The sequence below is a fragment of the Diabrotica undecimpunctata genome, chromosome 3 (assembly GCF_040954645.1).
Source record: "Diabrotica undecimpunctata isolate CICGRU chromosome 3, icDiaUnde3, whole genome shotgun sequence".
In the NCBI taxonomy this organism is placed as follows: domain Eukaryota; kingdom Metazoa; phylum Arthropoda; class Insecta; order Coleoptera; family Chrysomelidae; genus Diabrotica; species Diabrotica undecimpunctata.
Window position 1 is genome coordinate 26942349 of NC_092805.1, and position 67080 is coordinate 27009428.

Sequence of the window (67080 nt, forward strand, 5' to 3'; positions counted from 1 at the left end):
ATGTTTTATATTTTGAAAACGATTTCCTAAGCGGAAATCGAAACGTCAAAAATAAACTTATTTGTGGCTTATTCCAAATAAAAATTATTTCGAAATGATGTCGTGATCCTTTATACAGGGTGAGTCATGAGGAACTTTACATACTTCTACCATATGTAGAGTCCCTCAGGGAGCATATCATGTGGCCACTAAAAAATGTCAAGTCCTCTTCTTTATTAATTAACAGGGTGATTTGTGTAATTGACCATTTATTTCATTTTACTGTAGTGTTTATACGGCTCATTTGATTTTTTAAATTTTTGCATGATACAGTACACTACTATCAAGCATTCGACTGGTATTAGCTAAACTAAAAAATTCCAGGACTGGCTTTGGAAAAATTAATTTAGGGATTCGTATTAAATATTACACCTTGTATATATATATATACATATTTTTTAAATGCAATAACTGATTTTCAAACTACATAAATAGCCAATGAAAACGACATATGCGACAATGTTGTCGCACTTTTATTAAATTTTTAGTGAACGATCAAATCTTACCAAAAATAGAACAACCATAATGAAGTATCAAATTATAAGGTATTATTTTACACAAATGTTATAAATTTCAAACATTTTAATTAAAATGGGTTCCTACAACATAATCTAATACGTAGAAAATTAACATCTTTACTGTCACTTTGTATTATCTCTATGATAGAATCAATTGTTTTTCAATTTTAAATTTTTACTCATAGATCGTATTGGGGCATTATTTTCGATAAATAATAAATTAAATTGATTAAAAAGTCAAACCTCTTGTATGTGTTAGTTTTTGTTGATTGTAAATGATTAAAATTTTATGTCAAATAATAATACATTGCATCAACTGTACTAAATAAAAATAAATCTAAAAAAGTTTAAAATGAAGGTTGGCGTTGACCGTTTGACGTTTCTTGATATTTTATACCCATTGTCATTATTGTCATTATCAATTGTTATTTATGTATACAAGAATACATATTTCTTCTGTCATATCTACGTTAAGTACATTGTGTTAGTTTTGGTAGAGCTTTTGTTACTTTCGTTCAAAATGCCACATCAGTTTTCGACCACAGAATATGCAGACATAATATTCGTTTATGGATTATGTAATGGGAATGGTAGGGCTGCTAGTAGAGAATATCGCAGGAGATTTCCTAATCGTCGAACTCCCAGTCATCCAACATTTGGGTCAGTTTTTAATTATTTGCGAGAAAATGGCACTTTTCCTAGTGGAACAACAGAGCGACATGTAGATGAAGCGCAGGAAGATGACATTAAGGACGCCATTACTATGAACCCTACAATAAGCACTAGACAAGTAAGTCGAGAACTCAATGTTACTCAATCAAAAGTAAGTAGAGTCTTACAAAAAAATAATCTATACCCATATCACATTCAAATGGTTCAGCGACTACATGCTGAAGATGAGATCGATAGGTTGGAATTTTGTAGATGGATTAACAATAATCGACCAACGCTATACAGGACACTTTTAAATGTTTAAAATTTATAACATTTGTTTAAATTAATTACCTTATAATTTGATACTTCATTATGGTTGTTCTATTTTTGGTAAGATTTGATCGTTCACTAAAAATTTAATAAAAGTGCGACAACATTGTCGCATATGTCGTTTTCATTGGCTATTTATGTAGTTTGAAAATCACTTATTGCATTTTAAAAAAAATTTATACAGGGTGTAATATTTAATACGAATCCCTAAATTAATTTTTCCAAAGCCAGTCCTGGAATTTTTTAGTTTAGCTAATACCAGTCGAATGCTTGATAATAGTGTACTGTATCATGCAAAAATTAAAAAAATCAAATGAGCCGTATAAACACTACAGTAAAATTAAATAAATGGTCAATTACACAAATCACCCTGTTAATTAATAAAGAAGAGGACTTGACATTTTTTAGTGGCCACATGATATGCTCCCTGAGGGACTCTACATATGGTAGAAGTATGTAAAGTTCCTCATGACTCACCCTGTATTTTAAAAATGTGATAATTCTTCCTATTTTAAAAGCATAAAACGAACCTCCTTTAAGTCCGTCTTACCGTCCAGTTACCTTATTATCCTTATCCTGTGTTTTACAACTTAAGAATTATAAAATTAAGATTAGGATGGTGGTTTTCCACAAACTAATAATTGACAAATAATCAATAGAGTTTTAAAAAAATTTTCGGGACATCAGACGCATTAGTTACTGTTGAAAATAACATACAACTAAATTTTTTCAGGAATAACTATTTAGCTGCTCTTTTCGCGGAAAATAATATTGCATAGTAAGTAATAGTAGCAGATTTAACATTTGCCTTTTTCTTACCGACACAACTATTTAATTTTATACAAAAAAAAAATCTTTTTACGGCACAAAAACAAGATTATTCGCAAACAATAGTGCAATTCAGATCTTTTTCAGAGATCAGCTTTAAGCTTGATGCAGCGACGATAAATTTTGTCATTTTACGAAGAAAAACCAACTTTGAATAAGCTATTTCTCCGCTTGTATTGGGGGTATATACAACATATACCACCATTCTTTTTGTTTTTTTAAGCTATTTCTTATAAGAACGTTTTTTTTTATAAAATACGTACTTTTTGTAAATTGAAAAATGTTAACTTAAAAGAAATGTATAAAACAAAAGTTATTTAAAATGTTTCTTCTTGTGCTTCTTTTTATGTAGACAAGATTCTGTCTGATTTTTAATGTGCCTCCAGCAAGTTGTGGTTCCATCGTTTTCGTGGTCTTTCTACTGATCACCTTCTTATTGGGGAACCGTCTGTTGCCGTCTTTACTAGGTACTCTATTTGTTGTAATTCGGCTGATATGATCGTTCCATTCTACTCTTCTATTTCTTACTCAGTTTTTGATGTTCTCTACCTTGCATCTACGTCGTATGTCTGTACTTCTAGCTCTGTCCCATAGTACCAATTTTTATAAGTGTTTTTATCGCTGCTATTTCTAACATCCTTTTTATCCTCTCTCTGGCAGATCGTGTTTCTGCCGCGTATTTTATTACATTGTATTAGTCTGATGACTGTTTTGTAAATTCTGCCCTTCATTTCTTTTCCAATATTTTTATTTCTCCATATTGTTTCATTCAGGCAACCTGCAGCTCTGTTTGCTTTATTTACTTGATCTTTTATTTTAGTGTCGACCTTTTCGTAGCTAGATAATGTGATGCCTAGATATTTAAACTTCATCACTTGTTCTACTATCTTACCTTCCAGCTAGAATTTACATTTTAATAAATTTGCTGTTGTAGTCGGTTCGCTAGTCCCAGTCCGAACTGTCCAGTGAATTTAGTAATTATCTTTTTGCGAAGATAGTTACTTTTTGACAGACTACTGGCTGGAAATTACTATACAACCAAGCACACGTGCTCCTAGCCAATATTAATAGTAAACAAACGTAAATAAAATAGAACTTTATTAATTACCGACTAACTGGATAAACTTTAAATTCTGGATTAAACTTGATTAAACTTTATTCGTTTATTGAAACTATTCAACCCTTAACCACTGACATGCGGTATGCCATACCGAGCCGAAAATATATTTTGTTGTAAAACGTGTTTTATAAAAGATTCTTAGAACACCATCTGTGTGCCTTCAAGTGGGGTTTAATTGTACCTGCTCTCAACTGCTGCAGTTTTAGTACACGTTTAGTCTTTGAGCTACGTTGACATAAAGTTTTCTTGCGGTATCAAGTACCGCATGTCAGTATTAACATTTCTATAGTTAAAAGCAGTGTAGTGTATTCTTTTGCTGTTATTATGGCAGCAAGTTCATCCAGTTGTTCTAAATTTAGCCGCTAAACTGTAAAGCTTTCAGATGATGATTATGAGGCTATTTTATCTCAATGGGCTGATGAAGTACCTAGTGATTTAGAATATTTTAGTGATAGTGATGTTGACGATGCAAGCGAAAAAATATGTATTGAAAGTTTACACAGCACCGGAAGTGAGCAGTCGGAAAGTTCTGAAGACGAATATCATTTAAATGATAATGGTAAGTCATATTTTTATGGCAAAAATCATTTTAAGTGGTCTACTACAGCACCCTCGAAAAATGTAAGAACTCCATTACACAACCTTGTAACAAAAGTACCAGCTGTGCGGTCCAGAGATGTAAGAAATGAAACTTCATCATTTTTTTTTTAATTTTCTTATTTCTGAGGATATAATACAAGCAATACGTAAATGGACAAATAATAAATTACGTGCAATTCGTGAAAACTATAAAAGAATGAATAGACCAGAACTAAATGAAATTGATGAAATAGAACTAAAAGCCTTTTTGGGATTGCTTTTATACTCATCAGCTTTCAAATCCATTGACGAAGATATAAATTCTATATTTGGTACAGATGGCACTGGTAGAGATATATTTAGATGTGTTATGTCAAAAGAAAGATTTGCAATATTTCTAAAATATTTACGTTTTGATAACCCTCTGGATGGAGAAGAAAGAAAAAAGATAGATCCAACAGCAGCCATTAGTAACATATTTAATATATTCATAATAAATTGTCAAAAACTGTATTCCGTAGGCACATGTGTTTGTATTGATGAAATGTTGGTTGGCTTTAGGGGAAGGTGTAGGTTTAAAATGTATATGCCTAATAAGCCTGTGAAATATGGCATTAAAATAATGTGGCTGACTGATGCACGAACAAGTTACTTATACAATGCCTATATATATGGAGGCAAGGACACTGACGGAACTGGGTTATCTGAGGAAGAAAAGAAGATGAATAAACCAACTCAATCTGTTCTTCGGCTTGCTAAACCTATTTATGGAACTAACCGTAATATCACAGCTGATAATTGGTTTAGTTCTATAGAATTAGTTAAGCAGTTAGAAGTAAAGAAGTTAACGTATGTGGGAACCCTCAAGAAAAATAAACAGGAAATCCCTCCGGAACTCCAGCCACACCGATGTAGGCAAGTAAATTCAACTACTTACGGATTTACGAAAAGTTTATCCCTAATTTCCCATGTGCCAAAAAAATCGTGGGCTGCTTTACTTATTTCTTCGATGCACCATTCAATAGGCACGGATGAGATTACTGGAAAACCAGAAATTATAGCTCAATATAATCGTACGAAAGAAGGTGTCGATACTTTAGATGCCAAGTGTGCCAAATATTATGTAAAACGTCGTTCTCGCCGATGGCCACTTACTATTTTTTACCGCATCATTGATATAGCTGCTGTTAATTCGCATGTTGTGTACCAATCATTACAAGAAGATAATATGGAAAGGCTAAACTACACAAAGGAGTTATCAAAACAATTATTTTTACCTCATATACAAAGAAGACTCGAAAATCCCAGAATCCCGAGAGAATTATTATGTGGTATTGAACGAATACTAGGACAAAAACGCCAAAAAGAAGCAGATTTTGAAGAAAGGCTTGAGAAAAAGAAGACGTGTTACTTATACCCTTGTACATTAAAGCGAAAGACTTTTTATGTGTGCTTTTCTTGTGGAAAACCAGTGTGCTTACAGTGTACAAAGAAAAATTGCGGACCTTGCGCGCAAAATGACTACTTAGGTAGTTATTTTATTATAATTTTTGGTTATTGTCAGAATTTTGTATTTTAGTTTCTCATTAAATTTAAATCATTAGTCTGTTTCTTTTAACATTATTTTACCATTTATTAGTCACAAGTAATCAATTTTTCTTGTAATTTAGTTTATAAACGATTTTGTAGTAACGTCCACCATTTTTTTAAATATTATGCGTGCATTCATAATATTCTTGAAAAAGTAAAGTTTATTTTACTTGTAGCAGTATATTATGCTACAGCAATGTGAAGAATCATTCCGTAGTTGATATAAAAAACAAATACAGTGATATAAGATAAATTCATATTAAAAACAAAGGAGAATAGGCAACGGTATGACATACCGCATGTCAGAGTCTACGTCCTGAAACATCCACGTCAGTAGTTAAGGGTTAAGAAACTCAAGCTAAATGTTAACAAAAACTTTAAGTTGGTTGCTTGATATTTGGCGCAACTCAACGATATAATCTATATTAGCCCAACTTTTTTATAAAATATGTTTTTTATATATAATAGAAATTTACTTTCTTCATACATGGAATAAATTTCTAAGCGAATTTGATTTTTGACGCTATCATTTGTCAGTCGTTAATTTCCTTTTGCGATTTTCCTTCTTTAATGTGAGGGTTGTATTAGACCTCTCTTTATATTTCCGCACACTTTTTCCTGAGACTTTCAGACATTTAGATGTTAACTAAAATGTTTTTGTTATTAAAAACATTTGTAACATTTACATAATTCGATAAATACATTTTAATGATCAACTTATTTCATCAGGGTTTTCATTCAGTAAATAATTTAAAAAATTATTAGACATTAGACATTTTGAATAAACCTTTGTGCAGTTTAATTACCTTGTAATTTATCAGCAATCTTACCCATCTAAAATATTAGCTTTTGAAGAACATTTTATTATATTTATTTAAGAAAAACTTACCAGCGTATTAGCCAATGGAACAAATGGAAAACTTTGACTATGCATTATGATAAAATTCAAAATAGAACTAACTAATTAACTAAATAAATCTAACAAAGAAGTAAACAAACATAATAAAACTAAAATAAATAAAATAAACAACGCGAATAATACAAATATTTACTACAATATGTTAAATTGTAATACCCCAAATATTATATTTTAAATATACAGGGAAAATTTTATGGGTTTAGTATACACTCCCACTATTTAGAATAATTCTTCTTTTTTCAAAAGAAGAAGTCTGCAATAGTAGTATATTTGAGCTATTAATACGGAGAGGTAGTAATTTTTGTGTTGTAGGTTTCCTACTATGAATCTGTCAAAATATGCCTGAGCTAAGTGAATGGACCTTATAACCGTGTACTTTGTCTTTTTTGGGGAAATTCTTCTTCCTTTGCCCTATCCGTTTCGGACGTTGGCTATTAACAAGGCTATTTTGACTTTGTTTACGGCACCTCTGAACAGTTCGGTCGATGTTAGTCCGAACCATTGTCGCAGGTTATGCATCCATGAGTGTCGTCTTCTGTCCGGTCCTCTTCTACTGTCGATTCTTCCTTGGACTATTAACTGTAGCAGCCGGTACTTAGTATGCCTCATGACATGTCCGAAGTACTCAAGCTTCCGTTTCTTTACGGTGAAGATTATTTCTTTGCTTTTGCCTATTCTCTGCATTACTTCCACGTTAGTGATGTGGTCTGTTCAGGTTATCCGAAGAATACGGCGATATATCCACAGCTCAAAGGATTCTAGTTTCTTCAGGGTGGCTTCCGTTGTGGTCCATGCCTCTGCTCCATAGAACAAGACCGGGAAGACATAACACTTGACCAGTCTTAATTTTAGTTCCATTGAGATTTTGCTTGTGAACCACTTTTTCATATTGTTGAACGCGTTTCGCGCTTTTTCAATTCGTGATCTTATTTCTGTTGACTGGTCCCATTTTGTGTTGACTGTGGTTCCAAGGTATGTGTATGTCTCCACTTGTTCTATTTTTCAGTTGTTTAATGTCAGTTGCATCGGAGGTTGTTGTGTTCTGCTGATGAGCATGCATTTAGTTTTGGTTGTATTGAGTTCTAAACCATATTCTTGACTTGCTGTGTGTATGCTTAAATTAACATGTTAAATTTTTCGGCGTTTGTATTAAATTGGTGCAGCATATACGTTGTAAATCATCTTTACTTTGAGAGAATAGTATTGCGTCGTCTGCATAGCAGATTATTGTAAGTTGTTTTTATCCCATTTGCTAACATTTTTTATTTGTTACTTTTTTTATTATCTCATCCATAATACGGGTGAACAATAGAGGACTCAGGGAATCTCCCTGTCTTATCCGATTGCCAGCTTTAATAGGGTCAGTTAGTTTGTCTTATAGATATTGAACAATAAAAAAATATATAGTAAATCATTAGCCTAACTTGGCGATTTAAAAATTATTTTAAGAAGGTTGTAATATATTACAGTTCATTCAGTATTCATTATGGAAATCTTTTGTACGTACAAGTAGTAATTATCAAGATCCATTTAAATGTAATATATAATATCAGCAAAATTATCATTTATATAATTACACGAGAATAATATTATTGTGTTGAAAAAATACATAAATTTCAAATGGCGACAGTAAACAAGACGAAAACATAAATTTTACTAGATAACAAAAGTTAACATACCAATTAAACAGTAGAAAAAATAGTATAGACTAACTTTACTCCTATGTTCGTCTTACGTTTTTATCATAAATAGTCGCTACGGCATATTTTATGCGCTGACTTAAACAATAATGTATTTATGTACTTTTAATAATGAGCATAAATCATACATTAAAAACACAGACTTTGACAGATCCCATGGAAGCATGCCTGGGATAATAGATACAGAGTATCATTGAGGTAAGGAATATAGTTGAACTTTCTACTCTACTACTTTATAATTATTGTAGTATTAGTTTATAGATTTTGATAGTTCTGTTTTAAGATATTAAACCATGCGGCAGCTGATTGTTCTGGCAATTAAACATGTAATTAAAAATATTTATTTTTTACTTAGATATGGACACATCGTAAGTGCTAAAATTCATTTTGACCATTTTTTTTATTTACATTTCACCTTGTAGGGACGCTCCCTCTTACCGCATACTTAAATTAATAACTAATTTGGAATAGCGCTTGTAGTTACTCTTGTTATTGTTAGAATTAATAATATTAAACGAAAATTGGGATAAAAATGTAAGATTTTTTCTTGTGAACGAAGCCACAACTTCGAGCATTACTATGCACCACTCTCAATATGCAAAAGCTTTACCCAAAGTTATACAATAAATAATACGACTTATCTTCGGTCACTTAATTTTTGGTCTTCCATCGAAATGCGTAGTGACGTAAATTTACGTTTGTTCAATTGTGGTGCAACTCACATTTTTGTGGTAAGATATTAAGAAATATTTTTCTTTATTGTATGTATTTTTTATCACTGACGTTCCGCCGTCAGGTTCCGCCCTTTTCTACCATCTTTTTTTTTTCGTCTTTATAGAGGGGGGGTCTGGAATCTTCAAAAGACATCTCAGTCCAGGACGCCGCCTGACTGAATTTAGTGGTACCACCGAGGTACTTTAAAATGTCCTCTCGTCGCCGAGTCTACGCCGAACGCCTACCTGCTAAACCAGACCCTCCTCTGTCATCCAGCGATCCGGAAGCGGAATGGCCACTGTAAGGCCGGCATCACTTCTGAATCACTACCTTTATTCATTCATTCTCCATTCATACACATCCACACTCTATTCATCAGCAAGGAGGCACCCTGTCTCGTTCTAGGTAGCGCGTAGAAGACACTCATCGCTCCTAGTTCGGCATCATTCCTAGATGGGTATTTCATCCTTCCCCACAGTCTGACTCACGAATTCTAACTCATACAGTGTGACTCATTTTTCTAGCTTCACCTTTCAGCATCATTCACTTTTACCTTTAGCGTTTTATCCAGCAGTCTTTCTTCCTCTTCTTTTTTCTTGATCACTGCACGGATATAGCTGTGTATGTTAGTCCAAACTAATTTATTTTCAATCATTCTCTCAATCATTTCTCTCACTGTAACAAAATTCACACCTGTCTCTCCCTCCACTCTGTTCCTTTCCACTATCCATCTGCTGCAATTTAACATCGTATGTGTCCGAGTATCCACAGTATAGGCATTCATCTGTGTCAGCCTTTCCGATCCTATAGAGGTAGGCCCTAAAACACCCATGTCCTGTGAGTACCTGCGTCAGGAAATAATCCAGTCGCCTGTGGCCACAGTCCACCCAATCTCTTATGTTCGGGATCAGCATTTTCGTCCACTGTGCCACATCTTCCGTGTTGTTGCATTCTTCTTGCCATCTTTCAACTGACTTTTCCCTTTCCTGTCTTCTTTCAGCCACAGTAAGGTTTAGACCTCTTCCCTCATAAAGCTCTTTTCTTTCCACCGCCAAAACATGCAACGGAACACATCCAGTGATGGTCCATAAGGCTGCCGCAGACAGTATTATACAAACGGTATTTAAGATCTGGCTCATCCCGGGCCACTACCAGTACAGCGAGGTCATCCGCAAATGTGAAGGGGGTTGTACCCTCTCCGTATTCACAATGCATAACCCCCCGTCATATGCCAGATTCCACCATGTGCCCTTTTTCACCATAATCCTTCTCTCGGACAGATACTCCGCCACTACATTCATCAGGTAACCAGGACATTCTCTCTCCTCCATTGCCTTCATTATCTCGTTCCACTGTAACGTATTGAATGCATTCTTGACATCAAACAACAGCAGGGCCGCCCAGCGATGTTCATCCCCTCTGTTGCGCAATGCTTCGAGTACACTCATGATTGCATCAATCGTGCTTTTCCCTTTACAAAAACCAAATTTCCTCCTTGATAAACCACCTGACCTCTCAATCATATCGTTTATGCGTACTCGCAGCATCCTTTCATACAGCTTACTGAAGCATGGAAGCAGACAGATGGGGCGATACTTTTCCCTAGCTTTGGGAAGCAGTATCAACCTCGATGTCTTCCAAGGCACAGGAAAGGTTTGTGCTTCTAGCAGTGCATTCATGTGTTCCAGAAGCCACGCAGGTTAATTTTTATACTTTTTTTACCATCTGGTTAATGCTGGGTAGACATGAAGAGATTTTGAGAGCATCAACCTTCTGGACCTTTCTTCGAATGTCATTCAAGTGTTATGTGAGTGTTTACTAGTCATTGACTATTTTTTTAACCAAATAACGCAACAGAAGAAAGTATACAAATATACAATTTATATTCTTAATAAAATTACATTTAATATCATAATTGATAGTACTAGTGTTAATCTTTTGAGTATACATATTACGTTGTATGATTTAGTCCTACTAGAATAAAGTAATTTTGTTAATTTTTGTAAGTATGTCACTAGGTTTTAACTATAATTCTATTTTTTGTAATTTCCTCTGTCCAAGTAGAATATAGTTAAGTTAACAAATTTAATTAGATAAAGTTTGATATTAAAATTAAATTGAGTTTGTATTGTCCCCTACACCAACATGTGGTAATATTTCTTTAATTTTAAGCCGTTTTAGTACGAGGAGACAAATTGCTACAGGGCGTGTACTTGCATAAAAAAAACATGAAGCGTTTAATGAGGTGTTAAACATTTATTTTAATAAATGTTGGTAATTGTATCTTTAACACAGTAATTACATAAATGAAATACAGCGTAAGTATTAAGTGATATATCGTATATTGGTAGTAAGCTTTAATCTACATATATTATTTAAGGTAAACATTATGGAAAATTTATAATTGCAAATTTATAAACCAATTACCAACTTGAACGATAAACGCCTAATTAAGACTTAATAAGAAGACTATATTTGTTTACATGTCTGTTAGTTTTTGGTCTGTATGGTATTTTTAAATCTGATTTATCATTAAACGAATTCCATATCGTCTAGACGTACCTAAAAATATGTTAACAACTATATTAAAAAATACGTGTTCAAGACGTACACAATTAGCTTGGTTCAGTTTAAAAAATGTGGATAAAAACAATATCGAAAATTCTCCGTAAGTAAAAATTATTTTAATATTATACATACACTGTGTCCGTAAAGTATGGAACAAATTCTTTTTTAGCTAAACAGCATTTTAAGAAATAATCCTGATACACGTCGATTTTTGATTTTAATTTAACGTATTTTAAAATAATATTCTAATATACAGGGTGAATTACTTTCGAGTAATGACGTCACCGTCATTTGTTTTTTAAATGGAACACCCCCATTTTGTCTCAAATTTCGGATTACTCTAGCTGAGCTGATTCCAAAAATGTATCACATGTTGATTCAAATTGGTACAGATTGGACAAAAATACAATAGTTTTGTGTGTGTTGATAAAGTAACGCGTTAGTTAAATTAACAATATTATCAAAAATTCCTATTGTCTAGCGGACAGAATATGATGAAATACATGACTTTATAAATGTTTGAACTGCAGCCCTTGCTGTATTTGACAGTAACCCAAACGTTGTACAAATTCTTGTTGAACCTTGTTTATTGTGTCTTGAGAAATATTGTTAATTGTTGTCCGAATTCTCTGTTGTATTTCTTGAATATTTGCTGGTTTCGTTTGATACACAACATTCTTCAGATGGCCCCACATAAAATAATCCAAAAGATTGAAATCTAGTGACCTCGCTGGCTATTCAATACATCCACGTTTACCAATCCACCTGTTCGGAAAAATTTCATCTAGGTACCTTCTAACATCTACAGCATAATGTGGAGGTGCATCATCCTGTTAAAACCATAAACTTTCATCAAAACCTTCAGGATTACTTCTGCTGGGAAACAAATTACGTAAAGAAGGTATGAGATACCCCCTTAAAAACTCAAGGTACGTTGCTCCGTTTAAAATACCTTCGAAAAAGTAGGGTCCGATGATTCGATTTCTTACAATTGCAGCCCATATATTTACCTCTTGCGAGTATTGTGTATGATGCTCACGTATCCAGTCGCAGTTTTCTTTTGCTTAGTATCTACAATTCCGACGGTTAACCTCGCCATTTGAACCCGTGACCACGTGAAAGTGGTCTCATCAGAAAAAATAATGTTTTGTACCAAGAGAGGGTCTCGATGGCAGTTATCCACCATTGCTTCGCAAAATGGCATTGTTCTATCGGGATCATCTTCGTTTAATTCCTGCACAAGTTTGATTTTATAAGGATGCCATTTTTCAAGCTTTATTAGTTTTTGTACTGTTGTTTTACTAACACCGATATCGCGACTAACTTTACGCACTGAAGTGTGCGCATCTTCTTCAAAACTTAGTAAAACATCTAATGCTGTATCAGAATTTGCAGAGGGACGACCTGATTTCCGTGCATTTTCAACCGTACCAGTTTCTAGAAATTTCTTTTCAATGTTACTGACTGTTGAATTTTATCTGAATTTTACAGACAGACTTTATCTGAATAAATTATATATATATATATATATATATATATATATATATATATATATATATATATATTTATAATCATCATAAGTATTTCAATTCTTTGCTTTACACTTAACAACTACAATTGTAGCCCGTTGGCGAACGGGTTACAATTTCTGTTAAAGAAGCACTAGAGATATCTGGTATGATGGGATAGAAATATTTATAATTTACTTTCGATGACATTCTCAAAAATGAAATTTCAACATCCCCATCATCACATTTACCAATGATTTTCCCAACATAGTATAAATCTTTTTGTTTTAACTGTCCCAAATTTAAATCTTCAATTTTCAATTCACTCCTGTCAAAATTTTGCTGTGGTTCTTCTAATACTTTATCATCAGAGTGTTTGCCATTTTCATCATCAGTTGTCTTCTTTTTCTTTTCTTAGATTTAGTACGTTCGGCATTAGAGTTGGTGGTTTTCTTAGTTTTTTATTGATTTGTTTTTCTGTCAAAAGAAGCTCTCCTGGGGTGTCAGTTATTATTCTGCTTTTCCCCTTTTCCCTTGGTTTCTTGGAGCTAGTGTTGAGTTTCGACTTTGGATATCCTCGTATCTCCTCAGGACTTAAATAACAGCCAGGCTGTTGAGAGGGCATAGGCGTAGAGTTTTGGCAGCTTGATGTTGATGGAGTGTCTATTGGTTGCTGAAAGTTTTCGCTTGAAATTTGGGAAGATGAGGGTGGTTTTTCAGATTCTAAAGTTGGTAGACTTGCAGCTAGTTAGCATGTTAGAGGTTCATCAGGAAGAGTTTTGTCTGGATGATTAGGTGTCTCACTGACCAAATTGGGAGCAAACATATCGTCGGTGAAAATGTGCCTGTCAACTGAAAATATTCCTCTTTTTGTGAAAGAATTTATAATGCTCTGTGGTAACTCTGCTCTGTGGTAAATCATGTGATAGATCTCAAAACATTTTCCTGGGTTAGACTTCAACCATGAATCAATTGCATTATAATATGTTTTAAAAGGTTTTATCAATTACACATTCAGTGGTTGCATCATGTGGGTACAATGGGATAAAACTGTTAGAATGTGCACGCCATTAGCTCTTGCTAGTTCTATTGCCTCAATTGATAAGTGGTTCTCATGAATGTCGCAAATTCTTCTCTTTTCAGAGGAACATAAACATTTTATTAAGTGCTGCATCACATGAACAAAATTGAAAGTGGTCATCCAACCTGACTGATGAGCCAAACCCAAGGTCCTGTTTAGGTCTCCATTTATTATGTGGCTCTTGAAGTGCACTCTCGAAAATACTAGAGCAGGAGGTATTGTATTTCCAGCTGAATTTATAAACAAAACTGTAGTAAACAGAGTTCCTCTCTCACCACTTACAGCAGCTGCTATTTGTTTTTGGCCTTTTTGTGAAATCACACGAGAAGGTTCTTGATTAGTTTCAGTTTTTGTTTCATCCATATTCCAAATCCTGAATGAGTCACAGAGTTCTGGATACCTTTTGATTAATTTTTCATAATTATTAAAAAAAGCATTCACATTATGTTTGTTAAAAGAAATTGCACTTGCAATACTGCATCCTTCAGCAGCACGGAGAGATAATCTTGGGTGGTGTTTCATAAAACCATATAGCCAGTCCTTTCCTGATATTCTTGAAGCTTTCCAGTTTTTAGAACAGTCAATATTGTTCTTTTGGCCATCTCATGAGCTAGTTTTCGAGTTTCTAGATTGTTAAGACCATAAAACATTTTTAAACACTTAATTAAATATGCCTCAAGGTCGTCTTCCTGTTTGTCAGTAAAAGCCTTTCTAGTATCGTTTCTTAATTTCATATCATGTTCGCCATCTGGGTTATCCCTAAACCTCTTAACGTACATAACAGTTTGATATTTTAATCCAAATCTTTTAGTAGCATTTCTTATTGATTCACCATCTAGGATGGCCGCTTCACATTCTTTCATAGATTCGGCATTGAAATTTCCTTCTGTTTTTTCCTATTTCTTACCATCTTCAAACAATCTGCAACAAAGAGAAACTCCTTTTTAAATAACTAATAATAAATATATATAACTAAATAACTAAATATATATAACTTTTAAGCAAGTTATTTTAAAAAAGGTGTCTCTATTTTCCATGGCGTTTGTCTAATAGTGCCCCATACCCTTTTGTCTGAAGGTGCCCCATTTGATGTGTCCAGACTAAATGTAAAAATATAACCTAAGAGTGCCATCAGTAACAAATGTGAATAGTACAGGTTATACAACAGTAAATGGACTTGAAACTGGTAGCAATGTTAATTATCCTAAGTCTTATCTTCTAATAAAAAACTCATATTACCTTCAATCCAAAAATTTGACTTTCAACCACCAAAAACTAACTTTTCACTTTATGACATGAACCCTTTACTGCACTGTTCTACAGACTGAACTATAATAGTGTGAGTAGTAATCGAATGTTTTGATGTCAGTGTTGCCAACTCAAGTCTTTAAGTTTACCCACAATATCAATGTCTGAAGCTGCCTCCTGTCTGAAGGAGCCCTATTCTCCCCTTCTTAGAATCTATTTATACGTTTTTATTTATTAAATAAACGAATCAGTAAAAATTAAATATGCTAAATAAAGTTGCTTGACTGCTTTTATTGTAAAATAAAATAAAATACTTTAAAAATTTTGATTTTAATAATTATTACTGCAGATTAATTATATTTAAAGCTATATGGGTTGACATACAGAAAGTATCAAAAATATTTTAATTATATTGTATAGCTGTAGCTTCTAAACTTACCGTCGTTGTCTACTAAAATGGACGGATTGGAAGTTTTTGCTCAGGACAAATATTACCCCTCTCTCTATAAGCATGTACAGAACTCATAGTCAATCAGCAGCGTGCTAACCCTGTTGAAGACTCACTCTTTCTTTATGAGGGCTGAAGACCGGCAACAGTACTGTTGAGTCATGATACTATAACAAACATGTTTGTTATAGTATCATGCTGTTGAGCTACTAGCTCAATCCAATAGCATTACTCGAATCATGAATCTATAAGGCCAGTTTAAGACCAACACTAACGAAAAAATATATTGTAAACATCATTAAACGTTCTGCAAAATAATCGTCATATTTTGTAAAAATAAAAAAGTTATGTCTCAATATTTAGTATTGCGTTTTATCCATTTATGTTCCACTATTTTAACATTTAGGTATACAATCATTATTATATAAATCTAAAAAGTTAACTTACTTTCTAGATTCCAAACCGAATGTAAACCAGTTGATTTGTCCTTTGAAACGAATAAAATGTACGCCTTGTTTCCTTCTATTTGTGAAGAAATTGTTGATAAACAGCTTGTTTACCATCGAGCATATCCGGAACTCAGAGAAAGGTATTCCCGTCTGTTACAGTATACTGTCAACATAGATGAGCCAAGATATATTGGTAAGGGAATATTTTCTGTGTATGCCTACAGAATGCTGGAGAAGCCTTCAGTACTTACAGACGATAACCTCAAGAAAGCTTGCATACTTGGATGGTGCCAGAGAATGGTAAGGTATTATTTGTAATATATATTAATAATAATAGTCTTCTTCTTCTAAGCCTTCTATTGTCCATTTTTGGACATAGGAGTCTCCCAACTCCTTCTAACGATATCTATCCTAAGTAGGCTATTTTTTTTATGTCATCTACTCATCTCATAATCTGCGGTCTTCCTCTTGGTCGTCTACCTTTGTAAGGTCTTCAATGTTGTATTGTGGCATTACAATATTAGTCTTTTTGTCTAGCAGTATGACCTATGAAGCTCCATTTGAATTTGGCAATTTTTGTTGTGATATCTTCAACTTTTGTTTTTTATCTTACCCAGTCGTTGCTCCAGTTCCAGTTTTTATCTGACAGTCGTATATCTAACATTGCTCTTTCCAGTGTTCTTTCTGTTGTGGCTGGTTTATTTATATTTGACTTGGTTAAGGTCTAGGTTTGACATCCATAATGTGTGTATTAAGCTATTTTGTGATTCTTAAGTGTCCAACTTATTTTTCCAAATCTTGTCCATGCCACTCTCGCTGCTCTAGTGGAAAATTGGTCCAATAATACTAAACCCTCATATAGGCCAATAAGTCTGTTACGAATTCTGTCAAAACTACTAGAAATATATACTTACGCAACCGATGGAGTACAATAAAAAAAAAAACTTATACCTGACCATCAATTATTTATTCTCAGAAATAAATATGGCCCATAATTAGTAATGACCTAGAAGGCAAAAATTTTTTGTAGTGCAGTCGTTCTAGACTTAAGTATGGCATACGATAAAGTATATTATGAAGCCTTCCTTTATAACATAAAACAAAACGTTCCGAACCCCTTCTGAGAAATAATCAAAGCTTATTTAATTATGCAAAACTTTTAAGGTAAAATAAACGCAACGCTCTCCGAATTTATTTCTATCTCTGCAGGCGTACCCTCAGGAAGCATACTGGAACCATCCCTGTACTCGCTATTTACAGCCAATCTACCTGCAACCAAATCAACTCTTGTTGCAGCAACATCTATTGTTCTGAAGCTATTTTCTTGTGGCATTTTAAATTAATTTATATTTAAATGGGAATAAGCCACAATTAAAGGTTAAAATACGTTTATTGACGTTTCAATTTCCACTTCGGAAATTGTTCTCAAAATAGAAACATTAGTAAATTATAAATAAATAAATAAATTTACTAATGTTTCTATTTTGAGAACGATTTCCGAAGTGGAAATTGAAACGTCAATAAACGTATTTTAACCTTTAATTGTGGCTTATTCCCATTTAAATATAAATTAAATCAACTCTAGTTGCAATCTATGCTGATGACACTGCTATTTTGATTGTCAGTTTTAGGCCTGGTATGCGATGACGTGGCATACCAGGCCTAAAACTGCCTCTAGAGGTTTACAAATCGATCTCGACAATATACAAAACTGGTTACATGTATAAAGTAGTAAATGCTAGTAAATCTGTTTATGTAACGTTTACAATGAAACGAGACAACTGCCCAGTAGTCATATTTAATGGACTTCAGCTTTAACATTCTGACCAAGCTAAATACCTAGGGATGTGACTGGACCGTAAACTAATATGACAGAAGCACATCTTCGCTAAAAGAAAACAATTGAAACTGAAACAGTAATATTGGCTCATAGAAATAAAATCGCAACTCACCCTCTAAAACAAAAACCCCCTAGACAAAACTATCATAACACTGATTTGGACTTATGGTATCCAACCATGGGACACCACTAGCAACTTCAACAAAGACGTTATAGAAAAGAATAAAATGATTTATTGTCACTAAAAATTTTACAATTTTATGGACAAAGCTTACATAAGTTAAAAAAAAGTAATAATAACAATAACAATTAAAATTTACTAAAATTACATAAATCGGCAATATCATAGAATAAAACATAAAATATACAATCTATTGTAAAATTTCACTATATTGCAAATTGCATAATAAAACCTTACAAACTAGTTTACGAATAAGTTTAAGCTGCTGCATGTGATACCCAGATATAAATAAAAATACTTTGTTACTTGTACCTAAACGAACTGTATTTTCTTAATTATTCGTTGAGAAGCTCTTCCACTGAATAATAAGGTCTTTCAGATAGATAGGCTTTTGTCAATTTATGGAACTTAAGGAAAGAAGTTGTAGATTTAAGTTGCAAAGGCAGTTGGTTGTATAATTTTCTGCCAAATATAATATAGATTTCTTTACTAACTCAGCGGATGGGATCGGTAAATACACATCAAAGCTTGAATTTCTAGTGGAGTACTCATGACTAGGTCTTGCTGGAAAAACATGTAGGTGTTTACGAATTAAGCAAACAGTTTCTAGAATATATAGAGAGGGAAGAGTTAAAATCCCGTGATTTTTGAAGTAGCTTTTGTAATGTGTTATTGTACTGAGGCCAAAAAGATACCGTACTTCTTTTTTGTAATTTAAAAATAACATCAGATTGGGCAGCTGTACTAGAACCCCAAAAAGGAAGACCATATCGAAGATGAGACTCAAACAAAGAAAAGTATGTTATTTTGGAAGATGCTAAATTCATTTTCTTCGAAAGAGGTCTTACTGCATAGCAATCTGAGGCTAGTTTCTTACTTAACAAATCGATATGAAGGGACCATTTAAGGTTGCTGTCTATAAAAAGACCAAGAAATTTTACAGAAGCAATTATACTGATCTGACTGGTATTAAGAAGCAAGGGTTGAAAAGATCTTTTATAAGATAATGCTACTGTCTTATCCACGTTAAAAGGGAGTAAATTAGAGTCAGACCAGGTTTTTATTTTAAGTCGATCAGAAATTATAATTGCAAGAAGCGTTGCAATATTAGAGTTCTTCCAGGTAATACTGGTATCATCAGCAAAAAGAAAAATCGATTTTTCATCGATTTTGAAGTTAGTGATATCATTTATAAAGATAAGGAAAAGTAGAGGACCCAGTACTGAACCTTGTGGTACTCCACATACAATGCTTTTGTGACTAGAGTCAGTATCATTTGCTCGAACTAGTTGTTTCCTATTCCTCAAGTAAGATTGGAACAAATTCAAAGAAATACCTCGAATTCCGTAGAAATTTAGTTTTTTATCAAAATGTCATGATTTACACAATCAAAAGATTTGGCATAGGCACAAAAAACAGTGGCAGTATAAAGATTATTGTTTAGTGCTTGAAAGACCTCATGTATTACAGAAAACATAGCATCGCTGGTACATTTATTAGATATAAAGCCGAACTGACTTTGTGATAAAATGTTGTTTTCAACGAGAAAGGACATAAGTCGGGCTTTTATAAGTCTCTCAATAATTGTGAATAGGACAGGTAGTAAGGCAATAGGTCTATAGTTGCAGACATTAGATTAATTACCACCCTTATAAAGAGGAACAATAATGGCTGTCTTTAGGCACTCTGGAAATATACCTTTTTCAAAGGAATCGTTAATTAGTGAGACCAGGACTTCCAACACATTATTTGTGAGATTTAAGAAAATTTTTATGGATAGTCCATCAGTACTACAGGAAGATTTGCTTTTGATCAGTTCAGATTTATCAACTGGTCTTATAAAGAATGAATTTGAGACCTTTTTTGAATTGGGAACATAGAAAATAGGATCTTGTAGTGGCGAAATAGCTGATGTTATATTTTTACTCACACTAACGAAGTATTCATTTAGATTTTCAGGGTTTGGTAAAGAAAATGTTTAAGCTATGCTAGTTTTTTTTCGAAGATCGTTTATTATTGACCAAGTTTCTCTTGCAACATTTTTAGAGCTTCCCAGACGATTCTTATAGTACATTTTTTTTAGCTGTTTTGATAAGTCTTAGATAGGTTTCTCTGTACTTGGAGATATTATCCAAAGGTACTAAAACAATTTTAATGTTCCGAGTGTTAAAAAGAAGTGATCAAACAATTTTGTGTATCCTATTGGAAACGAGTGAAATCACACCCAAACAAACTATCACGGTGATCCAATAAGCTTATCAAAAAAAAGTAAGAGGTAGACTTAGAAGGTACAAACCATCTGATTTACCGGAAAGGTTTTGGTTTTAATTAGGCTGTTAAAATACTTTTTAAGTTACCTACTGGTAAATTTCTTACAAGTCATTTAAAAAAGTTTAACTAATTTATAAATTAAGTAAACTGGTAGTGAATAGAAACATGTCTTGTAAATGTAGACAGATTGTGTAAACAAATTTAAAAAAAATTGTAGCATAGCTTGGAAGATGATCTTGTAAGCCGAAAGTGCTCAGCTGAAAATTAAATATTTTGCATACTTTTACAGCACTTTTCTGTTGAATTAGTTTAATAAAAAATTATGTTCAGTTTAATAGAGTTACGAAAGGTACAGCTGTAAAAGCTAAAACTTTATTTAAAAAATATTTTAAAATACATACTGTTTTATTCCTTAAATAATATTTGATAAAATTATAGAGCATGATGTAAGAGATTTTCTTTATTTTTGTGTACCATTTTCTTTCATTGCATTTCTGTTGCTTGAACATTTCCACATCTACATATTGATATTAACAAAAACATTTATACTTTTTAGATTGACGTTAGTGTAATAATCGACGATGACATTTTTGATATCTCAGATCTGAGGTACAATAAACCAACTTGGCAATCTCTTAAAGGTGTTGGACGTGACAAAGCAACCTTAGACGCAGCATTTGTGGAATCATCAGTATGGTATCTTTTAATAAATCATTTCAAATCGCATAAGTTTTTTGGTGATATTCTGCAACAAGTTCTGATGTCGTATGCTGTTACCAATATATCTCAATGTTTGGAACTAACAAAATATAACGTTAGCGAATTGGAAAAGTATACCTATTCTATGAGAGGATATGGTTTTGCCTTACCATTGCTAAGAACAGCTTTATATTTGGCTAATATTGACGATAAGGATGCACACAACTTTTCGGAAAAACTATCTATAAAAATGTCACATTTCATTAAAGTTGAGGTAAGATTTTTTTATTGAGATAACACATAAAACATATTGTTTTATTGTCACGGTTAATATATATATATATATATATATATATATAAATATATATATATATATATATATATATATATATATATATAAATATTACCGTGAACTCTTAAATATTGGAGAAATCTGCAAGAAAGACTCTAATGTGTATCAATTGTTTCGCCGAACGTTTTCGCCAAAGAGAATTAATTTGGCTTCTTCAGGGCTGAAAGAGAATAAATTATAATTAGCTACCATATATTATCTATTAAAAATATTATTGATCTTACCGTAACTTAGAATTGTAGAATTAGAATGTTAAAAAACTTAGCTAGTAACAACATAGTGGTGTTTTTTGTTATTATGTGCAAAAAAAAGTTTTTTTTAACGTTGGAAATGGTTTACCCAAGGTTAATCGAAAAACCCAATGTAACTACATTTAAAAGGAGGTAGTTAGAAAGTTTAAATGTGAAGTTCTGTTTTACCAGAACGCATGTGGTGACAATTCAAGTAGTTCTTTTGAATCTTTATGTCGTTAAGGTTCATTGGTAAAACCGAATGAAGTTAAATTCCAGTATAGGGAAATATTATTTTAGATTTTCTTTTTTAATTATATTATACTGTTCATGTATTATTATAATAATATCTTATTGAGATATATCTAAGAAAAGCAAGGGAATGTTATCTTTTTTAGTTAATGAAAATTAATTATTAACGTAGGTTAGTTGTTAATGGATATATCAGTCAAGTTAGTTATCTGTGATGTTGTATTGTTCTTGGTTAATTTTGGCATAAAATCACTTTAACATTTACAGCCCCTTAAGCGAGGGTGGCATCATCCCTAAAATCTTAAATGAAAAGGGGGGTCAAATGATCCATTATTTGAAAGGTCTTTCATCTCCCTTTATAATGATGTAAAATATATGTATTCAATTTAGTAGATGTATGTATGTATTGATCTCCTCTTACGATGATGTATTTAAACTTTAAATCAATAAATCTCCAAAACTACTGAATTGAAGTACATGAATTTTACATCATTGTAAAGGGAGTTGAAAGACCTTTTAAATGATGGATCATTCGACCCCCCTTTCCATTTAAGATTTTAGGGATGGTGCCACCCCCGCATAGGGGGCTGCAAATGTTAATGTGATTTTATGCCAATTTTGTTTCCCCCTCGATAACAAAATCGACGGGTCCAAGCGTTTTTTTTTTTAAAGGAATCATCTGCCAGTAAATGCATCTGTTTTGTTTTCGGTGCGCCACCCTGTATAAGTGCTTATAGAAGGTTGAAAGGAGAAACTGAACAATTGCTGGGCTGAAGATAGGGTAAGCAAACAAACTGAAACGTTTGCGAGTTTGCGAACGGCTATTCGTGTTTTGGTTGGAGAGGTAGGTCGTGGATAAAGGTTTCTTTATTTGAGGGACTGGAAAAATTAACTACCAAAAAAAAAGTATGAAGCTACATTGATAAAAATCGTTGGCACGAAATACTGTTGAATTCGTATAATTGCATTTATAATAAAATGATTCCAGCATACATAATATAAGCTGGTTTGTCATTTGACAGTCGACCGTCTCTATAAAATAACATAAAAACCTGACTAACTTCAATACGTATTGTGATATAAGGTTAAATGCTCCTAAAAGTATCAGTTAATGTTTATGACATTCACCATATTGTTGGATAGCCTAATTTTGACGAAATGCCCCTGTAGATGCTCTAGAAGCGAAAGTACTTGGCCAAGATTTAATAAAAAATGTGCTCGATATATCTGCCTTCATTTGATTAAAAAATTTATTTGATTACAACTTCAATATTGCCAACTGTATAAATGCACAGTTTATTAAGTAAAGTGGCTTTGGTAGACCTAATAATTTAATAGTGCCATCTTTTAGCTAGACGTAGAATTTTTTAATATTTTTTAAAAATTTTTCACGTTGAGAACGCCTATGAATAACCGTTCTGATGAGACTTATTAAGTCGAAATACGTATCAACAGATACATAGAAGCTTTGTACGTGAAATCAAATCTTTGCTGTCTTTTTTATTTTATTCGGATCTACTCTGTATGAGTACAAGAAACAAATTCGTTGAGGATTTCTGCTTAGTTGATAGACATGTCGTGGAATGCAAATTTTAGATTCCCCATGTCTCTATTAACATCTTTATCAACGTCTGTTATACCTTGCATTTTTAGAAGGTTCAGATTAAAGCAGAAATCTGAATTTTTTCGAAACTATCTTACCGATTTTTCTATCAGATGTCGCTATTGCGTCCATAACGAAGCCATTTTATTGTTGCTTCTTAAAAGACAGAGAAGATTATTTTTCACGTTGAGAATGCCTATGAATAACTGTTCTGATGAGACTTCGAAATACGTATCGACAGATACATAGACGCTTTGTACGTGAAATCAAATCCTTGCTGTCTTTTTCATTCAATTTTTTAATAATTAACTGATTTTATTTATATTGCAGGACGATTTCAATGGAGTGTTTAACCCAATGTCAGACATACAGAAGTCATGTACTGATATCTCAGAAGGAAGACCTTCGTGGCTAGCAATTCAAGCTTATCAGAGAAGTAGCCCAGCTCAAAGGACCCTACTAGAACAACATTACGGTAGAGCTAATAAAGAATCAGTACAAAAATGTTATGAGTTATTCAAAGAACTTGAACTGGATAAGGTTTTTACAAAATATAGGGAAGATTTCTACAATCAGATTTATTTAAGTATTCATAAAGATGTGCCAAAAAATTTACCTAAGGAATTATATTTGAATTTTTTAAATTTCTGTACTACTGGTGCATTGAGAGTTTAATATAAATTTAATATAATAAAGATTTTAATATAATGTTACATTTTAAAATAAACAAACTGTGGCTCTCCCTACATGCTGCAAATTGGTACAAATTATAGGGCCATACGTGCTAGAATGTATGTTGTAGTTATTGTTCCTTCTTGTTCTTTAACCTTCCGGCTCGATTAGCGCTCGTTTTTGTGCACCGATAGTGGCGGCGGACTACGAGTCCGCATAGCGTTTTGCAAGTGAAAACCTATAGTCCAGGTGACCTTTTTTATAAACAAGTATTGTGATTTATTATTGTATTTATTTTACTAAATATATACAAAAGAAAAATGTAAATATACAAAAAGAAATTAAAATTAAATTAAATTAAATTCTTTATTTTCTTTCTGACAAACATAGTTTGTATAGAATTAGTCATGAATATACATTGCTAAAAACTAAACACTAAACTAGACTAAACAAGACATGAAATGAATTTAAAAGCTAAATGAAATACAGCTAATATCTAAGATCTAAAAAATTCTTCGACTGTATAAAACACTTTTTCACATAAAAATTGCCTAATATTTCTCTTAAATACATTTATTGAACTAGTGGACTTTACAACTGTAGGTAAATGATTAAACACCTGTAGACCGTATACCCTGGGCGATTTAAATTTAATGTTACCTTTTGAAAATGGTATATAAAGTTTATGACAATATCTAGTATTGAAATTATGCATATCACCACTCGTTTTAAACTGATGTAAGTTATTAAAAATAAAAACACATAATTCAAAAATGTATAGACACGCCAATGTTAAAATTTTATATTTTTTAAATATTCTCTATAACTAGTTAGTCGGGAGACACCAGCGACACAAGGCAATATTTTCTTTTGTATGACGAAAATACCATTTGCATAACCAGACATACCCCAAAAACATATCCCGTATCTTAGCCTGGACTCTACGAGTGCATAATAAATCATAATTAGCTGATTTTCCGTCAGAACATATTTTAAATTTCTAATTAGATAGTTAATGGAACTCAACTTCGAAACAACCGCTCCACAATGCAACTTCCAATCCAAACATTCGTCAATCGTTATTCCCAAAAACTTGCCTGACGACACCGTAGCTATTTGCATGTTGTTAAAAATAAGCTGAAGATTTTCCAAGTATTTTTGTTTATTGTGAAAATGTATAACTTGCGTTTTTTCTGCATTAAGATGCAACGAGTTATAGCAAAACCAAGAATATAAAGATGAAAGAAAATCATTACATTGATGTTGTAGGATTACGTTGGATTTGTTAGATAGAATAATTGACGTATCATCCGCATATATACTGAAATTTACCGCTCTGTCCACTTGTACGATGTCGTTAATGTAGACTACAAAGAGAATTGGTCCTATTATAGATCCTTGGGGAACACTCATGTTTGTAGTAACAAGACTAGATCTACAACTAGTCACACAATCCTCGATCCTCGTCTGCAGGCTTACATATTGTTGTCTATTGTTTAGAAATGACATAATCCACTGTAAAGAGTTTCCTGTAATACCTATCTGTTTTAGTTTTTTAAATAATATTTCATGGTTGACACAGTCAAATGCCCTACTAAGATCACAAAATATTCCAATAGGACATTCGCCTGCATCAATCAAACTGGTTAAATGAGCATAAAATGCATGGACTGCCGTATTAGTAGATTTATTTTCTTGAAATCCATGTTGATTTATGGTTATGATATTATTGTTTTTTAGATAACCATTTAATCTCTTTAAATATTAATACTCAAATACCTTTGAAAATATACTGGGAATGGTTATAGGCCTATAATTGCTGACCAGTTTTGGATCTCCTTTTTTAAAAATGGGAACTATTTTGCCTGTCTTAAAGTAATTAGGAAAATCCCCATTGCAAAAAGACAAATTGGTGAGATAAGTTTAAGGTTTGATTATAAAAGGTAAAACGTTTTTCACCAAAAATGCAGGTATCTCGTCAAAACCACTAGAGGATTTGTTTTTAAGTTTACTTTGCAAGAGTTCGATCAGTTCCTGCCCAGTAAATGGGTACAATTGAAAGAAATTTTCATGATCTATAATAATTGACTGACTGTCTTTGTCTACTGTATTACCTGGAATTTTCGACAAGATATCAATGGGTGCATTTTTAAAAAATGTGTTAAAAGTGCATGCTACCTCTTGGGGATCTGTTATTATATTATTGTCATCATACATTAAAAAAGTATTAGCATTGTTATTAGCACTTTTTGAAAAATCATTGACAATTTTCCACGTGATTTTATTGGGATTATCAGACGAAGTAATGATTTTCTGGTAATAATCTTTTTTTGTTTTAGTCAAAAGTTTTCTATGTTTTTTCCTTTGTTGTTGATAAAAATCTCTAAGAATTGGTACAGCCCTTGATAAAGCGTGTAAATTTCTTAATTCAAAACTAGACTTTCGAACTTCACTATCAATCCATCTATTTTTAGTTGTTTTGATTTTTGTCCTTGTTAATGGAAAGCTATTATTAAAATGATACAAAAAGATATTTATAAAAGCTTGAAATGCTAGATGCGTGTCTAAAATTCCATATACATTATTCCAGTTTTCGTTAATGAGGTTAACGATAAAGTGATTTATCGATTCCTCACCTAATTGTCTTTTTTGTATAAAGTATGACAATTCCGTTTCAAAGTCAAGTTCCACTAAAACCGTTCTGTGATCTGATACAGTGTTGTCAAGTACACATGACAAACCGGAGTTCGAGAAATTTACAAATACATTATCTAACGTTGTAACGCTGGTATCCGTGACCCTAGTTGGCCAATTGACAAGATTAAAATTAATATTAAAATTTAGTAAAACATTGAGTAGATTAACATGGTCGTTAGTCATATGTCTGGTATCTTCTAGAAAATTTTAGTTGTTGCTCTGGAAACCTTAAAGTCTTCTAACATTATTGTCACAAATTAATCACATTGCTCTTGTAGTGATTCTTTTCTAAGTTAACATGTTCTTTTTCTAACTTGGCTGCACCGTATTAAAGACGACCAATAGTCAGAAATACGTATATACGGCTGACAACCATGAATTTAGTTTTCTTAATATTGAGGTTCAGTCCGTATGTTACGCTCACAGTTCGCACTCGGTCTAGTAAGGCCTGCAGATCGTTTAGGCTGGTTGCTAGTAACACAGTGTCATCGGCGTAGCAAATATTATTGATGTATTCACCGTTCACTCGGATTCTCATGTCTAGGTTTGTGAGGGCTTCATTAAAAATCTCCTCAGAGTATATATTGAAAAGAGTCGGCGATAGCACACATCCTTGCCTTACTCCTCGCATGATCTTTTTTTGATCGGTCAGCTGGTCTTCAACCTTGACTTGAGCACGCTGGTTTCAGTATAAATTCATGATGATCCGAATGTCCTTCTCATCCAATCCTACTCTTTGTAGTGCGGTGACCATCTTCTGGTGCTGACAACGGTCAAATGCATTGGCGTAGTCAATAAAACAAATATAAACATCACAACTGACATCGCGGCATCTCTGAAGTAGGACTTGTAAGGTGAAAAGTGCCTCACGTGTACCCATGAAATTGCGGAATCCGAATTGCATTTCACCGACATTTTCTTCGCATTTCTTGTAAATTTTGGCATGTATGATTTTAAGAAAAATTTTAAGTGCATGACTTATAAGACTGATAGTTCGGAAAGTCTTGCACGCTTTTGCAGATCGTTTTTTGGTGGCGTTACAAATGTTGACAATAGCCATTCCTCTGGGATATTACCTGAATCGTATATGGCGTTGAACAGTTCAGTTAACTCCTTCGTGCTCACTTCACTCATCACCTTAATAAGTTCAACGGGTATTTCGTCCGGACCTGTAGCCTTACCAATCTTAGACTGTTTTAAGGCAGCCTTTACCTCGCTTTCTAGAATTGACGGCCCTGTTATGCAATTTATTTCCGGAAGGTTGCCTCGGTCATCCCAGAAAAGTTCTTCGATATATATTTTCCAGGTAACCAACTTCTCATTCACTGTCGTCGCCAGATTACCGTCTTTATTTATGAGGAGGTGTGTGTTTCTCCTCTTGTAGTGACCAGTGGCTTCACGAATCCTTCGGTGGATATTTATATGATCGCGTTTCTCTTGGAGCTCCTCGATTAGTTTACATTTTTCTTGCATCCATTTCTCCTTGGCTCTTCGTATTTCTTTTTTAATTGTCTGGTTGGTTTTTTGGTATTTCTTCGCGTCCCTGTTTTTCATTAATCTTCTTTGTTACATCATCTGCAGAATGTCATCAGTCATCCATTCTTTATTTTTTACTCTTTTTTTCTTTCCCAGATGTTCTTTTCCCGCATTCAGCATGCCGTCTTTGATATAACTCCATTTTTGTTCTACACTCTGTTCTTGTTGTTGAGCCGTTTCTAGTTTTTGTCTCATTGTATCTCTCACGTTCTGACGAACTACGGGGTCTTTTAGAGTGTCATAATCCAGGTTCTGTTTAGGTTTATTTTTGATGAGTTTCTTTAGTTTGAGTTCTATCTGGCCCACTAATGGGTTATGGTCTGATGAGACGTCTGCCTCTGGGAAGGTCTTCGCCTAAGTCAAGCTGTTCTTGAATCTTTTGTTAATGGGAATAAAGTCTATCTGGTTTCTGATGATATTGCTGGCTGTATCTGCAGCTGACTTCTACGTATAAAGTCGTCTCGGGGGAAGTTTAAACCACGTGTGAGCAATGGTAAAATCTTCTTCCCGGCAAAATTGTATGAGTCGGTCTCCTCTTTCGTTTTTCTCGCCTAAGCCGTGTTGTCCGACGATGTCTTCTACACTGCTTTTGCCAACTTTGGCATTGAAATCACCCATGATGATGGTTAGCTCGTTCTTCTTGGTGTATTTTAGTGCTTTTTGTACAATTGCGTAGAACTCCTCGATATTCTCTTCTGGTTTTTCTGATGTTGGAGCGTAAATTTGAATGATGTTCGTATTAACGGGTCAGCTTTGCAGCTTTATCAGAATGACCCTGTCAGAGAGAGGTATCACGCTGATCACAGCTTATTATATTTCATCTTATACACATATTTTATTATATTTTTGTTCCTTTGTTGCGAGCTATGCCGATACTAGCTTAGCAGATCCGAGAGGCCCATGACTTGGAATTGTTCCGTTCCCAGATGGTCACCATGTTTTCTTGATTTTGGTTTATTAGCCATATTTCGCTTCCGTACAGGACTAGAAATGTCTTTTGCGCTTAGTAGTTTGTGTAGAGATTCGATCGTCTTCTTTCCTCTCGAAATCCGCTTCTTAATTTCTTGGCTTTCTTCCCCTTACTTGTTAGAGTTACTTCTAAGTAGTCAAACTCCGTCACCTTTTGGAAGGAATACATTTTACGCTCATTGTTCTTAGTAGTTTTTAGTTATGTGTCTTTATATATGGTCTGTCCACTTTCCATGTACTTTGTTCTTTGGAAATTAATAATCTAGCATACTGTTTAGCCTTCGCTTTAATGTATTTGCAAATGCCTAGCAGTTCGTCTTTACTTCTTGTCATTAACACTACATTGTCTGCAAAGGCCAGGACCTGGCTTCTGTTGCCATAAGTCATACCTTTCGTTCGTATTCCACTCTTTATCATTACTGCCTCCAGCAAAAAATAAAGAATATTGATATACCTGCTTGAAGGAGACTACCCCTTCCTTTTAAATTTTTCTTTTAGGTATCCTTCTATCCTTACTCTATTGGTCTCAATTAAGGTTATTCTTACTAGTTTAATTATCTTTTTTGAAATGCCAAGTACTTTTAAAGAATGGTTTAGCTTTAACTGTTGCTCGTCCGTACTGCTCTGAATTATTTTCGAACACGAATATTTGATCATCAACTATCTACTTACTAGCCTTCTTGGAGAATCCTAAAAGAATTTTTTATTATTTTCTGAAAATATCAATAGTCCATTCATATCTAGTATATCAGACAACGTTGTGACAATCCTGTTCAAGGAAAAAGCTATTATTATATTTATAGTTAAGGTTTTTATTAGCTTCAGAACTAATTGATATCTTGTAAATGGTACAAATTTGTACCACAAATGTTACAACATTTTTCTCTGGGAACATTTAGTGGTAGGTACATGTACCTCCACAATACTATAAAAAATACCTCTAAGATAATGCTGTGATTACTAATTTTTGGTAAATTATCTTTCAAAACTTAGTTATTACAAATAACTTATTATTTTAAAGTCCCTTCTATTTTGGCTGTTAAAGTGTTAAACATATACCAATTACAGTGCTCGTCTTCCGCTGCATTGTTTGTTTTTGTTTTAATTAAGTTTATGTTAAAAAATTACTGTTATGTATTTTTTATACCCTAATTACCTAAATCAAATATATGCTAAATAGGTATTATTATATTTACATATTTTTTATTTGGTTTAAATGATATTTAACATAGAATCGTTTTTTGCTTTAATCTGCGTGTATTATTTACGCATTTATTATTTTAAATACACTGCTAACCAACTAAACTAGATATTAGAAAAATAGTTATGTACGTGCGCCAAAGTTCGAATCAAAGTAAAGTCCAATTTGTTAAACATAGTCTTTATTTATAGTTAAAAAAAATTAAAAAAAATTAAACAAAACTGCCATTGATTTCGAAAAAAATATTATAGCAAAGTCTATTACCGGGGTGTGTAGTGTAAACTAAAAAGTTCTGTTACAAAGGGAATCAAACAATCATATCAATTAAAAATAAATCAATAGAAAACAACATACAAAAGCAGATAAAGGTAATGCTACTATTGCTATAGATAAAATAGAATATAACAAAAAACAATAGAAATTTAAATAATCAAAATATTGTCACAATAAACAAAGATCCAACGGAAAGGAATCAAAACAAATTAAACTAGCGTTAGCAAATTCAAAATCGATATTAAATTCAACAGAACAGGAATACCTCAACACCATAAACCCACAGCCTCCTAAATTATACTCTTTTATTAAACTACATAAACCTGATCACCCAATAAGACCTGTAGTTTCTTTTTATACACCTCCATCATATAAACTATCGAAAAAACTGTTAGATATTATTTTAGAACACACTAAATTTTTTCCAAATAATTACATTTGCAATTACCTAACAACCCAAAATTACTTTCATTTGGCGTCAAAAACCTTTTTTCTTAAAATTCCTCCTATGGAAACTTTTCTTCGAGTTAAGACTTTTCAGCCATAATAATACAAATCCAATCATTACGTCAAAAATTTTACATCTTGAAATTAACATAAGCCAGGCCTATTTTAAATTTCTTTCTTTCTTTCTCTTTCTTTCTCCCCTTCCTTTTACCCTAACAGGGTGTCGGATTTGGGCTAGCTATTTTAATTTCCATTTACCCACCTCTTCCATTCTTTTCTGTTTCCTGCCATTATTTTCAATTCCTCGAGTGATTTTTGTTTAAGTTTTCCCGCGTCTACTACTTGCTGTATCCATTTTTTTCTTGGTCTGCCTCTTTTTCTTTTTCCGATGTTTTTTGCTTCATAAATTTTTCTTGTTATTCTATTGGATTGCATCCTCATCAGATGCCCATACCAGTTCATTTGTCTCTTTGCTATTTTGTTCATTATCGGTTCCTGGTTGGCCATTCTCCTAATAGTCTCGTTGCTTAATCTATCCCATTTTGTCTTTCCAACTATCCTTCTTAGATGTCTCATCTCCATTGCATTTATCCTGCTCTTATGTTTTTCCAGAATTGTCCAGTTTTCACTTGCATAGAGCACAGTCGGTATCACTATTGTGTTATATATTTTTATTCCTGTTTCTCGTGCAAGTTCTCTTTTTCCCATTATTGGGGCTAACGCATAATATAACTTGTTTGATTTCTTTGCTCTATTTGTTATTTCCCAGTCTATTTTTCCATCATTAGTTATTATAGTTCCCAGGTATTCGTAAGTTGTTACTATTTCCAATTCTGAGTTTTTACATTTTATCTTTATTTGATTATCTTCCTTATCTCCTTTGCCGCTGATTATCATTATCTTACTTTTTTCCTCGTTTATTTCCATTTTAAGTTCTTCTATTTGTTCTACCCATATATCCATTAGTTTCTGCATTTTATTCTCGGAATCTGCTATTAGTACTATGTCGTCTGCATACATTAAGGACTCCACTGTTACCGGTTGTAATCTGCCGTAATCTATTATTGTCTGTAGTTGATTAGTTCTGACTCTAGTGTTTCTTATCAATTCGTTCATTACTATTATGAATAGCAAAGGGCTGAGACTATCTCCTTGTTTAATACCTCTCTTCCAATTAAATGCTTCCGATCTTTCCCCTGTTATTTGTACCCTTTCTTTTACCTCCTTGTAAGTACTTTCTATAATTTTTATCAATGCATTGGGTACGTTAATTTTCCTCAAGCATTTCCCTATAATATGTCTTTCTATCGTGTCAAATGCTGCTCTTAGGTCTACGAATACTAATACTAGTTTTTTCCCCGTATCTATGCTTCTTTCTATTAGGTTTCTAATGATATATATGTTGTCATTTGTCTGTTTTCCCGGTCTAAATGCCATTTGTTTTTCTCCCAATACCATTTCTACTTCTTGTCTCAGTCTCTTCTCTATTATTTTCGTATATATTTTAAAGCACACCGATGACAGACATATTGCCCTATAGTTGTCGCAGTTTACATGTTCTCCCTTTTTGTATATTGGCACGATGATATTGTTCTGCCAGTCTTTAGGGATTGTTTGTTTTTCCCACGCCTCTTTATATATTTTCCATAGCCAGTTTATTCCTTCTTCTCCCATGTATTTTACCATTTCCGGTTCAATTTCATCATCTCCACCTGCCTTGCCTATTTTTATATTTGATAATCCTTCTATTACTTCTTCTCTACTTATTTGCTCTGGCTCTGTGTTTTCTTCGCCTTCATTGATTATACTGTCTTCCTTTATCACTTCGGTATCAAATTTTTTCTCATAATATTCTTTCCATACCCTAGCTATTTGTTCTGGGCTTATTTGTATTTGGTTTGAAGTATGTCTTACTGCGTTTATTTCCTTTCGTTTTCCCTGCCTTATGTGTCGTATTGTCGTCCAAAAGTTTCTATTATTTGTTATATATTCTTCCTGAAGTTCTTCTCCAAATTCTTTCCATGTTTTTGTTTTTGCTTGTGTGACTGTCTTTTTTGCCAATCGTCTCTGCCTATAGTATTTTTCTTTATCCTTTTCTAATCCCGTTTCGAGGTATTTTTTCCATGCTATTTTCTTCTTTTTTATTTCTGTCTTCACTTCTTTATTCCACCACCTTGTCCTTTTTAACTGTTTATTATATTTTTTGATTTCACACACTTCAGTTGCTGTTGTCTTTAATACTTCACTGTATGTATTCCATCTTTCTTCTATTGTCCATGCTTCTTTTTGGCGCTCTATTTGTCTCAGTCTTTTGTTAGTTTCCTCCGTGTAAAATTCTCGCACACTTTTTATCTTTAGTTTGTTTACATTTACTTTCTTGTACTCTTTTCTTTCCACTTCCTCCATTTTTTTATCCTCCAGTTTTGCAGTGACCATCCTGTGTTGTGTAGACAGTTCGGGTTCCTTTTCTTTTCCGTTGTTTTTTTATATTTTGTTCTAGGTTGCTCGTATAGACTATATAGTCGATTAAGCTTTTCGCATTTCTCTCTTTGGCCACAAATGTATATTTGTCGTTAATGGTTTGTTCACTGAATGTGTTTCCTGTTATCAGGTCATTGGTTTGGCAGAATTCCAGCATTTTAATTCCATTTCTATTTAATGTTTCTTCCCCATATTGTCCAATGCATCCTGATCCCCTGTTAATATCCTCCTATTTTAAATTTAATATCCAAATATATACAAATAACAGTGCAGGACTTATAATGGATAATCCTCTAAGCCCATTGCTATCCGATATTTTTATGGACCATCTAGAGACAAAGATTTCAAAACATTTCATATTCAAACAGTTTTTGTATTGGTGAAGATACGTAGACGGCGTACTGGTATGTTTCACAGGAACTAACAGGCAACTAGACCAATTTTTATCGTATATTAATTCACTTCATAGTCATATTGAATTCACGATAGAAACAGAACAGAATTAATGCATAAATTTTCTAGATTTAAAAATGATCAAACTTAAAAACAAACAAGTGTTTTCCATATTTCATAAACCTACCCATACTGACACGGCTATACACATCATCCTATCCTACATACCATAAATTGGCTGCCTATCATTGTATGCTACATAGATTAATAGAAATTCCCATGTCAAAACATAACTTCAAGATAGAACTAAATATCATTAAGCAAATAGCAGTAAAAAATGGGTACAACGAACACACAATAAATAAAATTTTTAATAAAAACTACGTAAAGAGCCCTGAAATTGGTGTTTCTACCACCAGAGAAAAAACCCAGAACCTTCTGCTGCATTACATATACAGGCAAGATATCAACAAAAATAGTTAAACACATAAAAAAGAAAGGAATATCACCAGAATTTAAAACAAATAAAAACTTGGGGAAATATATTAGGAACAACAAGAGGCAAAGGAAAAAGCAATTACACAGCGGTGTATACAAACTTAAATGTGGAGACTGCCCTAAAACTTACATCGGTCAAACTGATAGAACTTTTATCAAACGTATAGTAGAACATAAAAGGGCTTTCAATAATAGAAAATCATACACTACGTACCCACTTCACCTTCTAGACCATAATTATTCTTTTAGTGACGAATTTCAAATTGTTCTGCTACTCAACTTATTCAGTTAAGACTATGTGGTAACGTGTAAACACATACCAAAACTAGATTACTTGAGAAGGGCACTCTGGTCGAAACAGCTGCAGTGATAATAATTTAAATTGAATTTTGTGGAAGTGTTAAAAATAAAAGTTTTCAGTGTTTTATTGTTAGTGATATGTAATATAAAATCATTGAAAAATTCAAGAAAGGCCATAAAAACAAAAGTGTTTAATTGTTACGTGTATAAGAAATTTAATACATTGTAGGGCTTCTATCGCTAGTTTTAATGCCATTACCCTGTTTGAAAACGTCATTATTAAATCATTACTAAAATTTTGGTTATCGTTTTTAAAATTGTTTGCAATTCATTATTTGTTGTTGTTCTTATTGTAAAGGTTAAGGTGAGCACAGGAGTCAGTTTAAATGTCTGAATATTTCCACCCAAATGTATTCAATGCAGTCCATGTTCGAACAATATGGTGGTCACTTCATTCTTATAACTTCATGATAATTCAAACTATTCTTTCACAGTTCTCACGCGGTGAGGACGGAGATTATCGTCGATAAAAACTAACCTCTAAAATATAGCATCAGCAGATAGCACTATTATTGGCTCTATGACTCCGGCACTATATCCCTTATAGTCGTCATTGTTTTAAATAATCCATTGCCTTCGTTATAAAATATGCCCTTCCCCAGACACGAATTAGTCCGTTTCCAAAAAGACTGGTTGAATCCATTTAATGTTCATTATATTGTGTCCTCTTTTGTTGTCCCAGACGTATATAAACGGAATCTTGATTCGTCAGTAAAGAAGCAATGTCTCCAGTCTTTGAAGTCAAATTGACGTTGTTTCATCGTCTAGCGATATCTACGTACACGTTGCTCCGCCTTCAATCGTGGGTATGCAGCGCATCTTCTTCTTCTTAAATGACATGCATGTAACCATCTTTTGATAGTTTAAATAGAAATCACTCCTCGTGAAGAAGATAATATTCCTTGACGCTGTATATGTCCTGTTTCTTTTTGCCTTGAGGACTGTGCAATGTTCTTGAGCATAAGTAGTGGCTCGTTACCGTCTTCCAACCTTATGTATACGCTTCAGATACTTACTCGAAGTAGCGATACCATGCCCAGTTTACAAAACTTTAAGTCACATTCAGTCACATATGGATTTTGCTTTAAGTGTCTCTAGATGTCCAAAAAGATACATTTCTAAACAAAATTTTGTTTTAAGTAAACTAAGGTTTATTGGAACAGCCATTTTTTTATTAAACTCGTTACCAGATTTTTAACTAATGAAGAATATGAGCACATAAAAAGAATTTGCTATCAATTTTCGTTTAGTTCCTCATCCATTACGATTAAATCGGAATATTTTGTAGGACAAAAATTACGAAGAATAAAAATATCCACTTCGATTGTTGAGCAGTGTATTATGGTAGTAACTACGTATTTATGAAGCAATTACAAATTTATACCATAAAATTTCAATTAAGGTATATTAAGAATGATTTGTTTATTTGTTTTTGATCTGTATTGTATTTCTAAATTTAATTTACCTTTAAACTAATTCAAGATCTAGTAGTAACTGAAAATATGCTAAAAACTATATTAAAAAATACGTGTGCAAGACGTACACAATTAGCTTGGTTCAGTTCCCAAAATGTGAACAAAAATATCGAAAATTCTGCGTAAGTACCAATTGTTTTAATATTTATTATATATATGTAGGTTGTAGACCAACCAAAATAACTCGACAAAAATAAATAATATACTACAACCAAACTTATATGGAATGACCATGTATTTTAAACCAATATTTATATATATATATATATATATATATATATATATATATATATATATATATATATAAATATTGATTTATTATATCAGCAATCGGTCAGGAAATAAAACTCTATTTGTTCAGTCTCAATATTTCGTCACGATTTTGTGACTTCTTCAGGAGAAAACTGTAAATTTATTAGAAGAATTAATGATTATATGTAAACAAAATGAATATTTTAATACTTACAACTATAAGAATAAAAATTTAAATTTTTTTGACATATCTAAATAAATGTAATTTATTTAATAAATTTGAAATATATATATATATATATATATATATATATATATATATATATATATATATATATATATATATATATTCGGTTTTTTATAACGTCTTACGACGTTGTCCGACTCCCAAACGCCACTGTATTCTGTCTTGAGTTAGGTTTTCGTCCAGATTTCGAGCGCTAATCGCTTTCCTAACTCCCAGGTTCCAGCTCTGTGGTGGTCTTCCTCGTTTCCTCTTCTCTGGGGGTTGCCACATCATCGTTTTTTTAGGCAATCTTTCGTCCCCCATTCGGCTCACATGCCCATACCATATAAGCTGTTTTCTCTCAATATCCTCAACTATAGTGCCCTCTATACCCATTTATTGTTTTATCACTTCATTCCGTATTGTGTCGGCTCTTGATATTCTCATCGATCTTCTGATGGCATCCATTTCCGTGGCTTCGACCTTTTTTTATATTTTTCGGTTATTCTCCATGTCTCAGCTCCATAAAGTAGGCTAGTTTTAACCATTGTCTCATAGATGTTCATTTTCTTTTCTTTGATATTTCTTTACTCCATAGAATTCCGTTCAAACATGCTATAGCTACCAATATTTATATTTTGAAAAAAATTGTTATTGTTGCGAAGAATAAAAGTTTTTATTGAAAATTAAAAAACCGATAAAACACTCAGATAACACAGCTCGGTACGTTATAGATTATTTGCTTTAGTTATACTTTAAATAAAAATAAATAAACTTACTTATTCGTTCAAAAACAAAAATATGCGTTATGTGGGGATAACGCAGGTACAAAGGGAAAATATTGGTCGTGTGGAACAAGGAATGTCTCATAGGGACAAAGCGGTAAAGATTGGCATAACACTGGGCATATGAAATACTAACGCTTAAGGATAGACTAAGACAAAGTGGCCAAAAAGTAACAATGGCTCACCACGTTCATTTCATTGGCCAATTAGCTCACAGAGGCCAAACAATTTCCCACCCACAGCTCCAAAGGCAACTTTTGGAAGCTACAGATGTAAGGGTTTCAGTTGGAATAATAAGAAAAAACTTCGTACCCATGGACTATACAGCAGTAGACAGTTAAGAGTTATCCAGAGAGCTCAATATTGATCCCTTAAATTGGTGTCTTTAACATCAAAACTGGAATATCAGAGATTGGTAAAAGGTGCTATTCTCAATCGAAACCAGGATTTATGAAAAATTAGATTATCGACGAATTCGTGTACTTAGAGAGCGAAGACTACAAGCAAAAATGGAAATTACCAGATCTGTTCACAGATATAAAGAAGGAACTGTCGTTCTGAAGTAGAACCTATAGTTAGGCTAGGTAATGGGAGAAAATTTAATTTTCATGCATGATAATGCGTCTTCACATACCAGAGTGATAGACTTTCGTGAAGCAGAAGATATCACTGTTCTGGAGTAACCTGCTTGCTCACCCTACCTTAACTCGAGCAGTTGTGGGATACGCCTAAGAGAAGAATTAGAGTTCATCAAGAGAATCTACAACACACTGCACAGCTAGTACAAGCTGCTTTTGAAGATTTTGAAGAATGGAACAACCTGTCAAAACAAAATATTGACAATTTGTTTAGGAGCATACTCACGCAAATTGAAGCTTGAATAAGGGTTAGGGGTAGTTACACTGACTACTACAGAAAAACACAAATAAATAAAAACAATTTAAACTTTATTCGTTTCACATTGAAAATTTTTATGTTAATAATTTTAATACAAGTGGTTTTAATATATTATTTTAAGAGTAAACCGTCTAGTTTAATTTTTATATATTGGTGAATAAATTCACAATTACAGAGGTATAAATCTACTGAACATCGCACACAATGTTACCACAAAAGACCTAACCAACAAAATCAATAAACTAACAACTTTATCAGATGAATAACAAGATTCAGATCGGAAGATCCTGCGTAGACACCATATTTGTACTAAGACAAATTACAGAGGCCATCGAGTACAATAAACCAGCATATTTATGTTTTACAGACCTGGCAAAGGCTTTCGATCGTATCCAAGTCGAAGAGGTTTTACACCTAATGTATAAAAGAAACATACCAATCAATGTTACACAAACCATCGAAAACATCTACTTTCATAATCGAATACAGGCAAAGACAAATAGAAAACTAACACAGTGTATACCAGTACAAAGCGGAGTCAGACAGGTTGACTCGTTAAACCCACTTCTCTTTATTATATTAATGGACGAAATAATAAAAGCATTACCAAAAGGTCATGGTTACAGAATGGGACATAAAGAAATCCAAATATTATGTTATTAGGCATTAATCGCCGAGAGACAAAACAAAGATTAAAAGCAAGTCAAGCGGTGGGTTCTCTTCTTCTTCTTCTTCCTTTGCCCTATCCGTTTCGGACGTTGGCTATTAACAAGGCTATTTTGACGTTGTTTACGGCGCCTCTGAACAGTTCGGTCGATGTTAGTCCGAACCATTGTCGCAGGTTATGCATCCATAAGTGTCGTCTTCTTCCCGGTCCCCTCCTACTGTCGATTCTTCCTTGGACTATTAACTGTGGCTTCCGTTGTGGTCCATGCCTCTGCTTCATAGAACAAGACCGGGAAGACATAACACTTGACCAGTCTTAATTTTAGTTCCATTGAGATTTTACTTGTGAACCACTTTTTCATATTGTTGAACGCGATTCGCGCTTTTTCAATTCGTGATCTTATTTCTGTTGACTGGTCCCATTTTGTGTTGACTGTGGTTCTCTTAGTGACACAATCTGGAAGAACAAACACCTAAGATAAGACCCAAAAACAAGAATCTATAAAGCAGCAACTAGACCTATATTAACATACATGGCGGAGACACGACCTGACACATCTAAAACGAGACGACTACTAGAAACAACAGAGATGAAAATACTTCGACAAATATTAGGGAAAAGTCTGTTGGCTAGTGAGAGAAGCGAAAAAATAAGACGAGCATATGCAATATAGAAGGCATAAATTGATGGGTGACAAAACGGAAACACGGATGGAACGAACACATTAGTAGAATGGCAGAGGATAGGATAGTACGAATAGCACTAGATAAGTCACCAAATGGACGAAGAGGTATTGGCAGACCAAGAAAAAGATGGTGCGATAATTTAAATAATTTAGAAGGCTAATATTGAAGAAGAAACAGGCTTTAAAGCTTACACACAAGAAGGAAGAAGAATAAGAAATGAATAAATTGTTTTAAAATAAATATTCTTTGACTTTGTTGGTTTTTTTTTAAATTCACTTGAAATAATAAGAAATACTAGATGATTCCATATAACTTTGGTTGTGTGTAAATTGATATAATATTACAGAAAGGATTTGTAAGACAAACAAAAATATATTGATAATTAATATAGTTATATGGGATTAAGCTACAATTGATTGTAATTAAAATTCCTTTTTTGTTTCACTGCACTTACATTTAATATAAATTTTCGCAGAATTTAAAAAAAATCTTTTTTTGAGAACCATTTCCGAAGTTCTAATTCGTAAATCTTAGTATATCAAAGATATATGTTTAATTAGAAACATTTAACAAAACTACTTTGCTTCACTGGCTCATTATTTCTTTTTAAGTTATTAAGAAAGTTCGTTACCTTAGATTTAAACAAAAAACATTGTCCCACACAAACTTCAAATGATCTAGATCCGACTCATGGTAGACCATGTAGGACCACTTATCCCTCAGAAACCCTGTTATCAGATTCCTTAACACGGAATACAGCAACAAACCGGTGATTATCTCACTTTACAAACACTGCCATCATTTCGAGATTAAATGACATCCTTATAACCAAAATTTATCAAATTGAGCGAAAATTGACCGGTTTTTTAAAACTCTACGAGAGCGATATTTTCCCAAAAATTTTGAATAAAATCTTTTATAAAAAGGTATATAAAAACCCAGTTGGGCTATGTTGAATTGACAAAACGTTTTCGGAATAAATATTCCATCATCAGTGTCTAGTTAATACATGGATGTAGCCACTAAATATGTGGGTAAAAACCCTTTAAAAATTATTAAATAAAATTTGGTTTACATTATGTCTAATTTACAGTTAAGATGTTAAAGTTACCGTTGGATTGGTAACATGGCGACATATGACTCTACATTAGTTGCGAGTCCTGAGACGGTATGTCTACGAGGACTTTGTCAAAGCAACTCCTGTTTGCTTTGAGTTGCTTTGACAAAGTCCTCGTAGACATACCATCTCAGGACTCGCAACTAATGTAGAGTCATATGTCGCCATGTTACCAATCCAACGGTAACTTTAACATCTTAACTGTAAATTAGACATAATGTAAACCAAATTTTATTTAATAATTTTTAAAGGGTTTTTACCCACATATTTAGTGGCTACATCCATGTATTAACTAGACACTGATGATGGAATATTTATTCCGAAAACGTTTTGTCAATTCAACATAGCCCAACTGGGTTTTTATATACCTTTTTATAAAGGATTTTATTCAAAATTTTTTAATATATGGTATACAGCCAAATACAGGAACTTTGTTTCCTTGTGGCGATATTTTCCCGTTCAGACCCCCCAAGCTGCTCTCTTCTCTACTACGCTATTGAATTTCTGATGTGACAAAATTCTTTAAAACCTTAACAATGAAATCGACTGCTCTCGCTGTCAATCTATCGAGGAGTGGCCTCATTCTCCAAAAATAATTATAAACATAAACGGAAAGATTCCTGTTTATTTTCTGCGTAAATTTCTATATCGTAAATAGGCGGAAACGATATCAATCGAAAGAGCAATTATAATTATTATAAACATACTCGAAAATGTTTACATTACCAATGTTAAAGACGCAATGTTTTTTGATATATGGGGTGAAACGAAAATGCTACATACTTAAATGTAGCAAATGAAAAATTAGTGAATGATTTAATTATCAACCACGGAAAAATCAAAATTAATCAACAGCTCTTACAAGCACGTCGACTAATCACCCACAGCCAAAACGACTAGTACTCTCTAACGTATGTCCGTCTGTTCCACACTTAATCCTAGAATCTGAATTGCAAGCAGTTGGCGTCAACCTTTGTCACCTTTATCGTTTTTACGGATAGGGACTTCAAGTCCTGAATTCCAGCATCTATTAAGCTTTAAGCAAAAAACCTACATTCCCCTTTAATCAACCATACCTTACACGATTCTTTCGTTATCACTCATGAGGAGACATCATATAAAATATACTTATCTTTAGATAACCAGACTTGATAAATATGCAAATTACCAAACATTTATCAAAAGACTCTCCAGCAAAAGTATCTTTATCAGGCGATACAACTTCAATACTGCACAATACAGAAGCAGGCGAGAACCCTATTGAAAATAATAACAATTAGTTGACTAAAGTAAATAGTGACGTCCAACAGAAGCAAACTTCAATAAATGAACAAGCTCTGCAACATGAAAGACTAAGGACAAAACTCCTAACTCTCATGCCTTGATTGACAATTTTTACATTTTTCATTTTTTAGCACAGCTGGAATGAGCTAATAAGGAACAATTCACACCTTTTAGCCCATTTCTCACTTTTTTAACACAGTGAATGAACAAGCAACTTAACATGTCCTTCCCAGTCGACGCCATCTTGTTTTACTGAAAACTACACAAACCTACTACAAAATAATTATAGCATTCACTAGTTTTATTCAATGGAATCTAAATGGTTGTTACATCCATTTCCAAATGTTGCAAATACTAATCTCAAAATAGAGGCCAATGAAAATTCCAAAATTACAAAAAACTAACTTTGGAAACAACATTGCACATAAAGTAAAAAACTAATTATTTCTAAAAAAAAACATACTAAAAGAGCCAATGAAGGAGTAGGGATATAAATAAAGAACGATTTTAATTACACAGCAATATCACTAGAAACAAACATCAAGGCAATTGCAGTCAGACACTGCAATTGGCTTAATCTTGTCTTCCAAGACTTTAAGCATGCTTTATGGGGTTCGAAAAAATACACTTCTTGGTAGAAAAATAGAATCACTTTTGAAAAAATTCAACCTAAATCTACCGATGAACCTTAAACGTTCTCGAATAGGCCCGATGTTTGCAGTCAAAACAGTTTCTTCGTCTTTGTTTGAAGAAAAGGAGTGCCTTTATATGACATTTACAAACGAACACACCACTTTTGTCCTAACTGGCTTTATTTAAAGACTACACTTAAATCTGTTTTAGCTATTATCAGGCTCAGTCAGAGTTTATCTACATCAACTTACGATCACTTAAATTTAAGTTAACTGGCGATATTTTAATAAAACATTTTGTCTTATAGAACTGAAAAAAGCAAAAGTATTGTTACGTTTGGAACATCTCGCAGTTATATTCCACGAAAGGTTCCAGGTTCGGAATAAGACAAACTTAAATGTTAAGTACAAAAAACTTACTTTTGTATTACACAAGTGTGGCTTTAAAGTTTTATTTTAATACAGTTTGCTTTTGTGATACAAATCCGACTAACTATGTTTACACATTAAGTTCCTATTAAGCGTGGTGTCACACAGGGATGTGTTATGTCACCGATGTTGTTTAATGCCTACACTAAACTAGTTTTTGAAATAGCGTTAAATAATCGCCGCGAAGGTGTTAAGATCGGTGGTGAAATTATTAACAACATCAGATACGCCGATGACACCGCAATAATGACAGAGAGTCTAGAAGATCTTCAAACCCTGTTGAATGCTGTAAACAACGAATGCACTGAAAAGGGCTTAACAATCAACGCAAAAAAAAAACAAAATGGATGGTGGTCGGAAAAATTAATATCGAAGACTCAGTGCTAAGATTAGATAACAAAATCCTGAAAAGGGTGGAACACTTTAGATATCTGGATAGCTGGATTGACTGCAGGGTTGAAAGTGACGAGGAAATTTCGACCAGAATAGAACTCGCACGGAAAAACTTTATTAACTGGAGTTCTGTATTATGCAGTAGAAGTCTGTCGTTGACCACACGTCTAAGAGTATTGAAGTGCTACGTCTGGTCCACTTTGTTCTATGGATGTGAAACCTGGACAACAAAAATAAAAAATCTCAACAAATTAGAAGCGTTTGAGTTATGGTGTTACCGTCGAATGCTCAGAATCCTGTGGACAGCATACATATCTAACGAACGCGTGCTAGAGACCGTGCACAAAGAGCGAGAATTGATCAACATCATCAAAATGAGAAAGGTCCAATACTTCGGTCATATAATGAGAGGACCGAAATATCTCTTACTCCGGTTAATCATTCAGGGCAAAATCGAAGGAAAACGTTGGGTCGGAAGAAAACAACTGTCCTGGCTGCGTAACATTAGACAATGGATAGGTCGAACGGTCGAGGAACTGTTTCATATAGCTGCCGACTGAGAATCATTTCATCAGCTTGTCAATATGACGATAGCCAACGCTTGAATACAAGCACAGCACACAAAGAAGAAGATGTTTACACAATTCTAATATGTATTATTAGTATGATACACTCTAAGTTGCCAGACGAAAAAGTCGTAAACTTAATTGATTCACACCAGCACTCAGCTGGAGAGACGATGCGCTGATTAGAGACTTTTTTTAAGTAAACATATTAAGTAGGTAGTTCTTCGACAAGTACATATTATTTTTATGTGGCATATTACAGCAAAATAAAATAATAAGCCCTATAATAAGGTTTGCGTTTTAATATTTTAACATTTAGGAATATAATCATTACAATATAAAAGTAAAAAGTTTTGTTGCTTTGTAGATTCCAAACCAAATGTAAACCAGTTGATTTGTCCTTTGAAACGAAAACAATGTACGCTGCATTTCCTTCTATTTGCGAAGAAATTGTTGATGAGCAGCTCCTTTATCATCAAGCATATCCGGAACTGAGAGAAAGGTATTCTCATCTGTTACAGTATACTATTAACATAGATCAACCAAGGTATATTGGCAAGCCAATATTTTTTCTGTATGCCTACAGAATGCTGGAGAAACCTTCAGTACTAACAGACGATAACATCAAGAAAGCTTGCGTGCTTGGGTGGTGTCAGAGAATGGTAAAGTATTTTTAGTAATATATTAATTTTTGATAAAATGCTAACTTTATCAACTTCCAGTTTACATCTTATTGTTTCTATACTAGTTTCTTTCATTCTTTTAATTTTTTTTATGATTTTTTAAGTTTGAAATTCTATTCGTCAATATAAAGATCACTACATTTAATGATCTCAGTCTATGTTTGCGTCTTTATAACTTCTGCGGTTTGTTACGACTATGTTATCGACTATGAGAAAGCATTCGATACTATCAAACATGACAAACTCATAGAACTATTACATCTTACAGGACTTGACACTAAAGACATCCAGATTATAAAAAATCTATATTGGAATCAAACAGCCCACATGAAGAATGGACATATGGTGAGTGAAAACGTAACCATTTCTAGAGGGGTTAGACAGGGCTGTATTCTTTCGCCACTGCTTTTCAACCTGTACACGGAACAAATATTTCTAGAGGCACTGGAAGAGTACAACGAGGGCATCAAGATTAATGGCGTACCAATAAGTAATTTTCGATATGCAGATGATACTGTTATACTGGCCGATAATATCGAAGATTTACAGATGATACTAAATAGAGTAAATACAATTGGCAACCAATTTGGACTGAAGATCAATAGAAAGAAAACTAAATTTATGGTGATCAGTAAAAAGAACATTCAACATATCGACCTGAATATTGAAGCCGAACGTATTGAAAGAGTACACCGATTTAAATATCTGGGATATACAGTAAATGATAAGTGGGACCCAGATGTAGAGATTAAGATCCGAATTGAAATAGCAAGATCCAAATTCATCAAAATGAGAAAGCTCTTAAGCAACCGCCACCTAAGCGTTAACCTCCGATGGCGCGCCACGAAATGCTACGTACTCTCTACGCTACTTTACGGAGTTAAAGGGTGGACGTTAACAGCAGCAACTATAAAGAAGTTAGTGGCTCTAGAAATGTGGCTGTATCGACGCATACTGAGAATACCTTGGACAGACAGAGTGACCAACACAGAGGTATTAAGACGAATGGGTAAAGAGATGGAATTGTTAACAACTGTTAAAAGGAGGAAAGCGTCATACCTGGGCCATGTGTTCCGTAATGATAAGTACAGTCTGCTGCAGCTTATCGTGGAAGGCAAGATTGAAGGTAGAAGAGGTTTGGGTAGAAAGAAGAAATCCTGGCTGAGAAATTTGAGAGAATGGTTTCAAATACCAGAAGCCGCGAACATAATACATGCGGCACAAAACAGAGAAACCTATCGTTTGATGGTCGCCAACCTTCGGTAGAAGACGGCACATAAAGAAGGTTTGTTACGTCTGTTCCATGTCTTAAATAAGATGTGGTCAATTTGACACGTTGTTCTTCCATCAGGAGGGGTCTAGGTTACCTTGTGTATATTCTTGTGTTTAAAATAGGTCCTAGCCACTGTTATATTTAGAGCTTCTGCTAAGTTTATCAGTCGTAATTCATTATCGATACTGATGTTGTGCAGACTATGACGTCCTTAAGTGGGCATAAAAACTTGCTTTCGTCATCTTCTTGCATTCATGTCATCTGACACAATCTTAGTGTTATTTTTGGTACATCTTTTGTAGGCTTGCCCTAGGTCTTCGTAGAACTATTCTTGTATTTCTTCTGGTTTGTCATCAGTTGGGGCATGTGCATTGATCAAACTGTAATTAAAGAATTTTCCTTTTGAGCGCAAATAGCAGATTCTTTACCTGTAGACTTTTAAGTAAGGCCGTGTGAAGTAAGACCTTTTGTTCTTTGGCTTACAATAAATTCCACTTCATATATAAGTTTACTTGCTTTGGATCTTTAATATATGGAATGGACTTTCTTGTCAAAATTGGGAGTCAAGTTTTAAATTTTCTTACAAGTGCATGTGTTTTATTTCTTATTTATTGTAATCTTTGTACGCGTGTTGTGCCTTATTTGACATATAGGTACTTCAGGTAAGCTTTTTTTCGTTACATTTTGTCTTTACCTCTGTACAGAATCACGAAGTTTTACCCTTTGATAAAGGCTTACTTTTACTTATCTTTCTTTCACCTAGAGTTTCTTTAGCTAGCTCTACTGTGTCTTCTGTAATTTCTACCCAGCTTTCCTTAACTCCCTCGCTGTAGATGATGTATGTGTTTCTGCATCTTTGTACCATTTTTTGGGTGTAAATAGCTTATTAAGTCGTCCTGCAGATTTCAAAATTTTATCTTTGTGGTGTATTCTACAATTTTATTTTTATGGTATATATGAGTTTTTATTCGGATTTTGCACAATACTACCATATAAATGCTTTATATCTCTGCCGATGTTACTGCTCTTACATCTAAAATTTTATAAAGGAAGTAGCTTTTCATTATACTGCAAAAGTCCATTAAAAGTTCTCTGTTTTAATTTCTGACATCCTCGTTATATCTTTTTCTTATATTTGGTACTATGTCATTACCAACACAGGCATTAAAGCCACCCATAATGAATACGTGGCCATTCTGTCGAATTTGGTTTACTGTGTTGTAATGGTGTTCTTGAAAGTTTTCTCTTGTATAAACATCTCTGTTATTCTTAGGTGCGTAATCTACTAAGACATTTAAGGGCTATGAACTTTTCTTTCTGAGACATATTTACAGTCGTCTACTTGGTTTACAAGATTCTGGTGTCTAATAAGGAGAGTTATTCTTTGGCTCTGGTTTCTTTTGCAACACCGCTGTAGAACATTAGATAGTTTGTCTAACATAATTTGACTTTTTTCCTTTTCGTTTGTCACTTGAAGTGCAGAGATATCAATATTCTGCTCTTTGTTTTTTCGTTATTTCTTGTTCCCTTGTGGTTAGTATTAACATTTAACATTCCCCGTACCGACTTACTAAGTGAGGGTAGCCAGACATAGCGATAGGTTGGACAGTGGCAGCTGTGTGTTCCAAAACTGATCATGCGGCGAGAATTATAGCCATAGAAACGACACATATACAGCGGTGCAGAAGGCAATTGGAATCCACTGCACTATTTTCCCACTATATCGCACTATATTAAGAGAATTTCTTCCCACAACGATGACAATTTCAGTAAGTGAAGATGAGATGTGTAGGGACCCGACTCACCCTCGGCCCCATCGCGATCCATTCGCGGTAGGATGGTGTGATATATGCTACCGGCTTCCAAGGTGTGAGGAACTAGGCACCTGGCAGAAATTGTGCGACTAATTCAAAATTTTCACTTAATTTAAGCAAATGTCAGCAAATTGTAACAGGGAACGTCCAGGGACTAATCCAAAACCCTGAAAACTTACACATAATTGTAAAAGAAATGGAAAACCACAATCGTTCGGTACTCAGAAACTCACTGCATTAAAAGAATTTTAAAGAACTGCTGGCAACGTCGTCTATTTTTTTATTCCCACATAACACAAATACAAATGGAGTCGCAATAATTTTACCCTCTAAACTGAACTACTGCGTAATTGGATATAATACTGTTGATGACAGAATAATATCCATTAATATTAGAATATACACCAATACCCTACACCTTGTCCAGATATACACACCTACAACAGCTGTACAAGAAAAAGACATCAACAGATTTTATAGTCATCTAGAAGAAACTGTTAGCGCTATTTGGAATCGTGAACCAATTATAATTTTAGGAGACTTTAACGCCAAAGTCGGGTCATATAATGAAAAAATTGAAGGAGTGCTGGGCAAAAACAAATTGAGACAGAGAAATATTGAAAATAGCGACCGTGTAGTGGAGTTCTGTGAAGAACAACATCTTACAATTACAAACATGTTCAAGAAATCAAAAAACGGACATAAAACTAGATATGGAACAAACGATAAGTACAGAGCGTTATCGAAAAAAACTCATAAAAAAGGGCCGCAAAGACAAAGCTAATTACATCTCTCAAATATGCAGAGAGATAGAAGAACATAACTATCGAAATGAATTTTTATTTCATATGATCAAAGTCCTTTCCAGAGAATTTAAATCTCAAACGTGGTCTGTAATAGATAAGAAATGTAATCTAAAGACCGATACTGACGAAATATTGGAAACATAGCGAACCTACTGTGGCGAGTTGCTGTATAAAAATACCAAAGTACCAGCAGAAAATCAGTGACCCTCTGACTACCCTAGAGAACCTAATGTCTTGCTCGCTGAAGTCAAATCCATCCCCATCCATCCAATGGCACTACAGCCCAAATCGGGCCTTGGCCTCCTTCAACAGGCTTCTCCAATCATCTTAATTTACCGCTGTTCTTTTCCATGAACGCGTTCCCAGGCAGTCTTTTTAGGTCTTCCAACAGGTCTTTTTCCCTGCATTCTTGCACTTAGTAATTTTCTGGGGATTCTATTCTCATGCATGCGGACCACGTGCCCTGCCCACCGTAATCTCTGCAGTTTAGTGTATTGTGCTTTTCCCTATTATACCTAATTCGCCAGTTGTTGTTTTCACTTATTGGGCCCAGTATCCTACGTAATATTTTTCTTTCAAATACATCTAATGCATTTGCAGATTTCTGTGTCACCCCCCATGTTTCACAACCATAACTTACTATGGGCCTGATTATTGTTTTATAGACCCAGAGTTTTGTTTTCCGGTGTATGTCTCGAGATTTGAATATGTGGCCCATCGCGAAATAGGCTTTATTTGCCAGCATAAGCCTTCTATTTATTTTCGGTTCTTTTTCATTGCTTGCGACCAGATCCGTTCCTAGGTATGTGAATCGCTGAAGTCAAAGATTTAGTTAAATCGCTAAATAGAAATAAATCACCAGATATTGATTCAATACCAGGTGAAATACTCCAGTTACTACAGTTACTAGGTAACAAGAGATTACATATTATCATTCTGTATCCCTGTTTGGAATTTAGGAAAATGGCCATATAATTGGTGTACCTCAAATTATATCCCACTACACAAAAAAGAAACTACTACCAGATGCGAAAACTACCGCACATTGTCACTAATAATACATGCTAGTAAAATATTGTTGCATATTATCAAAAACAGATTAAAAACCTATTTACATTACCAAATACCTCAGGAACAAGTGGGGTTTGTAAAGGCTAAAAATACACAGGGACAAATTCCTAACCTAAGACAACTCAATAAAAAGTCTAAAACATTTTAAGTACCCATGATTATATGCTTCGGTACATACCAAAAGGAATTTGATTGTGTAAGGTGGATAAATCTGTGGTTCATTTCAATAGAAATGGGCTCACCAATGCACTGGTGACACCTATTAAAAACCTGTACCAGTCCAATACAGCAACAGTACGACTAGATCAGAAGTTCTCAAACCAATTTAGGATCGGGAGAGGTGTTAGACAAGGATGCGTGTTGTGACTTATTTAACATTTATAGTAAACACGTCATGAGGATGGCTTTAGATGGATGGGCCAGTGGAGTAACAGTGGCTGGTAGGAAAATCTCCAATTTAAGATTTGCTGATGTTACTACACTTATAGCAGCAAATATGTAAAAAAATTTTAACCTTCTGCGAACAGTTGAATACCAAAGCAATAAAGTTAGTCTGAAAAACAATAGAGCTAAGACAAAAATAATGGTGGTCGACAGATTCCACACTAGCAAAACGTACGGTCTAGAAAAACGTACAGAAGAGGAACAAGATTTAATTTCTTTATTAAAAGATAAATATAATAAAAATCTAGCCATGTTCATTCCAAAGTCATCTAGCGAAAAAACCGTAAATAAAGCAGGCCCGACCAACTCAGGTTCTACCAGTCAAGAACCCATTAAAATGTCATTAAACAAAAACACAAGTCTACCTCCTTCATACATGAGTGATAAACAAAAAGAAAATAAAATCAATCTAAAAACAGGACACTCATCTTGGAAATAAGAAAACAAATACAAACCGATAATAATTGGAAGCACCGAATCGTCCACTGTAAACACCATTCCTAGACAAGGTCGTGTACATGTGTCCCGCATTGGTGTTGATATGAAAGCCAATGATCTTACAAAATTTTTGGGTGAGACGGTGCCCGATCTTACTTTTAACTGCGTTGAATGGCATAGAATTGACAAATACTTCTAATATAGGGATCTTTCCCTTTTGATAAAATTGACGAAGTCTAATATTTGGCCCAAAGAAGCTGCCGTTAGGAAATTTAACAAACTTTTATCAAAATAAACTAATTTGAACAGGTATGGTAAGCGTGTTTCATGGTAATTTGCAGTGTATTTCAAATAAAGTCGATATGATCAATGCTTTTCTTGCGGATCAAAAATTATATGATGTCATATGTTTTTTGGAGCACTGGCAAAGTGAAGAAAATTTAAAATTAAAACATCTCCGGCTTATTATTAGTTAATTTCTTTTGTAGGGTAAAAAAGAAACAAGGCGGACTTGCAATTTATGTAAAAGAAAATATTATGTAATCTTCTCTTAATCTAAATGAATATAATGTAAAACAAAGTTCTGAGTTCTGTGAAATTTATGTACCTTTAATAAAAACCAATATTTTAACTGTATACAGATCAGGTTAGGGTGACTTTGACTTATTTTTGGTGAATTTTGAAAATGTCATAACATCCTTGCTAGCAAAAGCAGACAAACTAATCATACTTGGAGATTTTAATCTTCTTCTTCTTTAGATGCAAATCCACTAATGGATGTTAGCGATCACATTTTCCATTAATTCTCTATTTCTTGCAATATGTATCAGAGATTGTATGTCGTTAATCCCTGTCCATTGCCTTATGTTTCGGGGCCAGGACATTTTCTTGCGTCCCATTCCTCTCTTGCCTTCAATTTTACCCTCGATTTTAATATAAATTGTAAAATTGAATCTGACTCTTTTTTTGATATTTAAAATTCTTTAACATCTTTTGGTCTAAAAATAACTAAATTACACTAGAATCACATCCCAGTCCAGTAGTTGCATCGACAACATTATGACAAATTTTTCTGAAACTATCTACAGAGTGGGCGTATTTGAACCTTGTTTTTCTGACCATCGAGCTCAATTTTTATTTATTGACTCTGAGCATAAAGTTGGTAACATTTATCAAACATTGTAACGATTTATTACTTCTTTTGGTTTACAGAAGCTTAAACATGCGCTAGCTAGTACAACATGGACTTTTTCTACGATATAAATAATGATCCTGATTTTTTAACAGTCTTTCTTACCGAAACTTATAACAATTTAATATTACAGCATTTTCCACTAAGAAAAGTACGACAAATGGCTGAAAAACACCTATCCAATGGTTTAATAATGCATTAAGGTATTAGAGATCTAATATTTCTCTAATTTACACAATAATCTAGTTGACAAAGAGACTATTAATCTATTAGGAATAACCATAGATAATATAACCATAGATAACTGGTCGGCTCATATCTCACAACTAAAGAAAAAGCTATCAAATTCATTATTTGTTATTCGCCAACTAGCACGGGTTGTCAACTTTAAAACATTAAAAACATTGTCTTCACTCTACTCTCACCTAAACTATGGTGTAACTTCTTCTTCTTAACATGCCATACACCAAAGTGTGTAGGCGACTATCTCATTACTAGAATTCTGTTCTTGGCGGCGTGACACAGCTCGCCTGTATTGTGTATTCCTGTCCATTCTTTAATATTTCTTAACCAGGATAATTGTTTGCGGCCGGCTCCTCTCCTACCTTCGATCTTCCCTTGTAGGATTAACTGTGGTATTTCATATTTTGCTCCTCTCAATATGTGCCCAAGGTAACCAATCTTGCGTTTTTTAATTAATTTAAAGAGTTCTCTTTCCACGCCGGCTCTCTTAAGGACGTCATCGTTTCGAACTCTATCCACCCAAGGTATGCGCATCATTCTTCTTAATGACCACATTTCAAATGCTTCAAGTTTGTTGATAGATGTTTTTTTTAAAGTCCACGTTTCCATGCCATAAAGCAAGATGGACCATATGTAGCACTTGACCATTCTGTAGCGTATTTCGAAATATAGGTTTTGATTACATAGGAGCGGTCTGAATTTCACAAAAGCTTGTCTTGCCATTTGTATTCGGGTTTTTATCTCTTGTTGTGGATCCGATTGGTCATTGATTGTGGTGCCAAGGTATTTAAAAGTTTTTACGCGTTTTATGCGATCGTCACCTATGCATATTATCGGGTTTTCTGGAGGGTTTCTGCTAATGACCATATATTTCGTTTTCAAAATGTTGATTTTGAGGCCATATTTTTTTTTTTACCTATGCTATTCACCCTATCAAGTAATAACTGCTGATCTTCCAATTTATCAATTATAATCACTGTGTCGTCCGTATAGCGTAAGTTGCTAATTGGTATGCCGTTCACCTTAATGCCTAATTCCGTGTCTTCTAATGCTTCCGCAAATATATTTTCAACATATAAATTAAAAAGCATCGGAGAAAGTATGCAGCCTTGGCGGACACCTTTCCGGATTTCAAATTCATCCGTATATTGGTCTTGATCAATCCTCACCTTTGCCATTTGATTCCAGTATAGATTCTGAATAATTCTGATCTCCTTCTGGTCAATGTTGGCCCTATGTAGTAGTTCCATCATGATATCATGTTTAACATTGTCAAATGCCTTCTCGTAATCGATGAAGGTGAGGTAGACATCTTTTCGTTGATCTAAACAGTTTTGTATTAAAGTGTTCAAACATAAAATTGCCTCTCTTGTTCCTAGTCCTCCCTTAAAACCGAATTGTGTTGACCCCCTAAGTTCTTCTAGTATCTTGTACATTCTTGAGTGTAATATCCTAAGGAAGAGTTTCAGCAAGTGACTCATTAAACTGATTAAGCGGTGTTCATTGCATTTTGTGGCATTAGCTGTTTTTGGGATCATCACAAAGGATGACTGCAGCCATTCTCGTGGAATGTAACCAGTATCATAAATTGTATTGAACAGCTTTACCAAGATTTCGATATTCTCCTCGTCTAGTAGTTTTATTGCTTCTATATTAATTTCATCTGAACCTGTTGCTTTATGCATCTTTGTGGTTCTAACTGCATATTCTATTTCACTTCGCATTATTGATGGCCCTGATAAGTTTTCGGAAGGAAGTTTGCGCGTTGGTTGTGTTGGTCTTTCGTCATTAAAAAGTCTTTCTGCGTATTCTATCCACGCCATTGCTATCTCCTCTTCTGACTCTATGTATTCGTTTCTGTCGTTGCGTATTCTTGTTCTGTGGTGGCTTTTGTGTATATTCGATATTTCTTTGATCTTCTTATGTAGTCCAAAACTATCTCCTTTTTCCTGCAATTGTTCTATTTCGTTGCACCTTTCCACCATCCAACGTTCTTTTGTTTTCTTAATTTTCTGGCGAATTTCTTTGTGTATCTGTTTGTATTTGTCTTGATTACGTTGTTGTTTATGTTGCCTTCGCTTTTCCATTAGATCCATAATTTCGTCCGTCATCCATTCGTTATGCTTTCTCTTCCTGATCTGTGTTTTAACTTCTCTGTTTACTGCCAGAATCGTTCCTTTAATATCATTGACCATCTCTTCGATATCATCATTTTGTTCTATTATTCGCATTCTTTCATTAATTTGATTTGCATAACTCTTCTTCAGATTTTCGTCTCTCATCAGTTCTCTTGTATTTATAGGCGTGCTGGTGTTTGTATTTGTTTTCTTAATTTTTGCTAGTTTTAACCTCACATCTGCTATTAGCGGATTACGATCGGGTGCAATATCAGCACCTGGATATGCTGCGATTCTTTTGATAGCGTTACGAAATCTTCTGTTTATTAAAACGTAGTCAATTTGGTTTCTAATTATTCGATTTGGACGGTCTCCTGGTGATTTCCAAGTATATAACTTACGAGGTGGGAGCTGAAACCATGTGTTCATGACGACTAAACCGTTCTCCTGGCAGAATTCACACAGCAGGTCGCCTCTTTCATTTCTAACTCCAAGGCCGTACTCTCCAATTATGTCTTCATATCTTCCTTTACCCACCTTGGCGTTAAAGTCGCCCATTATTATGTTTATGTCCTCTTTCTTTGTTAGTCTTATTGCTTTTTCCAGATCTTTATAGAACTTAGTTATTTCTTCTTCTGACTTATCTGCTGTTGGTGCATATGCTTGTGTCACATTTATGTTTACTGGTTTGCCTGTCATTTTGATCAACATGACTCGTTCGGAAATTGGAACAAAATCTGTCACCGATTTACTGGTCTTCCTGTCAAGAGCAATAGCCACTCCATGTCGGTGATGTCTATCTGTTGGTGTAACTATATGGGGCAAATTCAACAAATGCACTTCAAATTTTTAGAATGCAAAAGAAAGCTGTCAGGATTTTAGCGGGGGTTACTTATCAAGAACACTGCTGACCTTTCTTTATCGAATTTAAAATTATGCCGCTACCTACTCTGTTTATATTTCAAGTTCTAACTGAAATTCACAAAAAAAGTGCCTATTTAATAAAGCAGTCTGATGTCCATGTTCACAATACGCGAAACTGTCACTACCTACGAACAAATCGCTGTAGATTAAGTCTTTCAGAAAAAAATATTTTTAATTATAACTATTACAATATTTTACCGAAAAGTATAAACCAGCTAAGCTGTAATGGTTTCGATAAAGTTATAAAAAAATATCTTATAAAACATTGTATTTACTGCTCAGAAGAATATAATGACTCATTGCAGAACATCCACTGAACTGCTTACTGTAACTTTGCCATAAATGTTTTTCTGTTTAATATGTGTTCTTGTTTGTATATATTTAAGTTAAGTTTTATATTCCTTTTTTTTAATAAGATGTATGTTTTTCTTTTTGACTTGCTACAAACTATATTTGTATTTGTTATGTAATTAAATAAATACTCTACTCTACTCTACTCTACACTATTCTACTGAATAACATGTTACAGGAATACCAGAAAGTGGACAGTTTGGTCTATCTCGGGTATAGTATCACTAAAGATGGTAACTGTGAAGCAGAAGTTTGGAGACGTATTGGTATGGCAAAAAATACGATGAGTCGCGTAACTAAAGTTTGTAAAGACAGATCTATCTCTTAAAATATCAAGATGAGACTGGTGAATGCTCTTGTATTCTTAATATTTTTATACAGGGTAGAGACTTGAGCTCTTCGAAGATGCGAGCGCCAAAAATTAATGCGTTTGAGATGAGGTGCTGAAGAAAAATGCTGCGCATGTCTAGGACTGCTTATAGGACAAACTTTTCCATTCTAAATCAACTCAAGATTAAAAAAGGATGTCCACAATATGTCTGCAACTAATTCTGCAATTTTTTGATCACGTGGTTCGCAGAGGTGATATTGGAAGAAATCACGATCCTTAGTAATGGGGAAACGACAAGAGAGAGAGAGAGAGAGAAAGGGAGAGAGAGTACCGATTAGAAGAATTTTTTTCGTTTTCCTTAATAATATTTAATATATTTAATTAAATTATAGAGCAATTTGTTTCTTGTTGTTCACTATGTCCTGTTGGTTAAACATTATCAAATTTACACATTATTTATATGAATTGCAATACATATATTTTGCAGGGCGATGTTAGTATAATAATCGAAGACGACGTTTTTGATAAATCAGATCTGAGATACGGTAAACCAGCTTGGCATGCGATTGAATGTACTGGACCGAACAAAGCAATCCTCGACGCAGCTTTCGTAGAATCATCAATATGGTACCTTTTAATAAATCATTTCCAATCTCATAAGTTTTTTGTTAATATTCTGAAACAAGTTCTGAAGGTATATGCTGTAACCAATATATCTCAATGTTTAGAACTAACAAAATATAATGTTAAGGAACTGGAAAGGTATAACTATTCTGCGAGAGGAATTGGCTTTACGTCACCGATATTAAGAACAGCTTTATACATGGCTAATATTGACGATAAGGATGCACACAACTTTTCAGAAGAAATATCCATGACATTGTCACATTTCATGAAATTTGAGGTAAGATTTTTTTTATTAAGATTTACATTATAGGTTATTAGTGGTTATAGAGTTATACAGTGGTATGTACGTGGTTATCCAGTTGTAATTTATGGTATACAGTACAATACAACAGAATATCATCATCATCATCATCATCATCATCATCATCATCAACCCGTAGTCGTCCACTGCTGAACATAGGCCTCCTCGAAAAACCTCCATTCAGATCTATCTTGCGCTGCTGCAATCCAGTTGGTACAAATCTTCTTTATGTCGTCAGTCCATCTTGTGGGTGGTCTTCCCAGGTTTCCAACTCCAAGATTTTTTTGGTTCACCTGTTATCCTTCATTCTAGCGACGTGTCCTGTCCACTTCCATTTAATTTTGGCTATGTGTTTTATAATGTCTTCTACACCACTTTTTTTCCGGATTTCTTCGTTTCTTACCCTATCTCGCAACGTTATGCCTAACAATGATCTTTCCATTCTACGTTGGGTCACTTATGGTTTTCGTGTAGATGTCTGTGTTAGTATAAGTGTCTCTGCGCCACATGTAAGGACAGGCAGGACACACTGATTAAAGGCTCTTCTTTTTAAGCTGATAGGTATATCACCTTTAAAAATATCATGCAGTCTTCCATATGCTGCCCATCCCAGTGTTATTCTTCTTAGCAGCTCAGCAGTTTGATTATCTCTGCTAATTTTTACCGTATGTCCAAGGTATATGTAGCTGTCAACAATTTCAATTTCGACGCCTTCTACCCTTAAAGGATGGCTCGGAACTAAATTAGTCATAATTTTTGTCTTTTGGTAGTTAATATTTAGACCTACTTTACGTGCTGCATCGCTGAATTCATTCAACATATCACTGTCAGCCTTTCATCTGAAATCAGAACAATATCATCTGCGAATCGTAGATGACTAAGCATATCACCATCAATATTTATTCCTTAACTTTCCCATTCCAGTGACTTCAAAGCATGTTCAAGTACAGTAATGAACAACTTAGGCGACATAGTATCTCCCTGTCGAATACCTCTCCTGATATGTATCTTATTGGTAAGACCGTGCAGATTTATAGTTGTTGTAGCATTTCTATTTATATTTTCTATAATATTGGTGTACCTATGATCAATTCAACACTCTTCCAATGCCTTTAGAAGTGCGGGTAGTTCGATGGTATCAAACACTTTATGGAAGTCTATAAATGTTAGAACTAGAGGTCTATTGTATTCAATTAATTTTTCAATCAAGACGTTTATGCACTGTAGGTGGTCATTTGTGCCGTAGACGGGGCGAAAACCAGCTTGTTCTCTTGGCTGATGTAGCCCAAATTTTACTTCCAATCTATTGGTTATTATTCTGGTGTATAGTTTGTATAAATGAGTAGAGAATGAGTTTGAGTAGATAAATTGGCCTGTAATTCTCTAGGTTCATATTGTCACCCTTTTTATGCAGAAGAATTGTAATGGAGTTATTCTAAGCTATAGAAATTTTTTGACTATACAAGTAGAGATTGAAGAGGTCTCGTATTTTTTTCAGAAGAGAAGTTCCGCCAAGTTTTATAGCTTCTGTAACTATTCCATCATCTCCTGGCGCCTTGTTGTTTTTCACTTTTTTGAGTGCAGATTGTATCTTATATTGAGTGATTTCTGGAATGTCCTCATATCCCTGGTTTTGAACCTTTGGTCTACCGTCTTCATTTACGTTATTGTTAATTTGGTTTGTGTATAATATAGTGTAGAATTCTACGACTATTTCAAGTATTTTCTATCTGTCTGCTGTTACTTCACCATCTTTATTCCTAAGCTGGAAAATTTCTTTTCTACTTGTCGCCATTTTTCGTCTCATTACCTTCGTACTCCTGTTTTGCTCTATAGTCTGTACGAATTTTTTATGTATAAATTTCCTAACATCTCTTCTCATAGCTTTCGATATGTCTTTATTGAGTGCCCGAATGGTTTGTGGGTCAATGTCCCTTTCACTTTGTAACTGCCTTTTTTCTGTTTCAACAGAATATAGTATATAATATTCTTTACAAAATGACTAAGTACCTCTTGAAATTTTTAAGATGCGTCTGCACCATCACATTTTAAAGGCCTCGAGTTTTCCTACACAAGCTTCAGAAAGTCCTACACCCATCTGTCATTCTAGCTATGTGTCTTGTCATCTCCATTTTAGTCTGGCTATCGTTTTTATTTTGTCTCGTAGAGTTAACATGGATTGCTCTTTTTTTCTCTATGTGACTATCAGTTTGCTAGCCGAGGCTTTTGTTAAAGTAAGTGTTTTTATTCCGTATGTCAATAATAGGTGGACGCATTAATCCAATACTTTTTTTCAGGCATGTGAGCAGCCCGAATAAAAGTTTCTCTCAGTTTTATATGCTGCCCACCCAAGAACGATACTTTCCTTCAGTTCATGGGTATAATGATCCATGCCAATCATAATTTCATATCCTAGGTTTTTATATTTATTTATGAGTTCTACTTCTTGCGAACCAATACTGATGTTCTGGTTGGGTGTCAAATTTATTATAATTTTTTTTTTCGAGATGTTTACATTCAAATTCACATTTACTGTAGCCACAACGAGTTCCTGTACCATCTTTCTTGCTTTTTATAGATCTTTAGCTATTATGACTCTATCATCGATAAAACTTTGTTTACATATTCTTAATCTATTTTTATTTCGTTGTCAGCCAGTCTAAATTCTTAATAGCATGTTTCAGCACAGTATGAAAAAGTTTAGGTGACAGTGGGTCTCTTTGTCTAAGCACTCGTTCTATTTTTATACGATTACTATTAGTATGTAATTTGACAGTGGTTGTTGCCTGTAGGTATATATTGTATAATAATTTTGTATACCGATATTCTAGCCTGCATTCTTTAAACGCTTGTAATATTTTGCTTAGCTTAACTGTGTAAAAGGCTTTATGAAAATCGACAACTATTTGCACTAGAGGTTTATTGTATTCCACTACATTCTCTTATAGGGTTTTTATGCTTTGGAGATAGTCATTGCTTTCGTAAATTTGTCAGAATCCTACCTGTTCTCTTGGTTAATAAGTCTCTAACTGACTCTATTAAAATGTTTGAAAACTTATTTTATTATAATGTTTTATATTGCAGGACGATTTTAATGGAGTGTTTAACCCGATCTCAGACATAGAGAAGATAACTACTGATACCCCAGAAGGAAGACCTTCGTGGCTAGCAGTTCAAGCTTATCAGAGAAGTAGCCCAGCTCAGAAGACGATACTCGAAGAAAATTACGGTAAAGCAAACAAAGAATCAGTACTTAAATGTTACGAGTTATTCAAAGAACTAAAACTGGATGAAGTTTTTATGAAATATAAGGAAGATTTATATAATCATATTTTTTTAAGTATTCATAAAAATACGCCGAAGGAGTTACCCAAGGAATTATATCTGAATTTTTTAAATTTCTGTATGACTGGTGCTATGAGAGTTTAGTATAAATAAAGATTAAATTAAAATGTCATATTTTAAAATACGCAAAATTTTTAAATTCGGTATCCCTACATGCTACAAGTTGATGCCAAATATAGGACCATACCAATGTCGTCTATCCAAAGTGTCAAATTTTTGGGTAAAATGTGTATTTAAAAAAAATGATCTTATTATAAGTATAAATGTACGTTTTAGAACTTACAAAACTTGTTACCTACTAAAAACAAAACCCCGAAAACAAAACTATCAATAAGTGTTTGAAATCTTATTGTTTACCATGTTATTTTAAAAAACATGCATCTACCTCAAAATAAGGATTTTTGAAATGCTAAAATATTTAATTTTTTTACTTCAAACCTGTCGTAAAATTCTCTGACACTCAAACCAACTAATGGTCCATATTGTCCAATATATCACCGCTTACATATATCTTAAACGGATCTGTCTAACAAACGCAGTGAGACGCGGCTAGAAGTGTGAACTGACCTGTCGGACAGCATGTGCCCCCCCCCCGGCCACATGCATGGAAAACTGTATATTATGCAAATGGGGGACAACGTTTGCCTCCCATGGCACTTTACGTGTTAAGGAAAACTGTGAAAGTATGTATCTGAGCAAAGATGCAAGTGTGTTTGTCCTTACACCTTGTCCTGATGCCTTTGTTTCGCGTACCAGTCATAGGTTGCTGGTTTTTCCCTTGGGGAACAAGTTTTGTCTTCAGGGAAGTAGGTTCACTTTTCTATACTATATTGAAGAACCACTCAGAAAACTTGGACAAATGAAATTTTGGCAAAGAACGTTTTAACAAGTCTAAACAATTACCACAACGTATTTTGGACGCCGATAACTTGCTTATGATAGCTGATTTATAAAATTAAGTTGTCTTGAATTTATGTACACAAAAACTAGATAACTTGTCGGTGATGCCATATTGACACGAACTAAGTAAAATTGTTAATATACCGACTGCGTTAAACCTTCTGATGTACGGCTAGCGCAAACAAGAGCTTTTAACTCACCCAATGCTAGATTCGAACTGATGTCAACTCGCCCCCTTGAATCACACACCGCTCATAACGTTTTCTTAAAATTAAGAAATCGCTCCCCTGACGTCCGACGTATATAAAGGAAATTGTAAATTACTAATCGTTTCATTGTTATGATTCTTTGACGATTTAAGAAGCTTATGTCTAGAAAGTTATTTTGAATGCAAGCTATCGGCGCAGTATAGATTATTAGATGGTACAAAAGAATCTTATAAATCTAAACCTTAAAACTAATATACACTGTGATATGATGATAGGATACAAAATAGAATAAAAATATTAAATGTAAGTGTGTTTGCCGAAAAGCAGGCCTCAAATGCTTCGCAGTTTGCATTTTTGCAAACCTTTTTTCAAGATATCGGCGGGAAATAAGGGTGTCGACCTAACAAACTTAAACTTAAGATTATTCGTACCCCCACCAACACATCAAAAAATAAAACAACGTCTACTTCTAGTAATTAGGAATTTAACCCTTTATCATTGATTAACTCATCTTTATCATTGTTTTAACCCTTCTGGTGTTGGCACATTTCATAAAAACACGGTTATAAATAATAGAGATATGTTAAAAAAAAGTAATTACTTGGCTTTTATTGGTCGTAGAAGATTCCTCTTATTTATAATATGTGTGATTTTAACCCTACGATGCATGAGTGAACCATTCTTCACATTTAAATAACATGGTTAAAACATACCAGATACCTGATGATGTAAGATCTGGATTGTGCAATTAATAAAGTAATTAATATAATTTGATTTATTTTATAAGCTGACTTCCTATATTAGTGATCAGTTGGACTTTGGCTTAATGTTTAGTTTACCGTAGAATTCTGAAATGTGGAGATCACCATGATTGTGACTGCTCATCAAAGTTATCGTATGTCAGATGTCACTTTAATATTTCCGTTAAGACCAGGAGTAATTCTATCCTAAATAATTTTAAACTGTTTGTTCCTTATCTAGTGTTAGTTTTATGTAAATGTATTAGTTAATGTATAACATTCATCGACGTGCTGGATAGTCTACATTTTTGACGAAATAAGTCTAAAACGCTATACAAATTTGTTTATCAACTATCAACTTCGAGTTTTTTCGAAGTAAATTAATGTTCCTACACTTAAAAAAACGTTTTTTGGCTTATTTCATATGCCTCTAAATATGCTGCATCTTCAGGGGCATTTGTATTTGGGCAAGATTTATTAAAAAAATTTGCTCCATATCTGTCTTTTATTTGAGTAAAAATCATAATTTGTAGAGTATATAAATTAGTAATTGTAAAATTTTTGAACGTGACTAATGAGAAATTAAGAAGTTTAGCATAGTAATATGGCCAGCGATAATCGAGGCTAGCGATTAATGATAGATTTTATAATTACAAATCGAGTGATAATACCGTCACAAGTACTTGATGTCAGAGCTCTAACATCTGCTGACCTGGAGACCGATCACAACCCTGTTTTATGCAAGATCCTACTAGAACATCCGCAACGAAACAGAAAACCCCAATGCTCATCGAAAAACACAATATAGAGTCGCTAGCAATAGAGAGTACAAAACTCCTTTATGAGAACAGAATTACCAGCAAACTAAAAGAGATCGAGTTACAACCAGAATGGGGAGTAGAAAATGCTTGGCAAAAAATTAGGAAATGCATCAACTAAGTAACAAGAAGAAGCAGTTGGAAAGTTAATACGAGGGCGATAAACCACACCAAACTGTGGTTTTGTTAAGAGGTAAAAGAACTTTTTGAATTAAAACGCCAATGCTACCTGAGATATAAAAGCACACAATCGGAAGAAGCTCTAGCAGAATATGTCCAAGTAATAAACGAAGTAAACGCATAAATAAAATCAATAAAAAGAGAACATTGGACTAAATTTACCAGCGACATGGACTACCACCTACATGGTACCCAAAAGAAAGTATGGTAAATGCTTCGGAACAGGAAAAAACAGTTAACGAATTCGAGCAGACCAATGGAGTACCTATGTACTGTCACAACTATTTAACAAAATCTTAAACGACACAGAACCACCAGAGGAATGGCATAAGAGCATCACAATCCCCATATTTAGAAAAGGAAAAAAAAATTTGCCCACAAAACTACAGAGGAATAACCCTCTTAAATATAATGATGAAACTTTTCACGAGTATTTTTAAGAACAAATTGGAAAGGCAGATCACTAATGCTAAAAAACAATAAGGTTTTACAAGAGGGCGATCTATAACAGATGCAGTATTTATAATAAAACAAATAAAAGAAAAAGCTATAGAGTTCGGCATGCCAGCGTATATTTGCTTCATTGATCTGACAAAGACGTTTGACAGGGTTCGCCTGGGAGACATTCTAAACATATTATGGAGTAATGGAGTATGGAGCAATGGAGATGAGACATAGCAAGGATAGTTAATCTAAGAAGACAAAATGGGATAGATTAAGCAACGAGACTATTAGGAGAATGGCCAACAAGGAACCGATAATGAACAAAATAGCAAAGAGACAAATGAACTGGTATGGGCATCTGATGAGGATGCAATCTAATAGAATAACAAGAAAAATTTATGAAGCAAAAAACATCGGAAAAAGAAAAAGAGGCAGACCAAGAAAAAAATGGATACAGCAAGTAGTAGAGGCGGGAAAACTTAAACAAAAATCACTCGAGGAATTGAAAATAATGGCAGGAAACAGAAAAGAATGGAAGAGGTGTGTAAATGGAAATTAAAATAACTAGCCCAAATCCGACACCCTGTTAGGGTAAAAGAAAGGGGAGAAAGAAAGAAAGAAAGAAAGAGATTGTGAGCTCATACTTATATCTGGGATCATTAACAACAAACACAGGGTGACTATAGGAAAAAATAAAACATAGTATGATCTAACAAAATCCGCGGAAGGAAAGATGGCCAAAATATGGAAGGACGCTTAAATTTTTTAAGTTCTAAAAATGAGGTTGATAAACTGGTAAATATTCCCAATACTGACATATGGATGTGAATCTTGGACGCTACCAAAGTATACAAACGAAAAGAAGAAAGACAGACGCCACTAAAGTTTTCTGTTGGAGAAAAATGTTACGAATTTTGTGGACCAACTACAGGACAAACAGTTCAATTTAAAACAAACTAATTTTTACCAAATGGCTTTACAGTAGAAGGCCGAAGATTACGAGGAAGATCCTCAATAAGATGGGTAGACAAAATAAACATTTTTAGGATTAACGATGTTTTCAACTACTTTAACGTAGTCCAATAACACAAGATTGGGATAAGAATGTATGATAATTGCTTGATTTTGGAAAAATAGGTTTAGATCTTGTTTTGGCTGCAGCAACGTATGAAGTTGTAGGTGTATTGTTTTCTCCGTCATTCGTTAACATTATTGATTTAGTTACGTTTGAAGTAGTAGTTTGTTCAATTTTGTTGCCCTTGTAATCAAAAGCAACAGGTTTAGGATTATCTATAATTGTTGTAGTTATTGGCCAGTATCTAGATAACAACAACACACCATGTCGTATTATTGGTTGCCTATAAAATTGGGGTAAAGCGAAAGGCGATTTGAAATATATTAGTGTTTCATTAATGAGCACAAAAAAGTCCAAAGATAAACAAATTAAACAGTTCAATGCAACAATTATAGGCAATTATTAAATAATACCTTTACGCTTACTAGTAGGCAAGAGTTAACAGCAGTTTCCAATACACTACACCTTTATATTTATATGTCCACTTTGGTAAATTTACAATCCAAATATTCAACTTAAATAACGATTCTCAACATACAGAACGACCTTCACACTTTCAGACACAGTTGGGAATCTCAATATTTTTAACACTATGTTTTTACTAGAGTTTTCACTCGGTATACACGAAACCTTATTTACAGCGATTCTTTTAGCAGTTCAGTGAAGTCGCTAATCATATTTTTCCTGGGAAATTTAAACGTGTCCATTCTCTCCTTGTGTCCAACGTCTCCCAGACGTCCCCTACATATTAAAAAAATGACACGTTATTTAGCACGGTAACTGTGTCGACATATAATAGCAATAACCAATTCCATGGCCTACTTAAAATATATTTTTATGTGATGGCTCTTTATTTAACAACATATTGTTTATTTTGTTTAAATGAGATATATCATACATCCGTGGTAGGTTTTTATCTGCATTTAATATTCAAGGTAATTGTTATAATAATGCATTTATGAAGCAATTACCGATTTGAACCATAAAACCCCTAATTAAGATTTAGAATAAACATTACAGTGGTCTGTTTTCGATTTGCAGTGTATTTTAAAATTTGATTTCATTTAACTTTAATTAAAATCCAGATCTTCTAGCTAGAAGTTACTAGCAAATATGTGGAAAACCATATTAACAAACATGTGTTCAAAACGTACACAGTCACTTTGGTTTAGTTCTCAAAATCTGAACAAAGTTTCGAACGAGAAATCTGCGTAAGTACATATTGTTATATAATTTTTGAAGTTATACTTCTATACGCGCGCTCCACGTTGGAAATTTGTATGGGAGTGTATCTGTGAAACCATTACATATGTAAGATAATGAGTAAGAGAGAGACAGAAGATATATTTTCTCTCTCTTCCTCTCTCGAATATAAAAATGTTCCTTTTGTATATATACTCAATGACATTAGAAGTGTTACACTTAGAAGGAATAAATTCTTGAACTTAATTTTTTGATAACAGAATAAAAACATTTAAAACATGCTATGCTAACAATATCAATGTTTTATATTTTCTACTTTTTGTAAAAATAAAGTTTTACCTTTAAATTTTTTTGTGAAGATACCGATTTGTAAAAACCGGTTTGTATAGAAATACTTAGTTATTATTCCTCAGTATAATTGTATTCAGTGTAAGAAAATGCCTCGAGTTCGAAGACATCAAAATTACCACCATGTAAGCGATTTTGACAGGGGCAGAATTATTGCGTATAGAGATATGGGTTTGTCGTATCCCGAAATAGGCCGTCGCGTTAATTGTACGGCAATGACGGTTATGCGTGTCTGTCGTGTGTAAACAAACGAAGGTAGAGGAACACGAAGAAGACCTACTGGTCAACCGAGGCGTACCACAAAGCGTCAAGATAGGCGCTTTAGATTACTTGCTCTGCGAGACCGTTTTGCTACTACGCGTCAAATTGCTGACCAATGGTTTGGAGTAGTAGGTAGACCTGTTAGTATGCGTACACTAAATCGTCGCATTCGAGTCTTTGGACTGGTTTCATTCCTCCCACGACTAGTGCTTCCTTTGACTGCGGATCACTGTCATCAACGTTTGAATTGGTGCAGAGAACGGCAGCATTGGGTGGCAGAATGGC

The 67080-nt window shown here is 33.8% G+C and overlaps 2 protein-coding genes across 2 annotated transcripts; both read left to right on the forward strand.

The window, feature by feature from the left end:
* The first annotated feature begins 11461 nt into the window (after window positions 1-11461).
* LOC140436601 (farnesyl pyrophosphate synthase-like) lies at window positions 11462-24429 on the forward strand. The gene is made up of 4 exons (XM_072525551.1): window positions 11462-11659; window positions 16299-16593; window positions 21142-21558; window positions 24052-24429. The coding sequence occupies exons 1-4, from the start codon at window positions 11562-11564 to the stop codon at window positions 24394-24396; spliced, it is 1155 nt and encodes a 384-aa protein (XP_072381652.1). The 5' UTR covers window positions 11462-11561; the 3' UTR covers window positions 24397-24429.
* A 12232-nt stretch (window positions 24430-36661) lies between these two features.
* On the forward strand, window positions 36662-60729 carry LOC140436602 (farnesyl pyrophosphate synthase-like). Its single transcript, XM_072525552.1, has 4 exons — window positions 36662-36845; window positions 45025-45319; window positions 56832-57248; window positions 60357-60729. The coding sequence occupies exons 1-4, from the start codon at window positions 36751-36753 to the stop codon at window positions 60699-60701; spliced, it is 1152 nt and encodes a 383-aa protein (XP_072381653.1). The 5' UTR covers window positions 36662-36750; the 3' UTR covers window positions 60702-60729.
* Window positions 60730-67080: the final 6351 nt, after the last annotated feature.

What these genes read in the sequence shown, in the direction of transcription:
- LOC140436602 (XM_072525552.1), top strand. Translation starts at nt 36,751, where the DNA reads ATGCTAAAAACTATATTAAAAAATACGTGTGCAAGACGTACACAATTA. An exon ending in AAAAATATCGAAAATTCTGC is followed by an intron (nt 36,846 to 45,024) that starts GTAAGTACCAAT and finishes GTTGCTTTGTAG; the next exon opens with ATTCCAAACCAAATGTAAAC. An exon ending in TTGGGTGGTGTCAGAGAATG is followed by an intron (nt 45,320 to 56,831) that starts GTAAAGTATTTT and finishes TATATTTTGCAG; the next exon opens with GGCGATGTTAGTATAATAAT.
- LOC140436601 (XM_072525551.1), top strand. Translation starts at nt 11,562, where the DNA reads ATGTTAACAACTATATTAAAAAATACGTGTTCAAGACGTACACAATTA. An exon ending in AACAATATCGAAAATTCTCC is followed by an intron (nt 11,660 to 16,298) that starts GTAAGTAAAAAT and finishes CTTACTTTCTAG; the next exon opens with ATTCCAAACCGAATGTAAAC. An exon ending in TTGGATGGTGCCAGAGAATG is followed by an intron (nt 16,594 to 21,141) that starts GTAAGGTATTAT and finishes TATACTTTTTAG; the next exon opens with ATTGACGTTAGTGTAATAAT.